General features: G+C 48.9%; 1 protein-coding gene across 1 annotated transcript; it reads left to right on the top strand.

The window, feature by feature from the left end:
* The first annotated feature begins 13,433 nt into the window (after positions 1-13,433).
* On the top strand, positions 13,434-52,775 carry LMO1 (LIM domain only 1). Its single transcript, XM_016147326.2, has 5 exons — positions 13,434-13,676; positions 18,222-18,480; positions 47,879-48,092; positions 50,762-50,887; positions 52,406-52,775. Exons 2-5 carry the CDS (start codon positions 18,456-18,458, stop codon positions 52,509-52,511), a joined length of 471 nt encoding a protein of 156 aa, XP_016002812.1. The 5' UTR covers positions 13,434-13,676; positions 18,222-18,455; the 3' UTR covers positions 52,512-52,775.
* The last annotated feature ends 5,792 nt before the right edge of the window (positions 52,776-58,567 follow it).

Raw genomic sequence — 58,567 nt, 5'->3', positions numbered from 1 at the left:
GTTGAGGGAAGTATTTGTGGATGGGGGCATGCTAAACAGATATTCCACAGTTGTTTACTATGAACCCTGGTGCCCATAGGAGGCATAAGACACTTTTGGCTATAAACAAGGGGAATATGAGAGAGGATATGAGGCTTTCAGTCCAGACTTAATAGGCAGAAGTCTCAGCTCCATCTCTATTTCCTGGCATGGATCTGATGGCCTTAGCAGGTCTGGGCTTATCCTGGACTGTTTAGTTCTAGGTCAGTAGCTTCTAGCTCCTTAGTTCCTGCTAGGATCACCCTTCGGCAAATTCTCAGGTCAGGTTGGGCTAGACTGGACTAGTCAAGGGCCTGCCCTCTGGGGCACAGGTTTCTGTGTTACCACATTGCTCTAAGAACTGCTAAGACAACTTATTGGGGTCTCCAAGCAAGGCATGAAATAGGCAGGTGCCACCTTAGCCAGGAACCCAACTGGGGTTCTATGGAATGTATTTTGGGAAAAGCAATCCCCTAACATTTTTGTGTCCACAGGCCTGGACATCTTCAAGTTCAGAAAGTCTGGCCTACAAACTAGAAGGAAGAGTGAGTGAGGGGTGGGTCTTACAAGAGGCCTATTGTTGGAACAGTTGAGCTCAAATGGCCAAGGGCAGAGTCATGATTACTACATGACTAGACTCACTCAGGTAGGTCCTAAAATATTAAGCAGTCTTAGATAGAGGCAGCAGCCTCCCCCAAACCCCTTGACCTTGGCTTCTGCTTCAGCTGTGCCCTCAGCTTTAAAAAAAAAAAGAAAGAAAGAAAGAAAGAAAGAAAGAAAGAAAGAAAGAAATAAAGAAAGAAAGAAAGAAAGAAAGAAAAGAAAAGAAAAAAGAAAAAAAAAGGAGGCGGGGCTTGGATGTTTCTGTATATCCTATCCCCCATCTCTCCCAGGGCCAAGCCCTTATGTGAGCATCACGGCATTTTTCAAAGTAAGGAGGAGGCAGGGGGTATAGTTAGGCTCAGCCTTGGCTCCAGGTCAAGGCACAGAGGTTCCCATCCTGAGCAGCCTCTCAAAAACCAAGGGTCTAGCAAAGAAGAGCTCGAAACTGGAAACTTGGAACTTGAAGAAACCATAGAGACTATTTTATTGATGGAGAATCAAGTTCAGTATATTTGTTAAGGAAAAGGCTAAGCCGCTGTAACAAAGAAATCCAAAACTACAGATGGGACATTATTTCTCTCTCGTAATAGGAGATAAAAAGCTTAGGTTGGCAGGGCTACTCTACAGGTCACTCAGGGACCAGGGACTCGGCGTCTTTCCATCTTGTTTCCCTGCATCCTTAGGGTATTATTCTTATCTGCATAGTCAAATGTCCATATTCTAGCTTGTGGGAAGAGGGGAATACAGGAAGCTCTGGACAAGCAACTTCTTTGGAAGTAAGAAAATAAAAAATAGTTATCTCTCCTGCCTACAGATGAGAATAGTAACTTATCTATACCTATTTGCAAGGGAAGCTGAGAAATATAGTCTTCACTATATTTGGGCAGCTATGTGTCCAGAAGAGGGGAGACAGAGGCTGGGGACACCACCAACAGTGTTCCCGGGGCAGCATTGCAGGCTCTGAAGGTTTGAATTAGCAGCCTGTCCACTGACTGTGGTCCTCCTGTCTGTGGGTGGCTCAATCTGCTAGGCTTGGGCACATGTACTGCAGGTCCTGAGTAGTGGCCTCCTGTGACCTCCAGCCCCGAAAAGACTCAAATAGTTCTATGACTCATCAAAAGGGGTGGCCTGAGTGCAGGAGCTCAGCATCCAGCTTGGAGAAGCCCAGGCAGGCCCTGGGTAGCAGCAGCCATGGAGGACTATGTGCTTCCAGCGGGGTGGTTTTTTTTCTCCAAACTTGTATCATGTTGGAGCTGGTGAGACCTCTCAGACAGGTTGGGTGCTAGGTGAGGAGGAACTCCTTTGGCCAGTTCCATCGCAGGGGAGGGACAGGACAGAAAGACCTTACTACAGATTAGAGAAAGCAGACAAGAACTGCTCTCCTACCAGTGCCACATACCACAGCCCCTGCCTGCAGCATCCAGGAAGGCTGCTTGTGAGACCTGTGTGCTGTTGGGACATGCGGTTGTAGCTCCAAGGGGACCACCTGCATGTGGGTGTGTTCATTCTGGGGAGCTTGTCGGGAAACAGTCTTTTCTCTGGGCTTGAGTCACAGTGCTCAGCCCCACGGGCCAGTTGATCAGAGTCCACCAAGCTCTTGAATCAGAACCTGCCTCAGGAGCATATGGAAACACCTGGCTTCGAGACCCAGCCAAGGATTGGTTCAGATCGCCACTTCTTAGTGGACAGGTGATTAGGAGAATTGAAGAAGGAAGATGGCCCTTAATCATACAGAGTCAGGATTCAGATTGAGATTTTGAAGCTGCAGGTCAGGCTGGGGTTTGTTGCTGAGGCGTTTGTAGCCTCTGGGAGACCCCTGGTGAGGGTGTCTCAAGGGTGGGAGGTGCAGAAGAAAGCCATCTGGAGATTGGGATTGTCCAGTAGAGACAGTTGTGCCTCTAGCTGATTGGGAAAGTCTGCGAACTTAGCAGCACCTCAGAGGGCTTTGTCATAACCAGTTCTCAGAACATACTAGTTGGCTAGACAAATAAGAGAGTAGAGGGAAATATTTGAGCCAGGTGAACTCTCCCAACTGTGTAGTGGGCGTGAGGAGGACAAGGGCAAGTTCAGAATCTCAAAGTTGGGTTAGACCCCTAAGGCCTTCTTGTTTGACCCATTTCTCTCCCAAAGCAGGGAGCTGGAAGAGAAGATACAAACACTTAATAGCTTAAATGTTTTTCTTTTATCCCTGTCACGCAAATAATTATACAAACAACTATGTAATTAACTAGATCGTTATGATAAGAGCAATGGAGGAAAAGCACAGAGCTATGCCAAACTGTAACGGGGAGGTCTGACCTAGTCTTGAGGGGAGAGGCCACCCCAAAGAAGGAAGTGACATTAAATATCAGATCCATCAGGTGAGCAAGAGATGGTCCAAATGAAGAGGAGAGGAAGAGCATTCCATGCAAGAGAAATATCACGTCAGCAGGCCCTGAGGCAGGCAGTGGTTCAGACAATAACAAGGGCAACATGCAGCAGTGTGGGAGCAAGCGGTGGGTGTCAGTGATAGGAGATGCTTCAGGAGAGCCTGCTCATGCAGAGCCAAGGGACAGACAGAGGATGGGGGCTTTTTGTGGAGAGCAATGGGAAGCCATTTCAGATTTGAGGGTTGGTTGACAAAATCTAATTTGCATTTTAAAAATATCTTTTTCCTGCATGTGGAGGCTGGATTATTGGTGCTCAGGGTGGATACAGGGAGGCCAGTAGGAAGCTCTCAAAAAAGTATGCAAAAGCTAACAGTCACAATAACTCGTACAGTAGCAGTGAGTATATGATTGGAGGAGTGTCAAAAATGGCTGAGTTTTATAAACCTAAAAGCAACAAATGAACAGGACAAACAAACAGAAACTCATGGACGTGGACAATAGACTAGTGGTTACCAGAAGGTATGGGGGAGGTAGACAGGGTAAAGGGGGTCAAATATGTGTTGACAGAAGGAAATCTAACTATGCGAGGTGAACACACAGTCTAGATATATATATGCCTTCCTGTTAAAGTGTACAGCTGAAAGTTATTGGATTTTGTTAACCGATGTCACCATAGAAAATAAATTAAATAATTTTTGAAAAATGATTTGTTTCTAAAAAAAAAAATTAATGACAAATTGCTTATTCATTATAAGTAATGAAAACATTCTAAAGTGTCTAATAATGAAAGGTAATAGTTTCCCCTTAACTCTCACCTTCCAGTCTCGCCTGCTAAGGTTACCTAGCTCACAGCCCAATCAGGGCCAGCCTTGCACATGTTTTCTTCATGCGCATCTAAACAGAGAGAGGTTTTCCTTAAAATGAGATAATATTACTTGTTACTCTACAACTTACTTTTCTCTCTTAACAGTATATCATAGACTCCTTTACAAGTCAGTAGCTGTAGCTCTAACTCATATTTTAACTTCTACATGATATTCTACAGCTTGGTCGTATGGCAATTTATTTGATTATTGAGTAACATTGATATTCAAATAGTTTCCAGTTTTCTCCCACCACAAACAATGCTGAAATTATAGGGCTCCCCTTATATACAGGTGATATTCCTCCATAGAAAACATTCTTAGGAATAGAATTTCTGGGTCAAAGGTATGTGCATTTTTTTATTTTAATAGATAGTGCCAGATTACTTGCACCATATTGTAATAGATGGTGCCAGATTACTTGCTCAGCAACAAATGGGAGTACTCATTTTCTCACATTTTTAGCAAACCTGAACATTTTACTCTTAAAATTTTTCTGACAATCTGAGGAATTAACGAAAACTTACTTTGCTTTAATTTGTGTTTTCCCATCTAACAATGAGGGTCAGCATTTTATTGGCCATGTAGATTTCCTCCTCTTGGAATGGCCTTTTCCTACATCTTTTTCATTTTTCTCTTGGGCATTTATTTGTCTTTTCTTTATAATTTATAGAAATTCTTTGTATACATGGCATATTTTCCCTTTTACCATTGTATGGTTTGCAAATATTTTTCTGGTAAATGATTTGTGTTTTTCTTTGTTTATGGTAACTTTTGCCATCGAAGTTTTACAAATTAATTCTAGAATGTCTGTCTTTTACTTTGTTACTCTTGCAAGTATCTCCCACCAAATTTATTCATTTTTTTATTTAAATCTACTCCACTTTTTCTTTAAGTTTCTTCTAATATTTCCATTGTTTCATTTTTATATTAAAGTCTCCAACCCATTTGGAACATAATCTTTGTATGTAGGGGGGTAGAGATCTCATTTGTTTCTTCCAGATGGATAACCATCTATGGGAGCCCATTTTTAAAGGCAACCTTATGGAGAAATAATTCACATACCGTACAATTCGCCCATTTAAATTGTGCAATTCAATGCATTTTAGTATATTCACAGATAGGTTAATCACCACACTTAATTTTAGAACATTTTCATCACCTCAAAAAGAAACCCCATACCCTTTAGCTGTCATCCTCATATTACCCCTAGCCTCTGGCAACCACTCATCTGCTTTCTGTCTCGATGAACTTGCCTATTCTTTACATTTCATATAAATGGAATCAAATAATATGTGGACTTTTGTGCCTTCTTTCACTCAGCATAACGTTTCCAAGGCTCATTCATTCTGTGGCATTTATTAGTACTTCATTCCTTTTTATAGCCAAATAATATACATCGACAGTTGATGGATATTTGATTTCCCCCTCTTTTAGCTATTATGAATAATGTTGCTATAAACATTAGTGTACAGGATTTTGTGTGGACATCTTTTCAATTCTCTTGGCTGTATATCTGTGAGTGGAATTGTTGGGTCATATGGTGATTCTGTGTTTAACTTTTGAGAAACTACCAGGCTGTTTTACAAAGTGGCTGCACACCATTTCATACTCCCACCAGCAATGTATGAGTTCCGATTCCTCCACATCTTCACCAACATTTGTTTTTATCTGGTTCTTGGTCTTAGCTTCTTAGTAAGTGTGAAGTGGTATCCTCTTGTGTTTAAGGTGCATCTCCAATGATGTTGAGCATCTTTTCAGGTGCTTATTGACTTATTTGTATATCTTCCTTGGAGAAATGTCTGTTCAGATGGTAGTATAATTTATTAATTTTTTTCTCTGAAGAATTAAAATGCAACTTTTATCATATATTAAATTCCTTTCTATATTTAGATTTATTTTATGGCTCTTTGGTCCTCTATTTATCTCTCCCTGACTTACTCCACACTGTTCGGATCATGACGGCTTTGTAATATTTCAGGTTTAAAAATATTTTTATTTGGGATTCTAATAGAAATTTCATTAAATCTCTATACTAATTTTTAAAAACTCACTTTTGTGAGACTAAATCTTTTCTTTGAAATATAGCTGTCTTTCTGTATGTTTAGATCTTGTTATATGTCCTTCAATAAGATCTCATGACTTTCTTCAAAGATCTTTACCTTTTGATGGTTGTTGATTTAAAATCATTCCCGAGTATTTTATAGTTTTGTCACTATTATAGATTATTGGTTTCTTAATATCCATTTCTAAGATATCATTGCATTTAGAAAAAAAAATCTATAGATTTCTGTCTATTTACTTTGTACTTAGATACCTTCCCAATTATCTAATTAACTCTACTAGCTTTAAAACTAAACTTTATTGAATTTTCTTGATATATAATCACATCATTTTAAATGAACATATTTTTGTCCTATTTAAAACCAGTTTTCTATTCTGATGAGTTCATTCTCTTGTTTTATTGAATTAGTGAAAATCTCCAAAAACCATTGAATAATAGTAATGATAACGAGCACCCTGTCTTGTTCCGAATTTCTGGAAATCTCTGAATGTCATTATATATTTGCTGTTGGGTTTTTGTAAATAGTCGTTATCGAAGTGAAGTAATTTTCTCCTATTTCTGATTTGTTTAATATTTTATTAGCAATATTTGCTGAATTTATCAAATGATTTTTGGTTTCTATTACCATAATCATATCTTGTTACATTTACTTGTAGCTATACAGACTTATAGTGACAAATTTCCTGATTTGGAATCATGTTTGTGGTGTTAAACTCTCCTCTGTATGGTGTATTCTTTTAATACTTTCCCATATCCAGTAAGCTAATATGTTATTTCAGAAATTGCACTTGTTCAAACTGGTCTGTGATTTTTAAAATTATTTATTTATTTTTAATTAAGAAAATAGCTGCTTATGAAACAAACCAGAAATTTTTCAACTTTTTCTTTTGTACAGAATAGTTTAAATAACATTAATTGTTATTTAATCTGTTTTAAAGGGTATGTAAAACTCATTTTTAGTATAATCTGTGGGTTGTTATATTTTTTATTTTCTTCTTAATTGTGGCAAAATACACATTAAAAAATTTACCATCTCAACCATTTTTAAGTGTGCAGTTCAGTAATGTTAAGTACATCACACTGTTGTGCAACCAATCCCCAGAACTCTTTTCATCTTATAAAACTGAAACTATATACCTATCAAAGACAACCCTCCTCATTTCTCTCACCCACCCTAGCCCCTGGCAACCTCCATATTACTTTCTGTCTCTATAAATTTGACTATTTTAGGTACCTCCTGTAAGTGGAATCATAATGTATTTGTCTTTTTATGACTGGCTTATTTTACTTAGCATTAATCCTCAAGGTTTACCCAGTTTGTAGAATGTGTCAGAATTGCCTTTTTAAGGCTTAATAATATTTCATTGTATGTATGTACCACATTCTGTTTATCCATTCATCCATTGATGGGCACTTGAGTAGCTCCTACCTTTTGGCTATTGTGTATAACGCTACTATGAGTAGGGGTATACGAATATTACTTCAAGACCTTGCTTTCAATTCTTTTCGGTATATGCCCAGAAGTAGAATTGCTGGATCATATGGTATCTTGTAATGTTGATAGGCAGAGTTTTCATTTCTTTTTAAATCTCTTCTGTTCGTTGGCATATTAAGGATTTCAACTTCTATGCTCAATTTTGATCATTTTATACTTTGCTTGGAAATTATCCATTTCCTCTAGGTTTTCACATTTGTTTTCATAGGTTTACACACATTATTGTTATGAGTCTTTAACCCTTTCTGTACCTGTGATGTATCTCTTTTCTTATACTCACTATTGCATATTTTTGCTTACTTTTTTTTTCTTAACCAGATTTGCCTGGAAGAGTTCATCTATTTTGTTGATCTTTTCAAAGAAGTAGGTTTGGGTTTTAATTTTTTCTTTTAATTATTTTCTCTATAATTTGTTTGTTTTCTATTTAATTGATTTATAATTTTAATTTGATTAATTTCTTTCTACTTCTTTTTGGCTTAGTTTGTTCACTTTCTAATTTCTTAGATTAAATAGCAAGTTAATTTGCTTTCACTCTTTTAAAAAATATTAAAAGCATTTAAATGCAGCTATTTATGAAGACTTCTATTGTACCTGTAATAAATATATCAAAAAGAAAAAAATTTAAGGTTATATTTTTTTCCTCTGAGGATGGCTGTGTCCCATAAGTTCCACATGGGACACTGTGTTCTCTTTCTCATTACTAAATGATTTGCAATTTCTGTTTTGATCTTATTTTTAATCCAGTAGTAATTTCAGGGAGTGTTTCTTTCTTTCTTTCTTTCTTTCTTTCTTTCTTTCTTTCTTTCTTTCTTTCTTTCTTTCTTTCTTTTTTTTTTTTTTGTGGATTGGTGGGGAGTGTCTCTTAATTTCCAAGCAGTTTATGCTTTTGGTTCGAAGTTAGCTTTGTCTGACATTGATATTGCTGTTCCTACTCCTCTTCTTGTATTTGCTTGGTATATCTTTGCTCATTGCTTTATTTTCAGTCTTTGTCACCTTGTTTTGAAATTATTTCTTATAAACAGCATTTGGCTGTGTTTTATTTTTTAACTTACTCATAAAATCTGTTCTTTGATAGGGACATTCGGTCTCTTCATGTTTAGTGTAATATATGATATACTTAGCTTTATTTATTCCTTCTTATTTTATGTATTTGCTGTTTTTTCCCCTCATTCCTGTCTTTTTTGTTTGTTTGCTTTGTTTTGTTTTGTTTTGTTTTGTTTTACTCTTGGTGGCTTGGTTGAAATTCTGCTTTACTACCAGATTTCTGGTATTAAAAACTGAATGGCTGGCTTACTGAAATAAGATGGAAGATTTGGGAAGAAAATCAAGGGTTCAATTTTAGATTTTAAAATTTAAGATACCTTGAAACATCCAGTAGACATGTATGTCAAGCAGGCATTTGGAAACACGGGAGTAGAACTCAAAGGAGTGATCCTGACAGCTGCGGATGACATACCAGGAGGAAGGTGTTCCAGGAAGGCCTAGGACTCAGGCCTGGGAAATGCCAACAGCTAAAGTTTGGACTAAAGAAGAGAAGCTGGAAATAAAGACTAAAAGAGACATTGGGAAGTGGGGGGCAGTGGTTAGAAAGAAAACTCAGAGAACATGTTAGTCTAGGAAAGAAACATGTTCAAGAAGGAAGAAATTAACTGCATTAAAAGCTGAGGTTAGGTAAGGTAAAGCTGAAAATAGTCCTTGAATGACATAAAGTCACTGGTGACCTTGGCAAGCCTTTTGGAGGCTGACGTCATATAGGGGAAGGTGAGGAGAGAGTGAAAGGTGAAGAAGCACAACAACACAGGGAAATAGGTAGCAGAATAGAGAGGTGGTCCAGGGAATTCATTTTTTAGCTTGTTTTGGATAAGACACCAGAGTTTGTTTGCTTACTATGGTGAAAGTCCCAGCATGATGGGGAAATTGAAGGGAAGGGGGAGAGCCAGTGGAGCAGGTGGGCCAGGGCACATGCTGAGGGCTAGAGCCAGGGTAGGAGAAGGGCCATGTTCTCCAGTTCTCCAATGCTTCAGGAGGAAAGTTCATGTGATCAGGTGCCTGTTGCAGATGCTGAAGACAAAGGTAGGAGCTTAGACCTCCTAGAAGCAAGAGAAGGAAGATCTTCCTGTCTGGTGCTTTGTCGAATCTCAGTAAGGTGGGGGTTGATGACATCTGCTAAGATTGGAATGAAAAAGGAGAACCAGAGGTTGGGGAGAAGAGAAGAGAAATGAAACAGAAGTTCAGGAGCATAGGAGAGCAAACGTGCCTTTAGGAGACCCTCCAGGTGGGAAGTGGCAGTAGGAGCAAATCTTTGGTCTTCCTAGCTTTGACACAGCAGCGCCCTTTGCTTCTCCTGCTGAGCTCCCCTGGCACCAGGCAAAGCTGATGGTTGGGGCTGCTTCCCTAGTACTGTTCCAGCCCATTCTTGCTCACATAGTCTTTCTCTTCATGTCCGTTAGATAGCTAAGACAGGTTGGAACAATACGGGCCACACAGATGCCAAGTACCAGATCTCACACATTTACAATAATTAGCCCCAAATTCTGCTGCTCTGATTCTCCTCTTCAAGATCCTCCTCTCTATGAAGTTGAGAGACCTAAGAATGCTTACATATGTAACCCAAGTACCCTCTAGACACCACTAGATTTTGAGTTCTGGATAAAGTCATTTTTCCTCTAACGATCTTAGTGTTTGGGAGGTAGGGTTGATAGACTACCTGTAGAGATGCCCCCATATAATTAGAGGCGTTGCCAGATGCTCTAGCCATCTTGTTGTCCATTTCACGCATGTGCTGTCACCAGTGCCACCAAGATGCTGACCCCAGCCTCTTGTCCTTCTCAGTGCAGCTGGGAGATATCTTTTGCTTCTAGTGATTAGCTCTTTCAGAGAGGGATCCCATAGCAAAGCTATAGGGCCTGTAAGTGACCCAATTCCTCCTTTACATCAATGCCCTCTTCTTCTCAGAGTGCTGGTGGGAGGTGCCCCTTCAAACTTCAGGCCTTGACAATCAGTCTAGTACCCCCATGAAAATCTCCTCTCAGGAACTTCACTGTCTCTCCTCCAGCATGGCTCCTGTTGGGGACCTCAAGCCTTATAGTAGGTCTGTCCATGTCTGAATCTCAGCTGCGGATGGAATTCAGTGTCTTTCACCTGAGTTGGGGTCCCATATAAATTCAAAGATGCGGCTGGGCATCTGTTTCGGTATCCCTGACCACTCCATGATGATTAAGCTCTCTGAATTTTCTCTTTCCCTACAAAAACCAAGAAGCTGGCCTTCTAAGACCTCACACAGGCCCTTGGTGTGAGTGAGGGGAGGCTGGTACTCACCCCTCAGGCGGCCTCTCTGAGTGTGAAATCTGGCCAAGCAGAGATACCCAATTGCAGAGCCATACTAATCCATGTGGTGCCTTTGCGCGAATTAGCAAAAGGTGCCCTCTTTGGATGGGTGTAGCTCACGCTAGACACATGGGCTGGAGAGCTGAGAGAATAGATCTTTAGCCCCCTTTTGCCTCCTTGGCAAGATGCCCTAGTGTAAGAAACAGCTGGCACCAGTCGAGGCAGAGGCCATGCCTAGCTACACAGAGAACTAAACAGCATGGAGATCCAACTAGTGGGCCTCCAGAGGAAGCATGTGCCTGAGTTCTGGTCCCATGCCATCTGAGATCTTGGGAAAAAAAGACGATGCCCAAGAGTGTCTCCTGAGCCTCCATCGTTGTATCTAAATCCTTCCTCTTCCTCTGCAGTCCCTGTTTTCTCCAGTGATTCGGTGTAGGCTCTTGATACCATATCAGTCCCCCACTCCAGAGGAGAGCTAAAACCGTGCCCTCAGGGGCTGATCTTATCCCCCAGGACTCAATGGAACAATCCACACACCACTCAGCAACCAAATCTACACAGAGACACACACTTAGAGGAACATAGAGGAGCTGTTTCCTTAGAGGACTTTGAGAGGCTTTCTAAGCAGAGGGATGCCATGAGAAGAGTCACTGGAGGAGGAACCTGCAGGGTGTGTTCAATTGTAGTAATGCAGTCCAGAGGAGCAGGAGTGTAAGATTTTTGTTGATCAATAGACATCAGTTGAATTGAAGTGAAGGGTAGTGGTGTTCACAAAGCCTTCTTCAGATCTCATGAGGAGCCTAAAATGATAGGACAAGGAGCTAGGGCTTTGTCTCTGGACAATGGGGAGCCATAGAAGCTTTTGAGCAGGAGAGTAGCAAATTCAGGTCTTGGCACCAGGACAATGATTCTAGAGGATTTACCAAACCTGGGCATGGCATGGCTACATTTAGTGCTAGTGGGAGATTGAGAGCAGCAGATTTGGAAGATCGTTCTGAAGAGCTCCTCTGAACACCCCCCTTTTCTTAACTGAATTGACTACAATTCATTTAATCATTTCACAAACTTTCCAGATACTGTGTGGGTCCATATGCGAGAATGGAGAAAGGCAGGAAGAATCAGGATGAGCTCTCCCCCCTACCCCCCACCCAGCCTTCTCTCCACCCCTCAATTAGAATGCGCTTTTATAAGTGGGGGCTTAGGGACAGCATAAGGGTGATAAACTGCACCTCCCCCAGCAATTAAATTTTTTAAAAAGCTGCGATGGAAGGAGCGAATATTAGTTTCCTGATTTATAAAGCCAAATGGATTAAGCTCATTCATTGCCCGAGGAAACAAAAAGGAAATCTTCAATACCTCTGTGCACATTGAGAACAGGAACAATGCTGGTCTTTAGAAAGCAGAAACCTAATTTGGGGGAATCAATTACCCTCTGTGTCCCTGCTTCTGTGGGCTCTCTCACTCCTCCTTCTCAATAGAGATTTCCTGGGAGGTAAAATGTGGAGAAGTTGGTTAACCATAGGCACACCCTCTCTTCAGCCTTGTGGACAGGAGGCCAAGACCTGGGCATAGGGTGGATAGAGTTGGGTGGGGCGTGCCTGGGTGTCAGGCACTTGTGGAAATGTGGGGGAGAGGGTTCCAGGCATGGGAGAAAGATTTGAGATAAAAGTGGAGAGTGGGAGAAATATTGGGATGGGCAGTGAGAGGGACAAGAAAGGGGGCAATGGGAACCTGGGGTTTATAATTGGGGGGCGGAGCATAGCCTTGCCAGTGCACACACAGGTGATGGGGGTGAGGCACTGTGTTCCGGCCTGGCTGCGGCGAGGCTTACCCACCCACCGCCTCCTGATTCTCCCGGGTTCTCTTCTGCGTTCTGCACTTTCCCCGTGGGTTTGAGCATGCAGCGGGCAATGGCTGGGCAATTATGGGGGAAAAAAAGGGAGTGGGGGCTCCTGTCACAGTGCCCCTAAGTCACATTCACAAAGGCACAGACAGAAGCACTCACACAATGTCGTACATTCCTGTGCTGGGGCTCAAACCCTGGCCCACAGTCCCCAGACCCAGAGCCACACCCAGCCCGATGCACACAGACAGTCCCTCCCTCACAGTCACACGCACGGAGTACTACACTCACGACAACTGGGTTAGAGATTCAGAACTACACCCCAAAACTCCCACGATCCGCGGTCACACACATTCCGCCACCCCCAGTCTCATCTTCAGCTCACACACACAGCCCTCACTCTGGCATGCGGTCACACACACACACACACACACACACACACACACACACACAAACACACACAGTCACTCACACGCACACACTCTGGCTGTGCTTTTGTGTTTTGTCAGAATTAATGAGAAAAGTTCCCGTGCCCTGCGGGTAATTAGTGTCCTTGGAGTTAAATAAGCTAATGGCGGGCACCTCTGGCCCAAGCAATTATGTTTGTGTATTGAATAATTGATTCAAAGGGGGGAAGGGCCGCTAATCAGATCTGAGCATAATGAATTGATTTAATTAACAGGGGAATCTAAGGGGCCCTGGGAAACGCTGGCTTCACTCGGCTGCGGCGAGCGCGGCGAGCGCGGCGGGCGCGGAGAGAGGACCCGCGCGCGGCTGCGGCTCCGGCTCCGGCTGCGGCTCCGGCTCCGGCTCCGGCTCCGGCCCGGCCCGGCCCGGGCAGCGGCTGCTCACGCGGCTCGGGAGAGCCCGGCCCTGCAGACGCGCCCCCGCCCTCCCGCGCTCCCTGCCCGCGGCGATCCCGACGCGTCCGCCCGCCCCCGTCCGCGGCCGCAGCTCGTGGGGCGCGGAGCCCGCACGGCGCTGGCAGGAGCAGCGCAGGCGGGCTGCGGGGTCCGAACCGCGAGCCCTGTGAGTCCTCGGGCCGTGCTGGGCTGGAGCCTCTGACGGACCATGGTGTTGCACCAGGAGAACGGTAGGGGCCCCGGGACGCGCGGGGCGTGGGGTACGGGGAGGGGAGGCGGCGGCAGGGCCCTGCCGCGGCCACCCCTCTTATAGCGGCAGCGCCCCCCGCGCGGCCCCGGTGCCTGCGGCCGCCGAGAGGCTTCCCGGAAGCACGGGGGCTGGATGCGTGCGCGGGTGTGTGTGTGTGTGTGTGTGTGTGTGTGTGTGTGTGTGTGTGTGTGTGTGTGTGTGTGTGTGTGTGTGTGTGTGTGTGTGTGGCGGGGGTGCGAGGCTCAGCCCCCGAGGTTTCTCAGAGGGATTAGGAAGTCCCACGGGCCACCTCGAGCCCGCTAGCCCCGCACGCTGCGACCGGGAACTTTCTCACTGGCTCTTGCCGCCTTTCGCCGCGGGCTTCCTCACAGTGCCTACTGCCCCCAACTCCCCAGACTCCCTGGGTGTCTGCATGTCCCCCCTTCTGCTCCCCGCTGCGAAACAGCAACCCTAGGGGTATGCCCAGAGGACCTGGGGGTGGGGCTGCAGTCAAACCAGCACGGTACTGGGGTCCCTTAGATATGGAACTTCATTGCTACAGGATGGGGTGGCATTGCTTCACTCTGGCAAGGCTGGGGAGGTCATCAATTCCCCCAGCCAAGCCTATTGGGAGGTGTCTGTCCCGAGGTTAGGGTATGCAGGTGGGCCCTATATCCAAACATTAGAGGCTGATTTGCATTGAAGCTTCAGTAGTAATCTTGTATTCTTTTTCTTAAAGAGACCCCCACCTCTACCCCAAATTGTCTAAGTTTGGCTCTCACAAAATCTGGACCCAGCCCTGGGTCCCCCTCACACCCTTCTCATTCTGCTAGTCTCTCCAGGAGAACTCACAGCCCTGCTGGCCCATGGACCACCCCCAGGGGCTAGGGCAGTTCCTTAGTGCCAGGGAGAGAAAGCCTTGAGTCCCGAGGCTGAGAAATTTGGGGTTGGGAGGCAGCTGCTCATCTGCAGGGAAGGGTCTGGCTGCCTGACCTTTCTCTCTGGCTCCACTAGTACCTTGTTTTACTCTGCCACTACCTCTGTGGTGATCAACTGTCCAGGTATGTTCAGGGCGTTCCTGGTTTTAACACTGAAAGTCCTGCATCCTGGGAAAATGCTCAGTTCCAGGCAAAACCGAACAGTTGGTTAACATACAGCCACAACCTTCTCAGAGCCACTGGGCAGGGAGTGGGTTGGACTTCAACAGGGTAGTGGGAGAGGCTTGTTTTCTAGGCTTGTTTTCTGGGGTGCAGATTTGGCCTAGGCCTCCACAAAGCCTAATTAATTATATAACTGCAGCACCTAGAAGGCCTGTCTAGGCTTTCTAGAAAACAAAAGAAGAAAAGTGTGCCAACTGCACTTCTCCACTCCAGCTGGTTGCAAATTCCTGTGCAAGGCTTGCTTTTGTGTGAGTATAGGGCAGGGCAGGGCAGGGCAGGGCAGGGCGTCTGAATTTGGCCAGCAAGCATCCTGATGGTACTATAAAGTCTGTAGGTTCATTCCGTTCTGTCAGGTGCAGTGGCCATAGGGAAGGGGCCCTTGTCACTTTGAATACCTCTTTGAGCATGACCTGTGAGACCAACTAGTAACCTCATCTTGGTGACAAGTGTACCATGTTGGGAGCAGGGTCCTCAGGCAGAGGCACATTAGATAGCTTCCACTGAAGAGTTCTGGAATATCTGGTCTGCCCAGGCCCTCAGGCACCAGGTCTTTCCCACTGCTTTACAAAACCAGTGCAGGGAACTTTCCTGCCAGGTGCAGTGACAAACTGCTAGGGCCTTCTAAAAACTTTAAGGCAGACAGTAGCACCCTCTTTCTCCTTAATGTAACCTTGGGGGCTGATCAAGTGGCCTCCCTCTGCTGTCCCCAGAGGCATTTCAAGGGCATTTTGGAGCACTCTTGGCAGTGTTTAAGTGAGAGTATGTGCTCATCACCTGTGGAATGTGTCAGGTGCAAGCTACCTCCCCCAGCCCCAGGGGATCTGAGCATTCCACCCTGGTGTTATGGGCGTGCCCCTGGACCTGGAGGCAGCTTGGTTGGGGGTGAGAATGGGCATGAGAGTTACCTGCCTGCCCAGCAATTACCCATGAGGTGAGAGGGAGGCCACTGATGAGTGAGGCTCATGTCTGGCTCTGTTAACCCAGCAGGACCCTTCCTGGCTGGGAGCTCCAGTCACCCAAACCCTCCAAGGCTTGCTGGGTAGCTCTGTAAACCAGAAGGCCTCTGTGGAGGCCCTTGTGCATATTAGTGTGGAAGCTCAATACTCATGCCTGGGGGTCCAGAGAAAGCTACCTGTGGGCACAAGCAGCCTTTCACACTTAACACCAGTCCCCTGCTGACATACCCAGTCTGCTTTAGCAGCCCATTGCTCAGCACCCCAGGCCTGCTCCGGTCCCTAGTTTGGGGCATAGGGCCCCTGACTCCCCAGAGGGATGTTTGCTGTGTGGCTGCCAATTGGGTACCTTGGAGGCTGCAGAAACTGGTGTTGGGACAGAGTCCCAAGCACAACACTTGGACAAGAGAGTGGGACAGTGGCCCCAGCTAGTCGAGTCCTGGTTTGTGGGTCAGGGCCAGCCCCTGAAAGTGAGAAGCAACCCTGGAAGTCAGGAGTAAAGCTGTAGCTGTTGTGGGGTGAATACCTCCAGGTCATACTGCAGTGTCTACAGCAAGAAACTGCCCCTTGCCAGCCCATCGGGCCCATTGCTTATTACAGTGGCCCCCAGCTCAGGCCGGAGTGAGGGGCTGACACTAAATGAGCCAGTGGCAGCAGTGCCACAGCCTCCCTCAGACCCTCAGGGTACATACAGCTCCAGCAGCAGTGGCAAAGGAGAGATCAAGCTCACAATCCTAAGGGACGGTCAGGCTGTGCAAAATGATATATTTAACATCAAATATACTCGAGGACTATTAGGATTAAGTATTCAAGATGAAGGGGAGAGTGAAACCCTCTGAGCTGTGGATGAGACATCTCATTAGAAGCAGCCTCTCTCCTATTTTCTCGAAGCCTGACTTCCCTGCCTAGGATAGAGAAAGACAGGCTACAGCACCACTCCAGCTCCCCTATTCCCCACCCCTGTCAGGTACCCTGCATTGGACCTCCCAGAACTTGAGGGGCATGGCCTGGCCTCTAGGCCTCCTTTGTACCCAATAAACCCCCTCATTGCCCCTGGTGCCACAGTTTACAAAGCATTCACATACATTATCTCATCTAATCTCCACAGCAACTTTGGAGATAGATGAGCAGGTCTTCCACTTCACCAACAGCAAAACTGAGGCCCAGAGGACCATCATTGGCAATAGGCAGAGATGAAATGAAATCCAAACTGGCAGCCCTTTGCCCCTCCAGGGACCTCTGCTTCCTTCTCCTTGCTTTGGTCTAATCCTCAGAAGTGACTGCTGGAACTGAGCCTTTGACACATCTGTCTGGAGGACTCCTTGGGCTGGACAAAAGCCACTAAGATTTCCAACCCATCCCAGAACTCTGTACTGTCAAAAAAAAAAAAAAAAAAAAAAAAAAGAAGAAGAAGAAGAAGAAAAAGAAAAAAAAAGAAAGAAAAAGAAAGCAAGCTCTTGATTATTAAAAGTGGCCTTCCTGGAGTAGGCATCCTGGCCACCAGCCCCAGGGCTCTGGGGAGAAGCAGGATTCAGGAGGGGAGAAGCAGGATTCAGGAGGAGAGGAGCTGGACACTGCCTCTCTTCCCGCCTTCTGAATTACAGAGCAAAAATTGTCAAGTCTGTAATTGCAAGAATCTTTGCTTTGTTCACTGAGCCTTAGAACTTGGCGCATAATACATGCTCAATAAATAATTGTAGAATGAGGAATGAGAAGCCCATGCTGTGATTGCTCGTAGAGAAATTGAGACAGGATTCCGCTCTCTGTGGAATTAGGATGCTCTTGGAAGAATGCGGGGGTAAGAGAGGTCCTGTGAGTTTCACAGTGGGCGTTTGTGCCCTGCGGAGGGTCGACTTTGCCACACAATCCTGGAAACAACCAGAAAGGCCAGGGACAGAGCAGGTAGGAAGGAAGGTTATGAGGTCAGAGAAAGAAGGCTGAAAAGGTGCGTGCGACAGACCAGTGGTCCACCAGACAAGTTCCGGGGATGCGGACCCTGGGTCCTGATCAGAGGCACGCGCCAGCGTGGGGCAGAGAGGCCTCCAGGTGGCGCTGCGGAGCCGGGCAGCCGCGCGTCTCCACTCCCCATTAACCCGGGAGGGAGGGGGGCCTCGGGAAATGTGTGCATTTATTCAGTAGCAGGAGTGCAAACCTCATACATTGAGGGAGAAAGGCAGCGGGAGACGGCCGCCAAGATTCCCCCATCTTTTTGAATATAATTTTAGATTGAGATTCAGATTAAATCCGAGGTGAAAACACTTTATGAGGCTGAAAGCTGTGTCGTTGCCAGAGCCAGGGTTATGAGCTATCAAATGCAATTACATTAAGACAGATTATACTGGGCAAATTGAGCCATTTAGAAGGTGAGAATCAAAGAAACGGCTCTGATCCTCTCTTCCCCTTTCTCTCTCCCTCACCCTCTCTAAATTGCAGTTCGTAGTTCTTTGCAATTCTGAGGCACAAAAGTAGGTGAGTCTGCTTTTGTATCTGCGAAGTGCTTCACTCCTGAATGTAATTCTAGCTGAGTGCAATCTAGGTTAAGAGCCGGACAAGCGGGTAATTAGAGCCCGTTTGCTGCCCGAGGACCGGCTGCCCCGCCGAAGCGCTCCCAGAGTCGGCGCCCTTCTCCCGGCCGAGCCGAGCTGCGCTGGACACGGAGCGCCCGAGATGATGGTGCTGGACAAGGAGGACGGTAGGTGGCGGGCGGGGGTCCCGACGCCCCGCACCCCCTGACCGCCGACGCGCGGGAATATACACGCCAAGACACCGGCGCACACCTGCAGGGCTGTGCTGGGATTGCCAGGGGCGCGATAGGCGAGGGGTTTGGGTCGGGGGCGGAGGGAGGTCTGGGGCCTGAGGGAGGTGCGGGCAGGGCCGAGTGGGACTGGGGCTAGGGGGAGGTGAGTGAGCCCCCGACCGCGCATCGCCCCAGCCCGGGCGCCGGCCAGGGGATGCTGCGCGGGCCGCAGGGAGGCTCTGGCTCCCCCACGGTCTCCGCGCAAAGCGGTTCGCGCAGAGCGTTTCGTCTTTGCGGCTGCTCTTCTCACCGCAGCCATCACCCTCGCGCCGCCGCGTAACCCGAGAGGCGCTGAGCGCTGGGCAAATCAATGGCTTCAGGGGAATCGGACGCCAGGGCTTGCGGCGAGCCGCGCGCAGAAAGACGACGCCCGCCCCGGGGTGCCCGGCCGGCGAAGGAAAGGCTGTCTGGACCCTCAGGGAGATAGCTGCCTGCTTATGTGACTCGGTGAGAACGGGAGATGCCTCCTGTGCTTGGCCCACTGTCTCCCGGTCTTCCGAGCGCAGAGGCAGGAGTTTGGCCGAAAGGAAGAAAGTGTCCCACTACAGTGGCACTCAGGCAGGAGCTGCCCGCGACAGTGGCATGCACCTACGGTGGTCAGGACCCTCGGGGTTCGCCTCAGAGGTCGGAATAAAAGGGCCCATTTGCTGGAGGCCACTAGCAGGTGGTCCCACATACCTCAAAGCCTTCCTGATTGGAAACTCCCTGCAGTAAGTGTCCTGGTCTGCACAGGAGAGGTGGCAAATCAAGCCCCCTTGAGTGTAAAATCAAGTGGGTACCCTGTGACCCCAGAGTCAGAAGACTGGCCATTCGCTGGCAATTCCAGTCTCTCCTGCCCTGAAGGTGAGGGTTGTAGCGAGATGTGTATGTAATTGCTGGTGCCCACACTGCGACTCGCCTTCTACTGGTAAACTGAGAAGGTGGGTTTTCTGAGTCAGCGGGAATCCTCTTAGAGCTACTGTGGTGGCTGTCCTCCAACCTTCCAGTAGTCACCGCTGGGCCTGTGCCCTCTGCCCACCAGGCCAGTGGTGCTATTGACATGGGAACTTGGTGAAATTTTGAAGTTAAGTGACTTGCTCAAGGTCGCACAGGATGTTCACTTTGCTGCTCCCACGCGTAGATGCCCCTAGTCTCCCACCACCTTCTGAGATCTCCAGCGGGGAAGGGTGTTTAAAGTGTCTGGCCTAAGGGTGGCATGTGGCTGAGCCCTGTGTCTGGAAAAGGCTGTTTCTCGGTATGTGTATAGTAAATGCTTCTAGCTAAAGGAATTCATTCTTCAGGATCTAGCTGGGGTGTGACATCCATCTCCAGTACTCTCTTCTTTCTTCAGGGACCCCTCCCCTGGAGCCCTATTCAGGCCGTCAGAGGACTGGGTTGGTGCAGTTGTATATAGAATAAAAAGGAGAAGTAGGCATCTGGGCTCAGGCCAGACAGGGAGAGAGGAGGCCTTGATTTAGTTCTTTTCATTACTAACTCCCTATGTAATCTCAGACCAGCCATGCTCATCTCTAGACTTTACTTTCTCTCTTGGTAAAATGAAGGACTTGAAGAAGCCAGAGCAGAGGGTCCTACTTTGGTGTCTGGGGATACTCTCACTAAGGGGAGCATGTGGAAATCAGAGTATGTCTTTAGTCTCAGTTTTTTGGCCCAAGCCAGAAATCCAGGAGACCCAGGCCCATACATGGGAGGCCTCAGGCAGGGGGATTGGTCTCATGCCAACAAGTCAACCTACCACTACCATCCTGGGTCTCGGAGCTTTCTGTCCAGGCCCCCTAGGAACCACAGAATGCCTCCAGCTCTGAGATACTAAAGGTTTTCAGATGAGGCCTGAGTAGGAACAGCTCTCTGGAGGCCATTTTAGCCAGTCTTTTGCTGCCAGCCTTCAGTGCACCTCAATTACCCTGGGCATATATGTTTCCCTTAGTCTCTGCCAGACATGTGTTAGAGAATGCATGATACCCCTCAGTCCCCCTTAGTCTTTTCCAATCTAAACAATACGGTGCCCACTCAGGTTGACGCCTCCGAACTCGGGTCTTGTTACAGAATAAGGAAGGCAGACACCTGGAGCCCTGAGGAGCCACTGGATTCTTGTCCTGCCCAGCCCAGAACTGTCTTCCAAAAGTAACCTTTCTACTTATAAATCCACCTTCTACTCCCCATTAGAGTCTGGCTTTTCCTGGTTTCAGGAAACATTACAGTTGGCACCTTTAATTGGGGGAGGGAGAAAGGCTCTGGATCCACTCACCTGCCCCTCCAAACCCGCTGCCTAATTTCTTCTTAGCCCATATACCCTCCCCACGGGTGGGGCTTTCTGTGCTGGGTGGCAGTGTTGGCCCCTGGGCCCCCAAGGAGTGTGTTCCTCAAGGCTGAGGCCCTGCACCCTTTGTCTGGCTGCAGCAGGGACTCGGGCTCTTATTAACCACCCCCAATGCCTTTTCTCCACCTGACAGCATCTTGTCGGAAGAGGCCAGGGCTCCTCTGGTTGAAGTCGGGTCTGCCAGCTGCCGCGGACCAAAGCTCTTGCTCTGCTGGGCTGCTGGGCTTTCATGTTGCACTTCTGAAAGATAATAAAATATCAATCGCTTTGCCGTAGCAACGGGTTTAAGAGACTTTCTGAAGTATTGAATCGTCAGAAAAAAATTTTTTTTGCTTTTAAGCACAGTGCATTATTAATAAAGTAATCCATTAGGTCGAGCAGCAAAGGGCCACCACAGAGAGGAAAGATCTGTTTTGCAAACGGTTAAACTTCGGGTTTTAAGATTAATTGCTTTCATTTGGATGCTTGCTCTTGGCCTAGCATTTCTACTTTACTGGAACTCAGGGTCCAGGCTTTCTAAATGCCATTGGGCCTGCCTGTCAGCAAAGGGAGCCCAGCTCCAACTTTCACGGAGAAACAGCCTTTCTTCCCCTGGTACCTGCGCTTGCACTGGCCCTAGACTGTGGGCTTTCCGCGGAGGCTGGCGGCGACAGGAGAGCAAAGGGAGCTACTTCCCTGAGCCCTGGGAGGCAAATAGCCCTTAGGCTGTTGGAGAAGAGGCCTTTGAGTAGAGGCAGGCAGGAGAGGGTCCAAGTGACCTCAGGGGCAGTGAGAGCCATGAACTGTGGGGGACTGGACAGGCGAGGATGCTGAGACATACCCTTGAGGGTGCTGTGGTGTCCCCAGGTGCGTGCTGAAGAAGGGTGGGCCTGGGTGTAAGCTGCCACCGCAAAGCCCAGCAGGAATCCTGGGGTAACCACAGGAAGCAGCAGGCAGGTTGTGGAACTAAACACCAGACGTGATTCTTAGAGCATTTTTAATAAGTAAAAATGCCTAGGGAGAGTGGAGCTGGCCCGAGGAGGCCCAGACAGCATGTCTTCAATTGTTAATGACTGCTGTGAGCACGGTCTCCACAGCTGACTCTCAGTTCATCCTCCAGGGCAGGCTTTTGGCTATGCTTGGGTGCTGACCAGCAGGACCAACTGGGATATCCCATTATCCTCTGGACCACAGAGGATCCTGGGGGCCTCTCTTGGCAGAGCGTGGCTAGGACCTCCCCAGACCTGGAGTGGAGGCAGGGAGTGAACCCTGATGCTGTTCCATGGCAGAGACCCAGCCCGTGGGCAGGAAAGTGGAGGCCAGTGGGCACTGCTGCCTGCTAAGGCCGGGGAAAGGCCTTGTGAGACTGGCAGAGGGGCTAGGCCTGGCAGTCACCCTTTGCCTAGAAGAGGAGGGTCTCTATCTGAACCTACCATGCCAGCCCCAGCCACCTCTTCACTGCTGGGAACACGGCGTCACAAATTTTGAGCAGCACATACAGCTGCTTCCCCTTCCTACCCAAACTCAGGCAGAGAATCTGTAAATGTGGGTCTCCCCCACCCCTCCTGGAGCCTTGGGTTAAGAAGCAGGTGCTTCTCTCTGGTCCCTGCTCTTCCATTCATTTGCCCACATGGAACATTAAGGGGGGACAAGGAAACAACATAAATTGGTCTGTCGTTCAGAATCCATGTCTCACTAATGTACCCAGATTAACTCAACTGTAAATTGTCTCCTTGGATGGCGGTGTCTTGCTAAAAGTTTCCCATATGATTCATGATTTGGATTGCTTTTAACGGCTATTGGCTAAGCAAGCTGGTGACTGTACAAGGTGATGCAATTGGCATTAGTGAGGGGAGGCACGGGAGCGTGTAATGCAGTCAATACTGCATTAACTACTGATGCCCAATTACAGGGAGTAGGAGAGAGCCTTTCAGGAGCATTAGGACTGGGGGAAGCTGAGATCACTGGCCGCTGCTCGCCTAAAAGCTTCACCCTTTGCATGCTGGGTCAGGCTCGGTGCTGGCTTGGCCACTCATTTGGCTTCTGTGGCTTCAAGAGCTGCCTTTCTCTTTTGCTCTCTCTCTTTCTCTCTCTCTCTGAACATGTCCCACAAAGGTGCTCTTAGCACATGGAGAGTGAGTGCATTTTCCTAGAGTAAGGGCTGCTTCCCATCCTTCAGAGACTTGTTTCCCCGCCCCAGCCTGTGTCCCAGAGTAGACCAGGCGGCTGCCCCACCTGCTTCCATTTAAGGAGCCTCTCAGCAGGCCCCATGTGTGAGCAGAACCAAGAGAAGGTCTATTTTGGTCTCTCTCCCTTGGAACAGATGGATGATTTCCAGCCAGCATTGGCGGCCGACCCTCCGTGGTCATGGGCGAAGGAGACATGAGGTTCGGGCTTGACACAACTGGGGCGCAAGGCTGCTGGGGTTGGGAAGTGGCGCTGGGCCTTCTTTGAGCAGAAGGCAGAGGTGTGGTGCTGTAGCTAGGAGTGGCTGTTGGAGAAGAGCCCCAAGCCACGCTGGGGTCCTGAGCAGATATGGGTCCCTTCAGAGCTATGTTCCATCCAGGACAGAGCTGCCCCCAAATAGCCAGGAGAGCATGGATGATTGTTCAGATCTATCTTTGGGGCTAGAGGGCCTCCCAGGAACTTCTGTTCAGGGGCATTAGGAAGATTGGAAGGATCTAGGGAAGAAGGTAGAGAAAGGGGCGTGGGTACCCCAATGTGCCAGGTACTGTTAGACTGGCTGCCACCTCTACCATCCTGCTAAACTGTGCAGGTCAATATGTCCACTGTGGTTTTTGCTCCATACCTACCCAACATTGAGGTTACTTTGCCTCTATACCTTTTCATTTCTACAATGAGAACATATCTAACGGGCTAGATTGTTATCAGGATTAAGTGAGATAATGTCCATGTACACATTTGATAAAGCAGGAAGCCTCATACCTGTGTGAGGTGACATCTCTGCACTGCTACGATGTGATCTGAAATTGTCTTATGTCCACTTTGGTGCCATGTTCACTTTTGGTCACTGAATCACACCTTCCGCCTTGCTGTTCATTTATCATGGCCACCAATCACTGCTATTCGGGAGGCAGGCTGGCTTCACTACTCTCCACTGTCCAAATTTCCAAGGTGATTAGCATTGTGGGAAAAAGCCTCCAGGATCACTCTTTTCAAGACCCTTCATTTTTAGGGGAAAGTCGAGGCACAAAGTGGGCAAAAGAGTTGCCCAGAATTATGTAGGGAGTTATAGTCCAGCATTTCAGCATCTTTCTGGGTTCCATGCCCACCTTCCATGCCCTCTGCCCTGTCCCCAAGGCATGACGAGTGTGGGTGGTAGAAAACTCCAATAAGGAAGAACATTAGCTGGACTGTTGCCATGTGCCTGGATGTCCCAGTCATGGCCCTAGTTGCCTACTGACAGCCCAGTGTATATGGTTCAGTCCTCAGATATAGGTTCTTATGGCAGGTGCTGATGGATGTTAACATGGCATGGGCCTTCATGGACCGGAGAAGCCCCAGAGGTGCATCTGGCATGTAGCGCATCCTGTCTGCCCACCTGCCAGGAGTTGAAGACACTGAGGCATGCAGGACATCCTTCCACCCTCAGGCTTAACTCCTTGAGGTGCTGCTAGAGTGAGTTTTCTTGGCAGGTCTGTACTCAAGGTAGGGCTACCAATGGAGTCAACTTGTACTGGCTTCCAAGAGCTGATTTTGCACATTTCCTCCCAGCTCTCAGTTCAGTGAAATCACATTCGTGACTTGAAAATCAGCTATAATAGAAGTATTACCACCAAGTAAATGAGCAAATATTACAAACAGGGCTGTTTCCCAGGGAGCCAGATGTTAGGTATTTATCAGCATACCACTGGATTGCATTCATCTGGGACTCTGGACCCACCTTTCTGTTCTGCCACCACCATTCTCCTATTCCACCCACCATCTTTCTCTTGGTGCTCTTACAACTAGATGACCCAACTTCTGCTCCCCTGGAATTCTGCCTGAGACCTGTCGCCATACTTAGCTATGCAGATCTAATAAATCCACTCTGGTTTTGTGTTCCATGAAGACCCAGCCTTACCCTTGCTTGTGTTTACCCCCTTGCCTGGCACACCCTTTCCCCTTTTGTAGGGTTTGCAGGAGCCCACAGGTGGCCAAAGCCTCTTATAGGCCATTCCAGCCCATGCTCAGAGTCACATCCCAACTAAGCAATAATTTTGTCTCTCATTGGATGGAGTATGTTTATTTTGTATTCTAAGGAGCCCACAGTAGCTGACACAACTGGGGCAAATTAAAAGCAGATGATGGTGAGAAGAAAAAGCAGGCTGGTCCAGGTAGCGGGGGCAGATTAGGTTTCCAGCACCTACCTCCTGCCCCTTCTTAACTGGGCTTTCTCGAGTGGCCCACTGTCTTCTGGTATAGCCTGCTGGCATGATTCAGGAGACCTTCATTATAGTCCAAGCTGACTACTGTGTGACTTCAGACAACTTACTGGGTCTCAGTGTTTACATCTCTATGATGGGAGCAACACCTACCTGGTGCCCACTGTCCGTGTACACAGGAAACCTCGTGCCTACGTGAAGTTACATTGCTCTCTGCGTGGTTACAGTATGATCTCTTTGGCTGTCAGTCTTTAGGGGTCATAAAAGCACAACTATCGTTTTACTGAACCTTTACTTAAAAGTGAGGCCCTGTGTTGTATATGTACATTAATTAGTTACTGCTGCATAACTAACCACCCCAAAACTCAGAGACTCAAAATAACAAGCAACTTCTTAGCTCTTGAATCTGTGGGTCAGCGATTTAGGCTGAGCAGTGTTTTGGGCCTCACTTATACCTGACCGATGGCTGATCAACTGGATGCAGGGGGTGACAAGACCGCACGTCCCTCATCATCAAGCAAGCTCTTCCAATTTGTTCACATGGCAGAGACAGGTCCAGGAGGGAGAGTGGATGCACAAGAGGCTTCTTGAGGCCTAGGTTTGGCTCTGGGATGTTGTCACTTTTGCCACATTCTATTAGCCAAAATAAATCACAAGGCAAACCTCAGTTCAAGACTTAGGGAGACATTCTACTCTTGAAGGGAGGAGGTGAAAAGTCACATGCAAAAGGATATGGATACCGGGAGGAGTAAAGAATTGGGGCCATTTCTGTACTCAATCCAGAAAGGTGTCTTCCATGCATGATCTCATTTAATACCCTTAACCACCTTAGGAAAAAGCTGCTATTATGATCCTCATTTTACAGGTGAGAAAACTGCTGTATAAAGAGGCTGTGTAATTGGTCGCAGGTTCCACAGCTCGCAAGTCCAGAGTTGGCCTGTGAACCCAGGCTGTCTGGCTGTAGAGTGTGCTTTCTCTGCCCTCTGCCAGCTCCCTGTTCCAGCTGGCAGACTTGGGGATGGGGGAAGACACTCAGGGAGAGTTCACAGGACAGGGGTGGAATTAGCAAGAGGACGACATGGAGGGGGCAGGGGAGGCTTGCTGTTGGGTTTGTCAGGGGCTCTGCCATCGGAGCCCTGGCCCATTCCTCCATGGGTAAGAGGAAGGGGCCTACAAGGAGGTTGGCCTCACTGTCTCCTCCAGCTTTTCCTCTCTGTCCTGCAAAGCCACTGGACAGTTGGAAGAGGTGTGAAGCTCCGTGGTTACCAGAGCTGACTTACATCTGGGCATACATGCAGATGCAGCCAGGCAGGACTCAATTCATTGGTTAGCCCCTCGCCTCAAAACGGGGTGGTAAGTGGGCTGGCGAGAGTCCTGTGTACATTCATAAACCAGCTGATTGAAAAGCAATATTTCAGATAAATACAAGCCAGCGATCTATCAGTGGTTGTAATAAAACCCAGGCTTCAGGCTGTGATTTTATTTTGAAATAATAAGAATTGCTTGATTCTTTTTACTTGAGTTACCATGGTAATTCCGGCGTGGAGCAGTGTTATATTGATTTAGAAAGTGGACAGTAATATTTCTTTTGTGTTATTCTGTTTCTAGGCCTTGATTTCTAATTTCCACTTGGAGATTACTTTTATAAATTTCTTAAGTCCTTCCACTTTTTTTCCTCTCACAGTATAATTTTCCTCTCATACACTGCTATGTTCTGAGCTTATTGGTTTGCTCTTATTTTAAATTAAACTTGCTGGTTTCAAATATTGAAATGACATCTTTGTCTGTGTCTGTACTTTGGTTTAGCAAAATATTACAGTCTGACGCTTTCTGCTTAATAATTTAAGGGAGGCATTCTGTCGGCCCTCACTGGGTGCTGATAACTTATGACTCAACCAACGCAGGCCTTAAACTCCTGACATTTTAATATTGTGTGGCAGGATGAGCCGCCCCTCCGCTCTGAGTCTCAATGGAGAAAAATCCGTGTGGTACCCCAAAAGGGAGTTTTAATAATTCAACTTTGCAGGTTGGCACAATGACTTGATGAGAAGGGGAGGGAGACCCACACTCCAAAGTAAGTGAGAGCAGCTCTGGCTTGAGCATCTAGGGCCCACAGCTGGCACCTGCTCCATCCTTGTCTTTCCTCTCCCTGAATCTTTAAAAACTCCAATTCCTGAACCCTGGTGACAGATTGTCCAGGATGCGTTGTGTGGGAGCTGCCTATGGGTGCCATTAGAATGCATGAGAAACGCTCACGTTTCTGTTTCCCTATTTGTAAAACAAGTGGAACTAGCGTGGGCTTTGAGTCAGACAGACATGGTTCAAATCCTGCCTCTGCCACATAGCAATTCTTAATAGTGAGTTGTAATTCCAACTAGTTGAGTGGGTATGATTATGACAACCTTTAGAATCTTGAGCCTTTATTTAATAAGCAAAGCTCTGATCTGTAGGTGAGTGGTGCAACTTCCCTAACCTTTCTAGGGTTTTGGTAAAGAGCAGGGGAGAAAATAGACAGGAGTATACTTTGCAGTGCTCACTCTGCTCCAGATGTGCCTAGAGTTCAGAGCCCTGGGAGGGCTGTTCTTTGGCAAGGCCCCAGGGCTACAGCCATGAGGACTAGTTCTGCCTGCTTTCCTGGTCAGTAGAGATCAGAGGGCTTGGCCAGGGCAGACTAGAGAGCAGGCTCTGTTTCCTGGGCTCCTCTCCTCACAACATCAATAGCAGAAATGGCATCTCAGGCCCTCAGTGTCCAACAGTTTAGCAAGAACTGGGCTCCAGAGGGAAGCTCACAACCACACGGGTGGTGGGGCAGATCTCTGTTTGCAGGGCCCCCTCTCTCTGGCCTGAGGAAAGTCCCTCCTGTCCCGTGTATGAATGAATGCCAGTGAAGTGATATATCAGTCATCTATTACTCTGTAACAAATCACAACTTAGCAGCTTAAACCAACAGGGATTTGTTATCTCAGAGTTTCTGTGGGTAAGGAGTCGGGGAACAGCTTAGCTGGGTCCTCTGCTCAGGACCTCTCAGACCACAATTGAGGTATTGGCCCAGGCTGTGGTCTCATCTCAAGAATCATCTGGGAATTGAGCTTTCAAGCTGACTCCTTTGGTTGTTGGAAGAATTCAGTTCCTCGCGGGCTGATGGACTGAGGCCTCCTCCATTCCTCACTAACTGTGGGCGGGAAGCTGCCTTCAGTTCCATGCCACGTAGACCTCTTCAAGATGGCAGCTTGCTTCCTTAAAGCCATTAAGGAAGCGTCTGCTAGCAAGCAGGAAGTCATAGCCTTTTATCAAATGTGACGTATCTAATCAAAGATGTGATATTCCATCACTTTTGCTATATTTTCTTTCTTGGGAGCAAGTCGGTAGGTCCAGCTCACACTCAAGGAAGTGTGTGTGGGTGTGTATGGGGGCGGATTACACAAGGGCATGAATACAGGAGACAGAGGATCTTTGGGGACCATCTTAAAAATTGAGAGGTCAGCCTCTGAAACAACATCTCAGGCCCCAGGTGTCCAACAGTTTAATTGTTCCCAGAAAGAATGAATCACCAGCCCTATCTCTAGGAGACCCTGTACCTCTGCTACCTGTGTCACCTCAAGCAGGGATATCTTAGAGCCATTCATTTAACCTTCACAGTACCCATGTTAGGCTGGGAGATCAAATACTAGGCCCATTTTTCAGAGGAGTAGGTTGTGCCCTGAGAGAAAAAAAGACTGGGGATAACCCAGCAAGTTGATATGTGGCAGAGTTCAGATTAGAACCAGGCTTCTGCCTGCCATAAGCCTGAGGTGGTGGTAGTAAAGGCCCTCCCAGTTCCTCCCTGGCCCTGTTGGTGAGAGAGAATGTCACTTATTATACACACATTTACACAGGGGCCAGGGCTGGGGTGAGAGCTGCTGAATTTCTTTTTTCATAGATGGTAAGTTTGCTGAGGCCTCCAGGAGCCTGCAGAACAGCCAGCCGTCCGTTACCCCAGGGACTCTCTTCTCACTCATTGGTGACCATATGCATGGAGAAGGTGCAGGTGGTGGTTCCTTCCCGAGCCAGCCCCCCTGCAGCTGATGGACCGAGGGCCTCAACATATTGCTGGCAGTTGCCAGGTGCTGTGGAGCCAGTATCTTTGAGGCGGCCTGGGTAGAACCTACTTCAGCAGTTCCTTGCATGGGAGCGAGGCTGAAGGAAGTTCTCCAGTGGGCTGTAACACAGAGCTGGGAGCCAGAACTCCTGCAGCTACAGCCTGGCTCTGCCACCAGTTTACAGTATGTCCCTGGGAAGACCCCTTCCCCTCTCAGAGTCTAAGTTTCCCCCTTACATTTTAGGAGTCACTGGCTGTTGATGCTTATGTGTGGTACTGTGTGTAGAGATATGACTATTTGTAGGGAATGGGTGTGGTGAGGCCAAGGCCTAGAGAAACCATCTGATGAATTTTTTTTTTTTTTTTTTTGCCTCTCCTTGGTCTTCTGGGGTCTGCAGAAGTAGAGATCCCAGATGAGAGCATTTGTGGCCCCAGCCCTCCATACTTAGTCTTGCCACATTTGAATCCAGGTAGATGGTTCCATTCCTGGCTGTTTCCAGGCAGAGCCTCAGCTAGGGGACAGATGGGACCACTGGAGAAGTCCCAGAGCCTGGAATTCAGTGAGCGAAAGTCACAGCCTCAGGACTGAGAGAACCCTGGTCAATTACCTCCTTTTATGGTGGAGAAACTAAGGCACCAAGAAGCATCTACTTCCCCTCTCAGTTGAGTGTCTGAGATATTTTGAGTAGAAAACTCTGGGGCCCAACAGAAGCTGCATTCAACCTGGTATGGGATGTCAGGGCTGCACCCCATCTCTTGGCCTATCAATTAGAAGCTGTCTCCTGCAGGCAGCTGCTCCCTCCTCAGCCAGAAGCTGTTCCCCATCTGTGAAGGCATCTTGGCAGAGGCTAGGTCTTTGGGGGAGCTGTGGGCAGGGCTCCCTCAGGCACCCAGTTCTGACCTGGTACTCAGCCCAAGCACAGAGTGTGATGTTTTGACCTGCCTTTTTGCCCCAGTGATGTTTTCATACTACTCTTTGATCCTCAGAATGTCTTATCAGATCAGTGCTAAATTATGCCTTATACATGAGAATAATATCTCATTAGTATTGAAAATGCCCCCAAAAAAAGATCCAGGAAAAAATTTAAATTGGTTGAAATAATTAACACAAAGCAAACCTGGCAACAGCTAAGACTGCACCTGGTAAAATATGTTATTGACTAAAAATTGACAGAGGGATCCAATCTTCCTGATAAAATTTAGATCTGCATAAGTTGGCTCAGGAAATATTTTCTGGTAGAAATAATTACCACAAAAGAAATCTCAACAGTGGCGAAGGCTCTGATTTGTAAGATTTAATATGGAGCAAAAACTGATCATGAACCAAATAGCCAGTTAAAATTTAAAAATAATTGATCCCAATGAAAATGATTCCAATAAAATAGAAAGGGGTAGGGGAGAAATGTTTAATATTAGTGAATAGAAAATTGATCGAGGAATCAAATTGACTTAATGTAACTATGAAGAACAACTTTCTTGATGAAAATTATCAGTGTTGGTATAATTCTTATCAAAATATAGGTGTTAGGGGCTAGCTTCTAGTAGTAGGTGCTTAGTAAATATTTGTTGAGGGAATAGTGAATGAAAGAATAAATGAATGAATGTAGGTACCAGGTGAAAAGGTTGGGAGGGAAGTAGAGAGGGTCATAAGGATTCCTTTCATCCCAGAGAGAGGACAGATGTACATTTTATTGAGATCATTGGGCTACTCTGGAGAGTTTTCCAATACCGCCATGCAGTTCTTCAGTTCTCAGAGGTCATCAACTGGGTGTTCTAAAATTTAACTCAATTCTGACGTTATCTACCTAGAGTTAGCATCAGATTTCACAGGTTAAGGTCTCAGTCCCACCAGGCCTCCCACTTCAAAGGCTTGGTCTCTGTAGTGAGCCGACCTCAAGAGGAATCTATGTATAACCACACCTGCCTGGCCTCCCAGGACCTGGACACCATCCTGCCTCAGGGCTGCATACTCTTCTCAGTGGCCTACACTCCCAGGAGCTCTGCCTTCCTTTGCAAGGTAAAGGCTTTAGATTCCCGACCCCAAGATGAGAGAAACCCCAGTAGCACCAGCCAAGATACATGCGGATTTGAAATCTTTAAATCCTTCAAAAGAAACAACAACTGCACGAAGGCATGACAATTTGCTGCAGAGGTAGCCTTCTTTTGACGTTTGGAAGAAGGAATAAGCATGGGCTTTGGATTCCAATTCTGCTCTGCCATCCTCTGACAGTGAGATCTCGGGCAAGCCTTCCTCTACCACCCACTGCTGTGTGACCCTGAGCAGACCACCTAGACTCACTGAACCTCAGTTTACTCACACATAAATTAGGGCCCAAAGCATCCTTCCTGTCCCCTGCAGAGAACTCAGACAGAGAAAATATTCTCATGTGTTTGGCCAGCTGGGCAGCACTGTGCCTACCTGAGGAATTGTTGATGAGAACGCACTGGCTGCATAAAGTGCAGGTACCTGCAATCCCTTCTCTTGCCACGCCCTCACCCCTGAGAGGTCATCATTTGGCCCCAGGCTTCATAGGACTTTAGAAGAGAAGTCTGAAGACCTGGGAATAGTGTTCCTAGAGGTGGCTTCCTGAGACAGTATCCCATGATGAAACCGTGATGATTCAGGAAGCCAGCCTCATGCCTTGAAAATTGGCATTCGGCTCAAGGCCCAGATATTGCCCTCAAGTGACCAGAGGGGTTCTGTCCTTTCCATGGGGCTCTTCTCACATGTGAAAAGGCCTAAGGTACTATAACACCCCTCAACCTAACCTTAGTCTTTTACCCTAGACTCTGTTGTAGGCCTAGAGTGGGCCTGGCACCCCTTGCTGGTCAGGATGCTTCATCTTCTTGAGTTACCCTCTGGGATAAGCCACAAAGGGTGCTGTCCCTAGCTTGGGCACTGTGCTCTCTCCCTCCAGAGATTGTCATGCAACCCAAAGGCAGATGTCACCTGACTTCCTGGCCTCTGTGGGCTGGATGTGAGCTTGCAGCACTCCTTACTAAATGTACCTCAGCTGGGCCTGGCGAACTTCACTACGATCCTATTTCTTACGCTCACACCATAACTTGTGGGACCCAATATAGGACAAGTTCAGTGTCTGAAAGAGGGAGCCTTCCCCAGGGCATGCCTAGTTTGCAGATAGGGCATTGCACATAGGGCATACACCTCAGAGGATACAGAAATTTCAACAAAGACCAGGGAAGGCAAAATATGAGTACAGTGGCCGAAGCAAATGGGTCAGAGGAGAGCGATGAATCCAGTAGAGTCTGAGTTTCCTGGGGAGCAGGGCCGAAAAAGTGAGTATAGTCAGATTTCTGGATGGGGGAGATGGAGGAGAGAGGCACAGGGGGCTCTGGAGCCCTTTCCGTCCTGTGGAGCAGCAGTTGGGAGATAGGTCGACCAGGGCCTGGCCTCCCTGTGAGGGCCGGCTGCTGGACCACTGAGGCCCCCTCTCCTGACCCCAGGACTTAACTTTTTAGAAACCGATTTCTCCAGTTCTCAAAAGAATTTTTGTCTTATTTGTTTTTATTTATAACAGTTGTATTGGGATATAATATGCACACCACAAAATTAACCTTTTGAAATATATAATTCAGTGGTTTTTAGTATGCTTACAGAGCTGTGCAACCATTATCATCATCTAATTCTAGAACATTTTCATCACGCTAAAAAGAAACTCCAGACCCATTAGTAGTCACACCCCGTTCTCCTTCTCCCTGGAGACCACTAATTTATTTTTTATCTCTATGGATTTCCCTATTCTGGATATTTCATATAAATGGCATCATACAAGATGTGGTCTTTGTGTCTGACTTCTTTCCTAGCATAATGTTTTCAAGCTTCATCCATATTGTAGCACGTATCAGTATTTACTTCCTTTTTATGGGCAAATAATATTTCATTGTACGTATATACCACATGTTATTTATCCATCCATTGATGGACATTTGGGTTGTTTCTACTTTTTAGCTATTGTAAATAATGCTGCTATGAACATTCATATACAAGTTTTTAGGTAGGTAGGTATCTGTTTTCATTTTGGGGGGGTAGAGATTTAGGAGTGGAATTGCTGGGTCATATGGTAACTCTATGTTTAGGGATATTTGTTTTTCATTTCCAATAAACCTTTTAAGAGTGTTTATGAGAGGAGCCATCCTTGGCTGCTAGAGCTTTTGGTAGGGAGGTAGCCTACAGCCCCGTAACCTGGGCTCCTAAGGTTCAGTTGGTCAGTCCTTGGGTAAGTCTTTTCCCTTACTGTCTTCAGTTTTCTGATCAATGAAATGGTTGCTTACAGATACCTGCTCACCTCAAGGGCGCTTCGTAGTAATTGCTACTTACATAGCATGTCAAAGATTGCAAAGCACTCTACTTAGCTGCTTTGGTTTTTTCGTCCCGTGAGTTGGGTATTATTACTCCAGTTCTGCTGACAGGGAAGACAAAGCTCAGATAGGCTAAATGACTTGACTGAGTTTATGTTGTAGGCCAATGACAGAGCCCAAACTTGAACCCAGACTCATTAAAGTCAAGGTCCCTGTCCTTAACTCTTGCCTCATTGTGTCTCTGGGCAAGGCAGAGCTCTATACTCAGGAGATCCCTGCCTGAGCAGTCACCATATTTTATTTTCTATCCTGAGTGCTGGGAAACCAGAGCCCAAACATGGTCAGATATGAGCTCTGAGGTAGAATAGTGCTATAGGAATAAAGACTTTGCAAAAGTCCACTTTTTAGCTGTGTGACTCTGGATAAGTTGCTCCACCTCCCTGAGCCTCAATTTCCCCATCCATAGAATTGGAACAATAATTACTACTCATAGCACTGAACAAGACCGTGGTAAGATGTCGAATAGGAAACACCAAGCCTGATAACAGGCATGTAGAGGGTGTCAGGTATAGTTAAGGAGCAGCCAAGGAGGATTTCAAGAGGGTTCAGAGTTCTGAGGGACCATCATGTGGCTGGCTTCTGGGCTGGTCAGGGCCTCTGTCAAGGAGGTGCTATCACTGGGGCTGTCCAGGAAGATGAGGAAGAGTGGGCGGTCCCAGTGTTCTCTAGCCCGGGGGGCTGCCAGAAACCAGAACTGGTTTTCAAGGGTCTCATAAAAACCTCCCATCTCAAGGAAAGTTTGTGGACAGATCCTGCTGGTACCCTCAATCCTCACCCCCAGCTCGGCCCACAGATGCCTGAGAAGGGGGCTTGCATGACTGCCTTAGTTAGCCCGAGTGGTAATAAAACACTTTAAATTTATTGTGACATTTGGATTTAATTAAAAAGTACACACTTAGGGAAGTAGAACATAATGGGGAGAGAGGCAGGGTGGCTTTTCCCCTCCTTTCTTCCCCAAACTAATTAGCGTTGTATTTTAAATTGTTTATGTGCCGCTAATCATCGTAATAAATCATTTATACTGAAAAAGACACACTCGGCTGTGCCCGCCGCGCAGGTTCCGCTCGCCGGGCTCTATCACGAACAAATTGATCTGGAAGTGAATTTATTAACCACTAGGGAAGAAATCATTAGTGCTTTCTCTAAACATTCCCCAGGTACGCTTTATTGCCGCAGTTTATGCTGTAACTAAAAGGAGCATTACCCAGGCCTGAGTTGTAATTTCCTTGCAGAGTCTGCAGCCCACTCCCCAGCCAGGGGCAGGAGGGATTAGGGAGCCCCTTCCTCCTCTACTATGTATGTATGGTCTGATGACTCCAGCCCCTTCCCAGTGCTCCTCATTTCAGAAGGGGCTCACTGTGAGGTCTCTGCAGGCCTGAGGGCTACCCCTTCTGTTGCTTCTCAACAGAAGAGTGCTTCACAATCGCTCACGTTTATGTCTCAGGAGTATGGCTTCAAGTTGAGGTTTAGTCTCAGGTTTGGAGAACTGGCAGGTAGGGCTTGTGAAGTCATTGGGATCAGAGAGACTTGTCGTGGATCAACTTCCCCACCCAGAGATGGGGAAGGTCTCAGTGGTGGGTTGATTGCATATTTGGAGGAAGAAATATGGCCAAGCAGGTACCCAGGCAGGAGCAGGAGGCCATAGCTGGGACTGCCAGAAGCATCCTCTGCCAGCCCAAGCCTCCTACTGCGGGCCCCGTGGCCTCTCCATGGCTTGGCTGGAGCAGGCTGTTCTGCTGAGCTTCCTTATGAGGCCTGCTGCCCTGTGTCTTCCTCTCCACCTTACAATTCCAAGCCCAGAACAGTATTCCGTACTCCACACGTGGCCTGACAAGTGAAGACAGCATGCTTGTCAGCTCCCTGGCTACAGATACCATGCCTCAGATAATGCAGCCTGCGGCCACACTAGCCTTCCCAGCAGCCAGGCTGCCTTGCTGATTCATACCCAGGTGACATGTTCTCTCCCTTTGCAGTGGGGGCTTCAGACCACCCCCACTTAACAGGGCTTGCACTCTAAGACACTTACAGCAGGCTTTCTCCCACCAGGTTTCCAGAACAGAAATTCACTTCTGAATCAGAATCTTTGCCCTAGGAGCCCATGGCTAGTCTGATACAAATCCCTGCCTATCTGACTCCAAAGCTTTCATTCTAAATGCCCCATGAGTGTCCTCAGCCAGGCTGATGGGGGGGGGGGGGCTGTAAGAGGGATCTGGTCACCATGAATCTTGCCTTTAGCTCTTCTCATTCAGGTCTGCGAAGGAGGGTAGGGGAGCCCCCAAGGCCTCTCCAGGAAGCCCCAGGACAGCACCTCAGGCGGGTGCCCCAGATGCAGCGCTGATTTAGCAGGAGTTGAAGAGGCTCCTTTCCCCGTAGCTCCTGGGGGCGGGGTCCAGAGTCCCCTTCCTAGCCCGTTTGCCTCCCTTCCCTCCTGCAGCCCAGTGGCTAGCAGATGGGCTCTGGCGACTTGGAGGAAGCAGGATCCAGCAGCTGGCTGGACAGAGCCTTCCTGGAGGGTCCCCTTTTTGAGTCTGGAGAACAAATTTAAAAGTTTGAATTCAAAATTGATTTTGAAGGGCCCTAATCTCCGATCCCCTGGCGCTCACGGTGTGTCTGCTGCTCCCGCCAGACTCTCGTTTTCTGGTTCAGCGCCTTGGTGCTCATGTCCCTGATGCTGTGAAATTGAGACTCGTCTGAGAGTCCATGCCGCCCTCCTCCTCCTCTGCGGAGATTGCAGGCCTCTTGGGAGCCTTATTTCATTAGGTGGGTGACGTGCGCTTTTTGGGCGCTCAGGGAACAGCCGAGTTGCCGTCTGGGGAACACACCTTCCAGATGCTTCCGCACTGGTCCTCACAACTGTGTGGCTCCAAGTAGCATCTTGCCAAGAGTCCTGGGGGCTCAGGATGGGATGGGGCTTGGTGGGGGCCACAGACAGAGGAATCCTTGGGCCTAGGGTTTCCCTGTAGAAAACTTCCTTCCACTGGCCCCCAGAGGCTCAGACTAGACTGGAAGAGTGGTCACATCTTTAAGCCAAGAAGACCCTAGGTGAGGTGTTGGGAAGGCTAGGTCTGTGTCAGGGGAAGAGGGGTGCCCAGGCCACAGATGCAAAGGGAAAGACTGAGCTGCTGAGGTTACACAAAGGCCTGAGCTCTACAGCTCCACCAGGACTCCCTGAGTGTTGGGATGGAGGAGTTATATGTAAGAGGAGGTACGGAGGGGGGCTTCATTCTTCATAGGTGTGCAGGGGCTGAAGGACAGGATTGCTGACCTTTTACCTAAAGGGTAGAAGGTTTATGTTTGCACAAGAGCTGGAGCCCTGGGGTAGTCCTCTCAAAAATCCGGACTATGGCAGGCAGGACCTTGAGGCATTGCCACGGTTGGAAGTGCTTTTCTGTTAGGGCCACAAAGCTACAGGTACCTAGGGATGTGTGGCATGGGGCAGCAACAAGCTTGTCTCTCATCTCTGGGGAGCCCGCCTGTCTGCATCAGCCCACTCTGGCCAGCAGACTCTTGCCAGTGATATCTGTATAGATTGCACTCAGTTTCTTCATTTATTAACTGAACTGATAGTTAAAAAGTGACTGCTATGGGGGGCTCAACTCTGGGGACACAGTGGCGAACAAGGCGGACTCCTCAGAATAGGCCTTCAGGGGGCATACATGAGAGAGAACAATCATTTTTCTTAGGTAAAATTATAGAAAAGTAAAACAATTACCAATTATGATAAAAATTCAGAAGGAAATGACTGGGGACTCATTTAAATAAAGAAGTAAGGAAGTTAAGACAGCCTTCCTGAGGAGATGACATTTAAGTTAAAGCCCAAAGACGAGAAGGAACCAGCCATGTGAAGAGGCAGGAGAGTGTTCTCTGAAGGGGGAAACGGCATGTGCAAAGGCCCTGACGCGGAAAGGGAGATCTCGAATGTGGTTGGAGCACAGTGTGGGAAGGAGAGGCAGGGGCTAGACCACATGAGAATATCATAGGCTTGATGAAGAATGGATGTCATGCTCAGGCCACTGGAGTTTATGGAAGAGTTTCCAGCTGAGCATTGACCTGACTGACTTTGTTTTAAAAGATTTCTCTAGCTGCCGTGTGAAGAATGGATAGTGGATATGAGACACCAGAGGGTGGTGTAGAACTGTGCCGATGGTGTGGTGAAAGATGGTGGTCACTCTGGAAATGGAAAGAAGCAAGTGGGCTGGGGAGCAGAAGTCAGTAGGGAAGGAGGGATGCGGATGATGGAAGATCTGAGGATGACTCTGAGTTTCTGGCCTGAGCGTCTGGGTGGGTGATGGCGTTAGTCTGGTTAAGGGAAGTCTTGGGTAAGGGAACTGAGGCCGGGTTTTGAAGACGAGATCTAGAATCCTGTTTTGAACCTGTGGCTTTCGAGATACATCTGGACCATCAGAGAGTTGGAAGAGAATGCCTACTCCTTTCCCGCAGATAACTCTGCGGTTAACCTAAGCATTTCCCATGGCTTACTCCAAAGAGCACGTGCAGCCTCTGATGTCTCTTAATTTCCCCTGACTATGGAATGCAGAAAACCACATGTAGTACGAGAGCATGTTCTGTTTGCACCTGCTCCAGTGTCTCTCAGTGCATTGTCCAGGCTGCCTACAAGTTCTCGACTGGGTCCTCTAAAGCTGTTGCCTGACAAGGGGCTGTGCCGGGTTCGGCATCCCTCAGCAATGAGGTGTGTATGGAGAGTGCTCAGCCCCTTCATCTCCAGACACTGGAAAGTCACTGAAGAGTCAGGCTTTAGGACACCCCTTTCCTAAGGTTTGCCTCCACCAAAACACGCTGTAAAAATGCCTGCTCCTTCGTACTCCTGTACAGGACTGGCTCCTCTGGGGACACTGAGGACCAGAGGCCTGCCCTGACTGATATATCACAGCAAGCGGCCTTTGGAGCCTTCTTCTTTTGGCAGAGTCCAGATGGGGTCCAAGCAGAAGTTCATTATCCCCATTGCTTAGGGAAAAAAAATGATGCAGATGCTGTCTATGGCCCTGAGATAGAGCAGGGAGGGGCCGTGGCCCAAGCCTGGATCTGAAGCCCTGCTTGGCCCCTCCCAGGTTTGCCCATTGGCAGGTCATGTGACTTCCTTTACTTCAGGGTCATGATGAAGATGGGAGTTAATGAATATAAAGCACTTGGCACATAGTAGGCATTCTATAAAGGATATTATCATACAGCTAAATGTGGCTACAGTGGCTGTAGATGTGTGTGTATATGACTGGGCAGCGCTTTCTTCTGGCGTTTCTTACTGCAGTGGACTGTGGAGACCAGGACGAACTCGGCGTTGTAGAGAAGGCAAGCATTGCTGGACCTCCTTGAATGTCATACCCTGAGCCAGCCCTTCTTCAGGACACCTCCCTCTCTGTCCTTTCATTCACACACAAGCCCCTGACTATTGGTTGAGACTCCCCCGATAAGTTAGGCTCTGGGTCTGGAACCCCCAGCTCTCTTCTCATAGCTCGGCCCACCTCCCTGAGGACATATGCCATCTCAAGTCTTCTTTGTTCCTCTGAAGGCTACAATGCAGGAGGGCCCTCTATGGGGCCCTCCTGCTTCCTTCCCAGCCCCTGTCCCCTCTTTGTCCTCAGTTTCTGGTCCATGTCCCCTTTCTGGCCCCGTCTATATGCTCTTTAAGATCCCACAGCCGCCATAGCTTCTAAAGGACCAACAGGGAGCAGAAACAGCTTGTAACCACCAGAGCATGGAGAGAGCACCCAGCCTGGGCTGTCATTTCTCCTGATCTTAGCCCAGCCCCTGCTCCAAGCATCCCCTCAACTCCCTATCCCAGCATCATCTGGCATCCAGGCTGCACATGAGCACCCAGATGCTGCCCCAGTGAGCCCGCCTCACCCAGGTTGTGCAGGGAGGCTATGAGACGTGTGCTGGAGGACAACTTGAACTCTGGGATCTTGCAGGCCAGTGCTCCAATCCCCACCCTGCACCCTTCCAGCTGTGTGGCCTTGGGTAAGGGCCTGAGCCTCCCTGGGCCCCTGTTTCCTTTTCTGTTGAATGGGGATAACCATTTAGTAGCTCAGAGTTAATACGAAGATTCACTGAGATGACAGATGGGGCAAGTGCTGAGTAAACGGTGGTTTTCCGAAGAGGCGCACAAAGTCCTGGCTGAGGGCTCTCTGTCTTAGTTCTTTTATTTTTGTTAATCGAGGTGTGGCATACATGCAGTAAATTGCACAAGTCTTAAATGTCCAATCCAATGAATTTCTGCATATGTGTACACCCGTTGAAACACTACCCAGATCAAGGTAGAGGACTTTTCCAGCACCTCAGAAGGGTTCCTCACGCCGCCCGCCAGGTGATAATACACCCCATTATCTTGACATCTATCACCATAGATCAGTTTTGCCTGTTCGGGAATTACATATAAGTAGAATTATATAATATGTGCCTTTTTGTGTCTGTCTTCCTTCATTCAACATTATGCTGTCTGATTCATCCATATTGTTATTTGTACCAATGATTCATACTTTTTCATTGCTGTGGACTATTTTATTGTATGAATATACCATAACTTATTATCCATTTTAACGTTGATGGACATTTGTGTTGTTTTCCATTTGGGGCTATGATGAAGAAAACTGATATAAATATCCTTGTATATCTTCATCGGTGGACTTAAGCTCTCTTTTCTCCTGGGCATATAACTAGGAATAAAATTGTTAGGTCTTAAGATATACATACATACATATATATATATATATATATATATATATATATATATATATATATATATATATGTTTTATGGACCGATTTTTTAAAGCTACTGGTCAAAGGTTATAAGTACTTCATGTCTACTACCTAATTTCATCCTCAAAATAATCTTTTAAAGTAGGCTATCCTCATCTAGCAGGTGAGTAAACTGAGGCAGAGCTGGGAAGTGGTGGGGCCAGAATTTAAGCTGAGGCCATCTGTGTGTAGGGTCCATAGTCTTAGCATCTACATTGCCTGCTTCTTCTCTCAGACCCCCATCAGGGGCAGTCTCAGAGTGAAATAGGCAAGTCCACCCACTTAGCTGACCACCACCCCATGAGCAGAGCCTCCCAGCCTCCCTCGCTGACCCCAGTGGGGAGTTGGAGGCCGCAGGAGGCCTGCTTCTCTCCCTCATCTGACCCAATAAGCATACCACCTGCAAATGGGTGCGCCGAGGGGGAGTAATGAGCGTGCTCTAGGTGGCTGTAGGCGCGCATTTCAACAGTTGTTCACGTTGACTTTTGATTCTAAATGAGTAGGAAATGCTATTAGTTCAGGCCTCGCCTGCCACATGGTGAGGCCCTGGGATAGGAGTGCAGTGAGACGAGAAATTGTGGAGATAAAACTGGTGTGAAATGGAGGCCTTCTCACAAGGCTGGATGTGTCCGTGTGAATTGAAGTTACTTCTGAGAAAACGAGATTTAAAGAGATTCTGCAGAATTAGATTACACTTTCAAATTTCCTTATTAAATGGGATTGATGCTGAGGAGGGGTTGCTGGCTGGCTCCGTTTAGGATTCTACTCTGCCGTTCCAGGCCCGGACATGTGCCCAGGTAGGTACAGACACCTTGCAAGTGGTAGAGACCCAGATTCCTGAAGGCCGTCCCCTTGCTCCAGCAGCTGAAGTGGGTATGACGATTATGGGACTTTCTGGGTAACTTCCACCACCCTACATGGGACCATGTGGACAAAACCTAGGGGGCTCATGCTCTCCCACTTCCTTGGGAAACTTGAACAGAGAACAGAACGTCAGGCTTCTTACAGTGGGTTTTGTTCAAATCAGAGCTTCATTTTGAGCTACAATCCACTTTGGAAATGTAATTTTTCCAAAAAACAGTAAAGTTGCAGGTGACTGCTCATGCATATGTGTGTGTGTATTTACACGAGCACACTCATGTATGTGTGTGCTTGGATGCATGCATATACATTTTCATGCAGTTTACTGAGTAGCTACTATATCTAACAATGTACTGGGTAGTAGAATTAAATTGTGGCGAGGAGAATAAACAGGCACAGTCCTGCGTCCTGTGGACCTTGTTTACGTGTGTATGATAACGTGTACCTGTATAAGTATTTGTGTGCTGCTGTGTGTATTTGTATCTGTGTCCTGTATCTGCGTACCCTCTTTGTTTCCTGATCTCTGTAATGCCTCGTGCCTAGGCCTGTAGCATGGCAGAGGTTAGCAGCACACAGGCTGGCAGCATAGCAGGTGGTTCCAGTGCTTGGGCCCTGAAGACAGGCTGCCAGGGTTCAAATCCCAGCTCTGTCCCATACTAACCATGTCACTCACGACAAATCATAACCTTTCTTGTGCCCCCATTTTCCCCTATTATTAAAATGGGAATGATAACGGTGCCTATTTCATAAGGCAATTGTGAGCCAAGCGCTTAGAAGTTGAGCACTACTAATTGTTCCATCAGCATTATCTTCCTGCAGATAGCCCTTAGCCCTGGGAAAGCCAGGTTCCCTGCCTGCCCCAAAGGAGGGAAAACATCCATGGGGAGAAAGGGAAGCCCCGGAACTGCATTGGGCAGCTGTGTTGTGCTGTGTGAGCACAGGTTTGGAACCTAAGTACTGAAGCCCAGGAAGAGATTGTGAGAAATAGCAAGGCCACACCTGCCTGCACCCTCTGGGCTTGCTTCTGAGCTGCCAAAGGGACCTGACGCGAGCCGTTACCCTCTGAGCTGCCACAGCAACCCCTTCCCACTTGACTGGACGCTGAAGCAGCCTGTCAGACCGATGGGGCTGACTACTTTCTGCACAGGTTTGCAGTGACCACTAGATTGTCCTTTGAGTAATGCTGAACTCTATCTGGTGCCTGTGTGATTCTAACCGTGGTGACACATTCATATCAGTTTGTTTTCCTCGAAATAAGCACCCCATCACTATTTTAGGGACCTGAGATGGAACTGTGACTTAGGTCATCCTTTCTCATGTGCTGAATGGGGTGACACTAATCAGAGCTAACTTTTGACTGCCAGGTCCAGTTAGTCTTGAACACTTCATGTGTATTAACTCCTTTATTCCTCATGGTAACTCTATGAGATGAGTGCTCTTTTCACACTCCTTTTATAACAAAGCAAACTGAGGCACAGAAGAGTTAAAGTCATAGTCAAAGGTGTCAGACAAACCCAAATTGAAAAGTATTTCATAAAATAACTGGCCTGTTCTCTTCAAAAATGCTAGTGCTATGAAGCACAAAGAAAGGCTAAAGAATTCTTGCAGATTTAAGTAGACTAAACTTGACAACTGAATGCAATGCATGATCCAGAATTTTAATTTGCCTTAAAAAAATATTATTTGGGGACATTGGTAAAATCTGAATGAGGTCTGTAGATTAGATAATAGTATTATGTGAATGATAATTTCCTGGTTTTGATCATTGCACTGTGCTTGTGTGACAGAATGTCCTTGCTTTTGAGAAATACACACCAAAGTATCGAAGGGTATAGGGGCTTAATCTCTAAAATCAACTTTCAAGTGAGTCAGGAAAAATATTGTAGGTAGGTAGGTAGGTAGGTAGATAGCTAGATAGTAAATATGGTAAAATGTTCATATTTAGGGAATCTGAGTAAAGGATATACAGGAATTCTTTCTATTCTTGAAAATTTTCTCCAAATTTGAGATTATGTCAAGATAAAAAGTTAAAGGAAAAAGAAAACAAGTGTCAGAGCAGGGAAGGCAGGTGACTTGGAGAGCATGTTACTAGTACTGCCCGTTCCTGTTCGTTGGTCCCCTCCGGATGTGTCTGTGCTGTGGCTTCACCGCAGTCTGTAGAGAAAGAGACTCTGACGGCCCCATTACACAGATGCAGGTCAGAAAGGAGGCAGGATTTGCCCCCAGGCCCTCCAGCTACTTGACACAGTTCCCAGACTGGAAAGTAAACTCTGAGTTCAAGGTCTGTGCTCTTTGACTCAGTGGTGACTGCCCTTTGCAGGAAAGTGCAATAGGCAGGACAAGGAAGGCATCAGTGCCTGGAGCAGTGTGGAGAAAGGGCCCCGAGACAGAGGCAAACAAGATCCATTTACAGGATGGAAGGGGATGTTATTCCAGGATCCTGCCGGGAGCAGATCCAGCAGTGCCAAGCAGGACACACTGGCATGTGGGAGGGGACTTCAAATGCCGGATGGAGTTGCCAAGGGTGGCCACAGGGACTGCCAGTAGGTGAGGCACAGGCCAGGCCTAGTATGACCTGGGTCTGGGTGGGGTGGACATTCTGAGGCAGAGGAGCTTGCTGGGAGATGGTGGGAGTGCTTCACAACCAGGCTCAGTCTGCTGTCCAAGTTGGAGGCATTGTTGGGACCAGGAGCCAGAGGGCTTGGCAGTTTGGAGACATCCACCTGCTGGATCTGAAAGGCGGCCCGGCCTGGGATAGGTGGGATAGGAATTGCTATGGACTTGAGTATGGCTGGCAGACCACCTGGGGTGTCCATGTGAAGAGGAAAGCTTCTCTCCTGGGTGGAAGTAGGATGCAAGAAGAGCCAAATGACCTCTGGCAGTCCCTCGCAGTCTCCCGGACTGTCTGGCTTTTCCCCAGATTAGAGAGCTGAGGGTAGTGTCTGACAGCTGGATGAGTCAGACTAAGAGGCTGCCTCCTTCCACCATCAGCCCACCCAGGGTAGAGGCAGGGTAGGGATTTGGCCTGTCTCCCCTCAAACGTCCCCGTCACACCCCGAGATTTGAGGGAAACACGTGGGCCGAGTGAACCAGTTTATTTTGCCAGGTCCGCGGTGTGCATCTGAGCAGGTGCCAGCGCGTGCAGGCAGTCGCAAACATCATCCATTGTAAAATATCAGTGTTTTCATGGGTGAGTAGTAATTACTGGGTAATGCTTTAAAACCTTTCCTGAAGAAGCGCAAAGCTGTTTTTTTCTAAAGTCAGGAGTACATTAAAAGGATTACCATGTAGATTTGATTTTTAGATAACACTAAAATGGATCCCAAATGGACTTCAGCAAAGGGATGCTATCTCCTTAATGGAAAGTGCATGGCCCGAGGCTCAGCTCCCAGAGCCAGGCAGGAGAGGGAGGCGGGGAAGAGGTGTCTGCAAGGCCTGCCTGCAGATTCAGTGGGGGCTGGGGAGGCAGGGCAGGAGGGAGAGCCTGGACCCTCTGGGAAGCAGGAGCCCATAGATGCCCCCTTAGAGCCTCCTTACATTTCCAAGAATATTTTCAAATCTCCTGGACTAGCCTAGGCAGAGCGAATACAGTGTGTGTGTGGTGGGGGGGGGGGGGCAGCGGTGGGGTCCACGAAGAAGAAAGGGATAAGACTTCTCCCAGGACCTCAGCCTTTCCAGGCAGAGAAAGCTCAAGGCCTCCAGATGCTTTGACGTCCTCAGCCAGACTGGCCCTGGTGTTCTGTGTGTCCGTAGAAATCAGACACTGGTAGAAGCCATGAAGCCTCTTAAGAGTTCTCCAGGGCCCAGGAAGCAGAGTTCAGCATCCTAGAGCAGGGTGCCTAGGTCTACAAGTGTCAGTTGTGTGCCAGGCCGACCCTGGGCACAGGCAGGGGGCGGGGAACAGGGGAGCAGCTTGTGGCTTTGCTTGTCCTGGCCTCCCTGGGTCCTCTAGGTGCCAGGTCCCACTGGTGATGGAATTACTGGCTAGTGCTATAGTTCATAGCGCTGCAGGCTCAGCAGGCAGGCATTCTGGGGCCTGAGCCTGGAAGGCCAGCCAGCCTGTCCAGGATCCAAGCCAGAGGAAGATGGAGCAGGGCAGATGCTCCCAGTGCTGAGACTCCTCCATCATTTGGAGGTATGACATAATAGGCTGGGCATATCCCCTGAGTATGGATGTTCCAGCCACCCACAGCCACAGCCTCTCTCCCTGCCCCACCAGTGATAACACAAATGTAGAACTCTTGCTGCTGGGGAGGGAGCCAGGCCTGCCACCAGCCCGGGTGAGCAAAGCAAAATCACCAGTGGAGCCTATACTAGAGGACTAGCCTGAGATTTTCAAAATTAGTGACTATACTGCTGGGGTGCTCCCTCCACAGGCCCCAGAGATAGTAGTCCCATACTGGGGGCCCCAGACTTTCCCACATCCAGCTTTTGTGACCCCTTCCCCATTCTGTAGGCCAGGTTCCTTTCTGTAGGCCAGGCTTTGGAAGGAGCCCCTCAGTACCTCCTTAGCTCTCAGGGGTGCCTGATCCCCCAGTGGCCTCCATGGGCTCCTCAGAGCTGTGACTGGGCTGCACCGTGCCAGAGAAGACACGGGCAGGCCTGAGGACAGAGTGTTTCTGAGCCCCATAATTCTCTCAGACCAATTAACCTTTAGAGCTGTATTAAGGAAATTAGGCAGTAAACTTCCCAGCTAACAGACAGCCCTGTTGGGACTATAGGAGGGAGGAAAGAGAGAGCCCAAAGCAGCCCGTGATGCCTCCTCCCTGCCCTCACCTGTCCTGCTGCTCCTGGGTGCGGGAGGACCCCCTGCACCCAAGGGACGCCCCTTCTCCAAGAGAAGTCTTCAGAGGCAATGAGGCTGAGAAAGAGCACAGGAGGGGGTAAAGGCCCCCAGAGTCAGCTTAATTAGTGGCCTACTCTAGCTCCTTGAACCATCTGAACCTCAGTCTCCCCCTCTGTAGAATGAGACCATTTGCCTAGAAGAACTCTGAGGGTCCATCTGGCCTGACACCTGTGAATTTTGAGACTGAGGCCCTTTGGAGGCTGTGGTTCTCCCCTGAAGGCTGAGGAAGGATCACACCTGGAATCAGGAAGGAAAATCAAGGAGCTCGAACTCTGGGCTGGGAGCAGTGGGGGTGGGAGGAGGAATGCCAGGGGACGGGAGCTGAACCCAGAGCTCTGGATAGTGCAGGGATCCCTTGGAAAGGATGGGGCCAGAAGGAGGTCAAACTTCAGGGACTTGTTGGAAAGCCAGGGAGGCAGAAAGGGGTGGGCCATTTCCTCCAGAGTCAGCCCCTCCATCCACCTGAGCCTTGGTCAGGAGAGGAACACCCCATCTCCACCACCTTCCTGAAAGGCTTGCAGGCACCTCTCCTTCCCCTCCCCCATCCCAGTTGGGGCTCTAAGACTCCCCGCACTCCCCTCTAAGCCTTGTCTTCTCCAAACTCAGGGCTCCACGTAAATGTCTAGGCTCCCAGATGACTCCTAACATCTGTCCCCATCTCCTCCTGAACTTTCCCTCCCTGCGGTCATTCCTTGTGGCCCCAGAGCCAGGGGCTAGGAGCTCATGCCTCTGTGCACATGCATGCATACACCTGTATTCTGCACCTGTGTGCATGGGGTATGAGTGATGCACACGCTTGCCTGCTGTGAGGTCCGCCCCTCCTTCCGATGAATACCAGGCTGAGATTCCAGCCCTTTATACTTGGCATTTTCTTATATGTTGAGAATCTCATATGGGCCCTGGGAGTTGGCCAGTGGCTTAGAGATTCTTATCCTGGTAGGAGGAGCAAGGATCCAGATGCTGGGCACCTCCTCTCCCTTGGGCAACAGTAGGTCAGAAGTTTGAATCTAGCTGGAAGCATTCCTGGAGAGAGCCCCAACTAGGCCAGGCCCACCTGCCTCCCGCAGGTACCTGCCGGGAGCTCCAGAGCTCCTGCCCCCTCCTGGGAGTGTCAAAGGGGCATCTTACTGTCTTCTTGACACCTCCAAAGTTCTGTACAAATAGACCAAGAGGTCGTAGTCTGACGTTTTGGGTTAAAATGGATAAACACACAAGTATTCTGAGGAAGTCTTGAGGTGGCAAAAAAAAAAAAAAAAATCTGGGAGTTCTGGTGGACCCCACACTTGTTACGAGATTTCATTCTTAGGGCTGCAGAAAGAGCCAGTGAGATGGTAGCTGCATAAGGAGGGCTTCAGGCTTCCCATAGATCAGACCGTAGAAGGGACGGTGGCTGAATGGGGTTCAAACAGCTCAGGGGACCAGGTCTTGGGACTACGTGTGTGCCCTGCAGCAGAGCAGACATGGGGCTCCCCAGTGCTGCCTGCAGCTTTCGGAGAGACTTTCACAGGGCAGGGGTACAGGCTATGCCATGCGGCCCCAAGGACAGGACCTAAGACCAGGGACGGAGTTGCTGGGGAGAAAGCGAAGGCTCCTGAAGCGGGAAGCAGGGAGAAGCAGTGGTCTCTCATTCCTAGAGGGCCCAGAGCTGCAGGGCACCCTCATGTCCATCTGTCTCTTGTCTGTCCATCTGCAGGCGTGCCGATGCTGTCCGTCCAGCCCAAAGGGAAGCAGAAGGGCTGTGCAGGTTGCAACCGCAAGATTAAGGACCGCTACCTGCTGAAGGCACTAGACAAGTACTGGCACGAGGACTGCCTCAAGTGCGCCTGCTGTGACTGCCGCCTTGGCGAAGTGGGCTCCACCCTCTACACCAAGGCAAACCTCATCCTGTGTCGCCGCGACTACCTGAGGTGGGCCACCTCCTGCCACTTGGCCCTTCTTCTCAGGGAGCCCCCATCCTCCAGCACCCAGCGTGGCCCTACCCTGGCTTTCAACCTAGGACCAAAAGTACACAGCCTGCTGTGTGCTCATCTCAGACTGTCCTGGCCCTGCCTTGCTTTCCGAGACACCCCCTAGGGCAGGGCCGCATCTTCTCCTGGGACTCAGTGGCCAGCACAGGTCCTGGACGGGCATTCGTTACCGTAGGCACCGGAGACGAGCTTCCTGAAGACACCAGGCTGGCCCTGCCCCTGCCTTTGTCAGGTGCTACTGACCCACTCCGTCCCTGGAATCTGGAAGGGATGTCCTCAGAGGGGCTTCCAGGAGCAGGTGGGGAAGCCCTGACTGCCCTGGGTCCTCCTTCCTACCTCACCCCAGTGCCAAGCTTCCCCCTTTCTGGGCAGACCCTGGGATTAGATACCTTGAAGCCTGGGGGAGCCTGACAGATAGCCAGACCCTGGAAGAAGGACCACTGATGTTGGAGCTGAAAGACCTTGGTTTGAACTTGGTTTGAACTTGCTTTAAATTTTTTGGCTTCTAACCTGCTCTGAGCCTCAGTTTACTCCTCTGTGAAGTTGTGAAAAGAGTAAGGTTTCTTGCCTTGCATTCCTCAGAGATCTAACCCACCCTCCCCCACAGCCTGGATCCTATTCCCCCAGGGCTGCCTCCCCCAATTAATCCTCCCTTAGACCATCTATGACATCAGCAAGGCTGGAAGGAGGCCACAGAGTAGGGGCCTTGGCCGAGACCCAGCATCTGCATTTGGCTCTCACACAGGCCGCTGGGTAGTGGTTGGGCCTTGCAAAAAAAGAAAGACACATTGCGTTAATTAATAGGTCAGAACGAGAGCTTCTTGGGGCTCCCAATGCTCAGGTGTGAGCATGTTGGGGGGTGGGGTTATCAGCAGAGGTTCCCCTGCTTCCCCCAAAGAGCTTAAGATTTACCTGCCTGCACTTTCTCTATTAACTTCCACCTTTTGTAGGAGTTTTGTTTTTAGTTTTGTCTTTTAAGCTGTGGAGTAAGCCATGATCTGTGACTCAGGGCTCCTGCCTGTAGCTGGAGGAGAGAGGCTGAGGTGGAAGGAGGGGTTAAAGAAAGGATACTCCTCGGGACTCACCCTTCGATGACCTGCAAAAGTCCTCCAAGTCTGGAGGTTTAGGACATCAGCTGGAGGCCAAACCTACCAGTTGTGGGGCAGTGGCAGACAAACTGACGAGTTTACAGAATGCAGAAAGGGAGGACCACAGTGCAGGATGGGCTTGTCAGCAGAGCTGAAGCACCCACATACATTCTGGGCCTGGCCAGCTACTGGTGCCTGAAGGTATTTTCCTGGGCTCTGGCAGAGGCTAAGGGATGACTTTGGGGCCAGGTTGGCCAGTGGGCCAGGGTGGGGGTGGGGCTTCCTTGAGCTGCTCAGGCCCAGAAAATAGCTGTCTAGAGCCTGCCCCTCTGCAGCCTGCTCATTGGACTGATGGTAAGAAAGGCCCCTCTTGGCAGGCAGATGCTGTGGCGCAGTCTTTGTCTACCTTAATCTGAGCCACCAGGCAGCTTGGACTGATGAATAATGGAGCCAAGCTTGGCTGCAGGCGCCTGAGCTTGAGCTGGACAAATCAGGGATTAGAGGGGCCTCCCACCCATCTCTAGCCCCTTGTCTCACTTGGGACTTGCTCTTCCAGTGTGCAGAAAAGAAGCTAGGAGTATGAGTGATGTACACACTTGCTAGCTCAGGCCATTGGAACCTCCAGCCAAGGACTGGCCTGCATGGGGGATGGAGCGAGCTCACATCCCTAGAGCTTTGCAACCAGCAGCTAATAGAAGGGTTGTCTGCTTCAAAGAGGCATTGTGCCAGAAGTCCTTAGAACTTCCTTTTGACATCAATCCTGTTTTAGAAGCATCTTTGAACAGAATCCTCTAGTTCAGCATCCCCATTTCGAAGAAGGATGAACTGAGGTCCAGGGAAAGGAAAAAAGGACTTAGGCAAGTCACACAGTGAGTCACAAGTGAAAAAGACCTCCTCATAGGGTCATCAGGAGTAAATGAGTTGATCTTTGTAAAGCCCTTAGAACAGTACCTGGCACATAGCAAACACTATATAAATGTTTACTACATGAGTTGTGACTTGAGAGTTTACCAAAGTTTTCACGACAAGACTGTGAAGGTATTTAGGTCCCTGTTTTATAATTGAAATAAATGAGGCTCAGAGAGGCTCAGTGACTTGCCTGAGAACAACAGCCCATGATTGTCAGATTGCCTCTTAAATCTGGCTTGTATAAATCTGGAGTTCTGCCCAAGGTCCAGCCCAGTATTCTCCTGGTGGGCCTCAGTGCTTAAGGGACCACAGTGGGAACCTGGGAGGGGGCCAAGACCCTTGTCAGCCCAGTTGGGATAAATAGTGTCAGCTGACACCTGAGCTCCTTCATGAGTGGATATATTGATTTCTCTGAAAGCCGATTTCTTCGCAGAATTTAAATTCTACTATCTGTGCTCCTAACCACTGAGCCATCTTCTTGCCGAGGCTTACCTGCTAAGCCCCACAGAGATGGGAGACAGGTGGTGCCAGAGGTGGAGGAACTCCCCTGCGACTTCCTTACCCCAAGCTCCCTCGCAGGCTCCTGAGCCCTCTGTACCCTGCTCTCTGCAGGCTCTTCGGCACCACAGGAAACTGCGCCGCCTGCAGCAAGCTGATCCCAGCCTTCGAGATGGTGATGCGGGCCCGGGACAATGTGTATCATCTCGACTGCTTTGCCTGCCAGCTTTGCAACCAGAGGTGAGTGCTAGACTTGTAGCAACACGCTTACTGGACCCTAGGTGACTCCTGCTGGGACAGACCAAGAGTGCTGTGGAGGCCTGCATACACATGTGGGTTCTGCGTGTGCATATGGCCGCAGGTGCACGCCGTGACGTGTACATACATGTGGTTTATATGTGCCTAAGTCTTATAGTCAAATGTGAATGCTCCAGTACTGTGTGCGCATGTTTGTGGAGCACATTTCTGTGCAAATGTAATGGACTTGAACATGCATGAGCTTGCTGTGTACACGCATTGTGAGTCATGAGCATGTGTGTATTTTTAAATGCCCATGTCCATCTGGGTATGTCCTCAGAATGGAATTAATATGCACGTGCAAACATGTTTCTATTCTAGGTCTCCATATACAAATGAGGGTATGTGCGTGATCTGTGTGCATGATGAGTGCATGCATGTTTTAAATGTGCATGTGCAAGGGTTTTGTACACATGCCTTGTGCCCTTGTGTGTATACCAAGTGCATGTGCGTGCATGTACATTCTAGTGAGAGGAGGGGGTTCCAGGAGGACGAAATGCCTTCAGGGGTTGGCCCCTCACTGCTGCCCCCTCTCCTGTGATTCTGGTTCCAGGCCAGCCTCCTTTCTGGTCTTTTAGCCGCTGCTTAGTGCCCTAGCCCTGTGGGAGGCCCCGGGGACCCTTCTGACTGGGGGCCTGGCACCAGAAGGCAGATCCTTTTCTCAGGAGTCCCCAGGTCAGGAAAGAGCTTATACAAGAATTCCCAAAGGGCTAGGTCCAGAGGGACGTGCAGGGAACACCAGTCTGGCTGAGGCTACAGCAAGACCTGCAGCAGGGAGGGCTCAGCGAAGTTGCAGCGCCATCTGGTGGTTTGCCTAGGATCTGCTGCGACTGGGCCCATAACCCTGAGGTCCCACTAAAGGCCTCAGCCAACCTGGGGACGTCTTTGGAGAAAGGGCTGAATCCTCCAATACTCGAGGGGGGCCGGGGGGCCAAAGCAGAGCCTTTTCTAGATAGGGGGTAAGATGGTGGGACAGAGTCACCTGCTCCTGGAAGGATGCTCCAGGAAACCCATAGATTCAGTTTAGAGAAAGAGTACCTTTCACTGAGCTACCCTCTTAAGTTGGGGAAGGGGACAGAGGGAATGGAAAAATCAACCATTTTTATCCTTTCCTCCTTCCCATCTCTACCTCTCTCCATCTCTCTCCTCTATGGATCTTTGCCTGTTTCTTTTTCCTTCTCTCTCTCTCTCCCTTTCTGGGACTGGGGTAGGTTATTTCTATGCTTTCCTATGAACTCCACTCCTCCACAAGGGACCTGACTGTGGAAGTCCTGTGGCCCAGGCTTGTCTATCTGTCCTATTCCCGGGCTGCAGGGCCTGGCTGAGAGCGGGGCTGACCCAGGGACTTTTGGGGATCCCCTCTGGAGTGACCAAGGAGCAAGCTCCCCAGGACCTCACTTCCCACATGTCCTGGCCACTGGGACCCCTCCATGGCCTCTCTCTCCTGCTTGGATTTTCCAGATTTTGCGTGGGAGACAAATTCTTCCTGAAGAACAACATGATCTTGTGTCAGATGGACTATGAGGAGGGACAGCTCAATGGCACCTTTGACTCCCAGGTTCAGTAACGCCCAGAGCCTGGCCTCCAGGCCAATCTGTCCGTCTGCCCGCCTGCCCACCCACCTGGCCGGCCAGCCGCTCTCCTGCCAATTAGAACTTCTCCATCCTTGATGGAAGGGATGGCCCTTCCTCCACTACTGCCCATCTGTGTGTAACCCCTCCTGGGGCCAGGCTGGGCCTGTACAGTCTGTCTTCTGTATATAAATGGGAACATTTATTTTATGAAAAATGTAATGCGATTTTATTACTGGCGTGGATTAAACTTATGAATGTTTCCGGGGAGGTTATTCTGCGTTGCTCACATGACTTATAGACCTGGGCTCCTCCCCTCTGCTTGGGAGTGGGCAGGGCCCTCCTCTTGTCCTTTGGGGGAGGCATGGAGCAGAGCATGGGGTGCTCCAGGTGGGCTTTAAGGGGAAGAAACTGGAGAAAGGGGACAACCTCAAACACATTACAGCCAGAAGTGGTTACTGGGGTATCCCTCTGGCTCTGAGCAGGCCCCTAAGATAAAGAGAGGCAAGATAAAACCCTCCTTTCCCTGAGTTTTTGTGTTATATCCCACCAGTGAGATCCCCCTGACTGCCCAGACAGTGACCCAGCTCTAACTTCCTCCACAGTAGGACCCCAAATCTTGAGCCCCTCACCATGCAAGTACCATCTTGAAAGTTGTCTTCACTTTCGGGGTGATGGACAGTGATTGCTGTCTCTTCCAAGCAGCTTGGGCCCAACCTGGGGCCTGGCTTTTTACTCTTCTGGGTGAGTGAGAACAATCCTGTTCCTCTGTAATAGCCCACACAGGCTGGATGCTTTCGTTCATTCAACCGGCAAACCTTAATCCACTTTGTCTCAGCCCTGTGCTGCAAGCACCAGACCCAAGAATGAATCATGAATTGGACACAGTCTGTGCCCTTGAGGAGGAGGGAGAAAGCCAAGAAAACAAACAGAGCACATCATGATGAGGACAAACACTGCAGAGAGACCTGGGACAGGCCAATTCCCTCCAGCGGACACGGGACCACTGTGATGAGTCTGGAGAGTCAGAGACAGATGAGCCAGTGGACACAGTCAGATGCATGTGCTGGCAGGCAGGAAAGATGGACACACAAATAGATGGGTGTGTAGGCAGAGATAGGCGGGGAGAGACAGGCAAGCTGGCAGGCACTCAATGCAGGCCAGAAGATAGCGAGACAGGCAGACACCCAAGACGTTTTCTGTCTACTGGCTGAGTCAGGCTCACCCAGGGCAGCAGGAGTGCTGTCTTGTCTTGGCTGCAGCCAAGTACCAAGCCCAGAACCTGGAACTGAAAAGGTATCACTGAACAGTATTTAAAAAGGGGCTTCTTGGGTCCAAAGCCTGGACAGGGAAGACTATATGAATAGGCTGCCTCCACCATTGGGCCACTCACTCCTTCCCCAGAGACTTTTTATCCTGGCCACAGAGCAAAGCCAACCAACCTCTGGCTGCTCCTGGATAGGGAACTGGCTGCCAGGGCAAGGCAGGGCTCAGAGCTCATGTCACCCTGTCCCCAGGCCTTCTCCTCCACTTTGAGTGAAGTGGGAGGGTGACTGGGCTCTTGTGGGCACTTGGAGGAGCCTTCGTTTCCACGTTGCTATTTTGTGGCCAGTGGCCCAGTCTGTGGGAAGGGATTGTAAGGACCAAGGATCCTGGGGTAGGAGTTCTCAACTTTGGGACCTCCCCCTCCTAAGAAGGAACTGCACCCATGTTCGTGAGACAGAAGAAAGGCAGAGAGCCAGTTCCCAGTTGCTGTGGGTACTTTTGTGTGACATAAGTCTGGTGGAACTAGGGAACTGCCTGTATGTGACCATGTGAGGTTATGAATGAGTCTGAGGGCATGAGTTTGAGGGCTGGGGTCTGTAATGAGGAATTTTCCTTGCTTGACATGAAAAAGCAAATTGTTTTCCTGGATTATAGCAGAGCTCCCAATGCCAGACCCTCCCTGGGCCCTTAGGTCTCAGATGACCATATCTATCCCCAAAGTCTCCAACTCCTAACTTCAGAGTTTGCTGCAAATAAAGTTGTAACACAAGTTAATTACATGGTTATCCAGAGATAACGGAGCCACTTGAATGCAGTTTCTGGGCAATTACAATTGTTTCCAACAGAGTTACCATATTGCAGCCATGAAATAACATGTCATTTTGCAGTAATTATGTAATTAACTTGTCTCACCACTCTAGGTTGTGCAACAATTAATTCACTCACAATGAGATAGACTCAAAGTCAGGCAGCCAGACTTTGAAAGACCCCACAAACAGAACTGGCCTTTGAAGAGGACCCCAGCCCCACTCTGCCCAACCAGACCTTGCCAGAGGGCTTCCTCACCTCAACATGGCATGGAACATTCCAGGTCCAGCATCATGGCTCCGCTTATTACATTCTTACCATTCTAATCTAGGAAATGGGAATGGCCTATTTCACAGGGCAGGCCTGAGGCTGAGAACTACACTTTGAAGTACTGTGCTTACATGAGCTAGAGTCACCATGACCTCACCATCATGAGGTCCTGAGTTGCAGACCCTTCACCTAGGAAGTTTCACAGCAGTCCAGAGCTACCCCTGAGAAGGGCCCAAGAGCCTTGCCTTGGTGGGTGTGGATCCAATAGTGGGGAAGGGAACAGAGAGGAGACCAGCTCTCTCTAGCAAGGCAACTGAGATGGGGCTGGAATGGCTACTGGAGGCCAGGGATTGTGCACCTGGAAAGGATTTGCAACCCCTAGTGGAAACCCAGGAAAAGCCTGACCCACCCCCCAGCCCCCACCCCACCCCAGCCACTACATAGGAGAAACTTAGTTAACTATAGAGCATGAATGATCCTGGCCTGGTTCTCCTTGGGGCTGTAGCACTACAGAGGATTGGGGTACAGGGGAGCCAGGGAGCACTGAACATGAACCGTTAGAGTCTGCAACAGCCTGATCCTCAGCCTGGGGCACATGGATGGCAGAGACGTGGATGGCCTTATACTGTAGCTGTGCGCAAGTCTCCTTTTTCTCCAACCAGCCCAGGGCACCCCGTCTCCCCTCGTGCCTTCCTGGTATCAGAGATACCCTAACAAGGGGCCGGAGACCCGTGGAATATGGCAGCTGCTTATATCCCCACTCCTTAGTCTGAAGTTGGACCACAGAGTTTGTGTTTGGAAAGAAGTTTGAGTCTAATCTTGACACTGCTGCAGGGTCCATTGTGAAATATCACATGGGTCCTCTCTACTCCTGGGCATGGTCCCGGAAACCATGCCCCACATCTTGAGACACTCAGGGGCCATGGTCAGAATCACGAGACATTCCAGACTGGGAAACTCTTCTCTGCACGGAGATCATTGCTCTGTCTCTGAAAGCTGTCAGAGATAGTTATGGCCAGACTAAACTGGCACTCAGCGATTCCCAGCACAAGTTGGGAATACTGCCACCAAGTGAGGGCAGGTTGAGGAAAGAAGCTTTGTAGCTGTAACTGCATCACCTGTGGTGAAAATCCCAGTGAGAGAATGCTATCAGCCTGTAAGTCGATATTTAGCTGATTGCCTAAAAACAAATGAATAAAGATAGGATAATACGAAGGTGAGTGGGTCCAGAAAAAAAAATACTTGGTCAAGTCTGGTTTATCATGAAAAAATAATCAGATGAATCACGAGCGTACGCGCGCGTGCACACACACACACACTCATGTGTGCAGCTAAAACTCAGAAAGAAGTTAATTAGAATCTCATGAGCAAACCTCATCTCTGTACCTGGCTCCGGGGGGCAGACTTCATACAGCCTTGTCCCAGCAAGGGTGGGAGCCTCCTGCCCACCCCCCTACCCAGACATGAGGTTGAGAGTGTTTCAGATCTCTCAGACCCTTGGCACCTCCAGAGTAGACTACTCTTGAGCTCCCTCCAGCTGGTATCACTTTTGTCACCCAGCAACAGCCCCCCTCCAATCTTAGCACCACTCACTCCTGCCACCATGTTGAGCTCCCCACACCCCCAGGCTCCAGTGGTGTCCAACACTCACCAACTGTCCCCTCCTGGCTGACTCCAGCACTCACATCGTAAGTTTCATATCAAACTTTTCCATCCTGTGGGTTTTTTTTTTTTTTACCACCTGTACCTCTCTTTGTGGAGCAAGAGACATCCTTTCTGGGGCTCTTCAAACTGGAGCTGTACCCTCATGGTCCTCTCAGGGGGCTCAGGGCCATACCTATGAAGGAGAAAGCCGTTGCTGCTCAGAGCATCCATCAGGTGTGTGGGGCAGAGGCAAGAGTTGCTTCACCTTGAAACTGCTGTGGGTGCTGCCTAGGCCCTGATTTTCTGAGCTCACATACTCTGAGCCCAAGACAATTAGGCCAGGCCCCAGACTATCCCCCAGCACTGGGTTCTTCAGAGCTTGTGGCCATTGAAAAGAAAATGTGAGTGAGGCCTCAGGAGTCCTTTGGCTGCCTGTGGCACCTGGGTTAGGGTCTGTATTCCCTCGATCCCCTGCCTTCTCTGGAGGCACAACCAGATTCCAGAGAGGAGCTGGTGCAGTCTTCTCCTGGGGCCTGAGTTATAGAGCCCTACCTCCAGGGTCTGCTCTGTGAGCAGAGTGGGGAGCCTTTCTGGATCTGGGGTTTCCCACAGTTCAGGCAAGTACAATTTTGTCTTCCAGAGTCTGGAGGTACTCAGGGACTGAGGCAGTTCCCCAGGCCACACTTCCTGTTCTAACAGGTCTGCATGCACCTGAGGAATACGGGGCTCTCCTCAGAGTGGGTCTGAGGGCTTCTCAGAATGACCTAAGCTCCCCTTCTCTTGCCTCTTTTTTCATCTATCAGCACAGATCAGGGATACGAGACAGCCCGCTTACCTGAGGTAGAGAGAGAGAGAGAGAGAAAAGAAAGAGAGGAAGGAAGGGAAGAAAGCAGAGGTAGGGGAAATGGGGGAGAGGAATGGGGAGAGGGAGAGAAAATACAGGTGGAAAGAGGTGAGACAGAGGACAGGCGAGGATACAGACAGAAGGAGAAAGAGGGGGCAAGAGAGAGAGGGAGGAAGGGGAAGAGAGCGAGAAGGGTAGAGGAGAGAAGAGGAGAGGAGAAGAATGGAGAGGAGAGGAGACGGAAATGGGAAAAATGTCTGGGAAGAATCTTCTAACTACAGGGAAGGCGAGGGGTGAGGGTGACCCCGAAGGCAAAGGGCAGAGTGGCATGATTATGGCATGTGGCCCAGGAGCCAGATTATGTGGGTTTAGATCACAGCTCCCCCACTTGGCAGCTACACAGCCTTGGCAGCTTACTTAGCTCTCATCTTGCAGATGAGGAGTGTCTTCATCTTTATAAGGGGGATGTTGATGTAACTCCTTCTCAGGGCTGCCCTGCACATCAAATGAGTCATCACACAGACAGCACTTATTCACAACTGCTCTGGCTCATGGTAAACACACATGTTTCTGTGGGAACATTCACGCTGTACAACCGCACTAAATCTGCTGGCTCTGAGCTCTGGGCCCCTCCCAAGGAGGACTGGGCTCTCACAGCGCCTTATTGCCTTACCCCACAGGCTCTCCCTGGGCATTGGTGTGTGTTCTCTGGAGAGGGCACTGCACCTTGGGACCAATAGGGGACAAACTAAATGTGCTTTCATAAATAAAAACACACCTAACCTGTTTAAGCCTCTCCCTAACTCTACTAGGAAGGTGCTATTTTTATCATCCCAATTTTGCAGTTGAAGAAACTAAGGCTCAGAGAGCTGTTCTAGTAAGTAATAGAACTTGAATTTGAACTCCAGCTTAGTCTGAATCCAGATTCCCTGCAGGTAATTTCCATGTGAAACTGACACATAGAGGCAACCCCACAGTGTAAGTCTCTGGGAGTGCATAGGTAGCTTTACTCATGACAAAGCCCACGTTTCTCTCTACAATCCATCCCCCAGTGAGGGCTTGGTCCTTGGCTAAGGAGAGCCCTTGGGCACTTCTGTTTCATTGCACACCCTCACTGAGCCTGTTGCTAGGCCTGGCTTATGCTGAGTGCTCAGTAAGATGAGCTTACAGATGATGTAGTCAGAGGCAGTGTTGGCAGAGCAGTGGTCCAACCCTAGGGGG

This window comes from Rousettus aegyptiacus, unplaced genomic scaffold, assembly GCF_014176215.1.
Source record: "Rousettus aegyptiacus isolate mRouAeg1 unplaced genomic scaffold, mRouAeg1.p scaffold_m13_p_5, whole genome shotgun sequence".
Lineage (NCBI taxonomy): Eukaryota > Metazoa > Chordata > Mammalia > Chiroptera > Pteropodidae > Rousettus > Rousettus aegyptiacus.
Note: the sequence above shows the minus strand (reverse complement) of the source record. Positions and strands in the feature narration are given on the sequence as shown.

What these genes read in the sequence shown, in the direction of transcription:
- LMO1 (XM_016147326.2), top strand. Translation starts at nt 18,456, where the DNA reads ATGATGGTGCTGGACAAGGAGGACG. An exon ending in GGTGCTGGACAAGGAGGACG is followed by an intron (nt 18,481 to 47,878) that starts GTAGGTGGCGGG and finishes GTCCATCTGCAG; the next exon opens with GCGTGCCGATGCTGTCCGTC. An exon ending in TGTCGCCGCGACTACCTGAG is followed by an intron (nt 48,093 to 50,761) that starts GTGGGCCACCTC and finishes TGCTCTCTGCAG; the next exon opens with GCTCTTCGGCACCACAGGAA.